Source organism: Narcine bancroftii, chromosome 7 (genome assembly GCF_036971445.1).
Source record: "Narcine bancroftii isolate sNarBan1 chromosome 7, sNarBan1.hap1, whole genome shotgun sequence".
NCBI classification, from domain to species: Eukaryota; Metazoa; Chordata; class Chondrichthyes; order Torpediniformes; family Narcinidae; genus Narcine; species Narcine bancroftii.
The window spans coordinates 204,354,852-204,426,940 of record NC_091475.1 but is presented as its reverse complement, the minus strand read 5'-3'; positions in this window follow the sequence as shown (position 1 = coordinate 204,426,940).

The window sequence follows — 72,089 nt, the reverse complement described above, 5'->3', positions numbered from 1 at the left end:
TTCTATTTGCCAAATGGACAAGTAATAGTTGTCAGGTATTGACTGTCATATCTGAACAGGAGAGGGCAAAAAAAATGAAAAATTTGAACTTAGATCATGGCAATCTTCCTGTTGAATGGACATTCTGAGTGCTATTTTTAAGTTCAACATGATTTTGAAGAACTGATCTCTCACCAGACGGGGGATTCAATCGACAGTCAGTTCGATATATGATCCTTAAGCAATATTGGCACCAGTTGTCCTGATAGCCCCTCTGTGCTCAAATACACTAACAATAAAACTGCAAGGTTTCGAACTTTTTTGGCTACAGAATTACAGAAATCGATAAAAGTCTCATGTCCAATACAGTGGAGATATGTTAACGCATTTAACAATCCTCTGCTGGTCTGGCTTCCTGAGGTTTGAAAATGAACTCTTTTCGCAAGAATGAAATGTGAGTGTCATGGTCTCAGTTTCTTCCACGACCTCAAAATGAGTGGCCCCCAAATCCTAATAAATTAAAAGAAATTTTACTAGAAGATGCTGAAATCTATCTGAAATTTGGGGTAAAACTGCAAATGTTGATCAGATAATGTCTGACCAGAAGGATGTAGTTACTTGCTTAATTCATTATTTTTCATCCTGGAATCGTTTGAAAAAGACAAAGTGGAAGGAAAAGAGAATAAATGTCATGGAACATACAGGGCCTCAAAATTCCCTGGTTGATGGGGAAAGGTGTTGATACCATCCGGGTCAAAAGAGGACAGGTACGTCAAGTTCAAATTAAGACTCAAACTGGCTTTCTAAACAGATCGATTTACTAAAATCTGTCTTTTACAAGAAAGCTTTAATAATTGACTTTCAATTTTCTTTTGAATATTTACACGATGTATTACTATGTAGATTTTTTTCTTCGTAGTGTTAATTATTAGATGTAACAATTAGAGGCCTGTGTTGTAAGGGTTAAAATGACTTGCAAACACGTATTTGCAAGAAAGTAGCAGCTAGCATATTCTTAATGAATTCTTGAAGTGTCTCTGGTAACAGCCTCTAAGTCAAGATTTTTCTCTGTGTCTACAATATCAACAAAGTGTTAGAATTTTGCTTTAATGCTGTGTAGGATTAGAGTAAGATGAAAACACGCCAGATCATTTCTTTGACCTGGTAATTTGGAAAGTATTAACATATTAATAATTTATTGACTGTTTATTAATTGTTGAAAATATAGATTACTATTTTTCGAGTTCAAATAAATAGTATAAAACTCAATGCTACTTTGGAATGGACTTCATTAAAATGGGTCAAAGCAACAACATAGTCTTTATATTGCTCAAGTGATTAATCACAATATGTTGGAAGCAGGTACAGTGATGGCATTTGAGGTTTTAAGATCAACATGTGAATATGAAGGGGATGGAGAGATATTGTGGCACTCACATACTTTCTGCATTAAATGGTAGGCTATTGAGATGTGCAGACCAACAAAGGGATTTAGGAGTTGTGGTAAATAGTACCCTCAGGGCTGATACTCAGGTAGATGGTGTGGTGAAGAAGGCATTTGGAATGTTGGCCTTCATAAATCGGAGTATTGAATTCAAGAGTAGGGAGGTTATGATGAAATTGTACAAGGCATTGGTGAGGCCAAATTTGGAGTACTGTGTACAGTTTTGGTCACCAAATTATAGGAAAGATATAAACAAAATAGAGAGAGTGTAGAGAAGGTTCACGAGAATGTTGACAGGATTTTAAGGTTTGAGTTACAGGGAAAGGTTGGGGCTTTTGTCTCTGGAGCGAGGAAGATTGAGAGGGGATTTGATAGAGGTGTTTAAGATTTTAAAAGGGACAGAGAGAGTAAACGTGGATAGGCTGTTTCAATTAAAAGTGGGGGAGATTCAAACTAGAGGGCATGGTTTAAGATTGAAGGGGAAAAATTATAAGGGGAACATGAGGGGAAATTTCTTTACGCAAAGGGTGGTGGGGATGTGGAATGAGCTTCTGACAGACGTGGTCGAGGCGAGGTCATTGGTTACATTTAAGGAAAGACTTGATCGTTACATGGATAGGAGAGGACTGGAGGGGTATGGTCAGTGGGACTAGGAGGGTGGGGATTTGCTACGGCGTGGACTAGTAGGGCCGAACTGGCCTGTTCTGTGCTGTAAGTGGTTATATGGTTATATGTAAGTGCTGTGACACTCGCGGGTAACAGCGCGCATGCATGAGTATGTCAAGCGTCAGTGAACGGGTGATGAATCTTAGATGCAGGAGGAGGAGAGTGAGAGCATCGGGATCACCCACGTGGCAGTGAGCCATTGAGAAGGTCAGAGGTGTTTAGCTGGATGGTGTTTGGGGAATGAAAGAATGCAATGTTGTGTCTCAGGGATAATAAAAGCAAGTCGACATTCATGGTGAAAGAAACGAGTGAGTGCATTCTTTATTTATTTGCAAGCTGTGGTGAATTAGTGCCAGTATCCATCAGGTGCAAGCAACCGAGTTTGATTTAGACGTTCTGCTCAGCCCAGACACATGGGCGAAGGGGCCTGTTCCTGTGGTGGGCTGTTCGATGTTCTCTGTTCTGAAAGCTTCATGATTTCATATACCTTTTAAAGGTCACCCCTCAGCCTTTTATATTCCAGGGGAAACAGCCCCAATCTGTCCGCTCTCTTTTTGTAGCCTAACTCCTCAAGCCCCATAACATACTTTGGAACCCTTTTCAGTTCGCATTCCAGCATCCTCAGAGTAGCTGAGTGATGAAAACTGCATCTATTTAATATCGTAATATCTGGAGACTATTTGCTGGCCTATCAGCAAGGACGTCGTTTTTTTCTCTTTTTTTCAAAATATTTTATTTATATCAGAAAAAAAAGTAATAACCCCATTTACATAACAGAAATATTATCAATTTGTCAAAATTTAAACATGGTTACAGAAATATAAACTAAAATGTACAGAAAATCCTACAAAAAATAACCCCCAATTCCCCCCTCCCATCCTAACACTATCCCCTCCCTCTATCCTACCTCTAAACCCCCCTCTAACTAGGAAAAAAATAGAAAGAAATAGATGAGGCGAACATCCAATGACTGTGTGATAAGGAGACCCAGTGGCACTCGAGGCCAGACTTAAATTCTCAAATTAAAATAATCCAAACATGGGCTCCAAATCCTTTTCAATACATCAAATATTTATCCCTTAAATTACATTATCAGTATACACGACCTTATTTCCGAGTGCCATCTTTGTAAATTAAGCTCCATTTGATCCTTCCATGAAACAGCTGTACATTTCCTCACCACTGCTGAAGCTAATCTCAGAAACGCCAATTGGAATTTATCTAATTTGTGTATCAAGCCCATTTCACTAACCTCTCCAATGAAAAAAAAAGATCTTTGGATCTTAAGAGTGTTTTATTTTTAAAAGATTTTGTGAACAATCTCTCAATCTCGACCCCGAACCACTAACCTTATCACAAGACCACCCTGAGTGCACAAATGTACCTTTTTGATCATTGCACCGTTCTGGGGTCAAGTATAATTGATGTATAAAATTGTAAGTTACCAGTCTTGTACCTAACATTTACTAATTTTGTCATAGTATCTCTGCAAATATTCCTCAAACACTAATTTTCAAACTGAATTCCCAAGTCCTTCTCCCGTTTAAGTCGTAGCTCAGTCTCAGGCATTTTCTGTTGTAATATTTTATACATTCTTCCCTCCATCCCAGACCGACATTTCAAATTTCGATTCCTTAGGTAACTGCAAATAGTCATACAGCATTGATTTAAGTTGATAATAACAAAAAAGCCTGTGATTAGGGATTTGATATTTTTCCTTCAGCCTTTCGAATGATTAAAAAAAAGACTGATTATTGTGAAAGTTTTGGCTGCTGTTTTTCCTGTATCTCCACACTGATAGCAGGCCACTGATTACAATCCATTTTAAGGCTTCTTAAGATTATGAAATGTGTCTTTTACAGTAAATCCAAGCCTTTCTTCACCCTGCTTCAATGAGGGCGGGCATGTGAAAGGGAGAAGGGATCATAAATCTCCAGACATGACATAGATGGACAGGGTGATGAAGGGGGCGTTTGGTCTACTTGCCTTCGTCAAGTCAGGGCATTTAAGGAAATCGGAGCCCCTGGGGACACCCACATGGACAAGGGGGATTTGAACCCTGGCTCCGATTGCTGGTGCTATAACAGCGTTATGTGCTGTCTACATATATGGAGTATGTGGAACATTTATTATCAGGCATTCAACCAAAACTTTATAACTTTTTTTTTATTGCAGTCATTGTGTAACATTGAGCTGGATTGTCAAGGTCAAGAGTAGATGATCTGATCGAAGGCCTCCTCTGCAACGTACGGCAGCCTGTTTCCTGGGAGCAGGTGTTCAGGCTGACAGGCTGGTCTGAATTCCAATCATGTTAGCATCAAGCTTATTTTGCATTGATCCGGGAGATGCAGCGTCCTCTGCAACCCAGCTGGGCGCTGCGCTGGGGATTCACAGATCACTGCCCTCAGGCGTGTGTGCCTGCAGACTAATAGCAAAACCCAGCAGTCCATGTAATGGGCTTTTTGCTTCTAACAATGCGTGTCATTATTGTATGCATGGGGTTCTGCTGTAAAATATCGCTTGAAACATGGCTGGTCAGTCAAGTATGTTGCTTTGTGCTCAAACCAGTGGGGGTATATGAACGCTGAATGCTCGTATTCGATGCCTGAAAGCCTCACCTGCAGGGCCAGTCCTGGACTGTCTTTGCCACGTGTTTGGGTGATGATAACATTTCAGAGGATTTCTCCAGGTGAGGCTCAATCCATATTATGCCTGCAGCCATCCAATGGTTGAATGTTCAAGGTGTTTGAATTGTACTTCATTGAGTAATCATGAAATTGATAAAATATTTGAAATTCAAATTTATTGTCCGAGTGTTACATGACATTACCTGCAACCCTGAGATTCTTTTGTTCCTGCAAACCAGGCAGAATTTTTTCTTAACAATAACTAATCTATACTTGAGAAGAAATCCGTATACCAAGAAACAAATGTAAACAAGTTGAGTGCGAAAATACAGAAAAAAACATAAATATTGTGGAAAGTAAGAGTCCTTAAATTAGTCTCTTATCGAGTCTGTTGTAGCAACTGTATTGGAGGATTTAAACCATGTTTTTTGCTCCGGCAAGGCTGAGAATCAGTAACCTGCTTGAGACTCAGCAGACACAAGCTAAATTCCACCATGGGGCCCAGAGATGCAGTTATCTGACAAAAAGACATTTGTGTTCCAAGAACATTTAATATTCCTGCTTGTTTTGGTCACAGTCTTTCAGGCAGAGACGCAGCCTTGATGCAAAATAAACCATTGTATTCAAAGTGATAAGCTGAAAGTTGTGTTATTCGATAGAAGCCTAGGCATGCTAGCTTGCTCGCTTATCTTTCTTTTTGTGCTGGGAATTGGTGCTTGAGTTTTTGGGTAATATAAGCCATGGTCCCGCTGCTGAAGTTCGAGACTCTCCGAGAGGTGACAACATCTCTCAGCAAGAAGGAGAACTTCTAGAGTCCAGCCAACGTCCCGGTCGGGGGAGGTGGAGAAGCTGCTACCGGCGCCCCGTCAACCTACTACAAGTGTGCCGTCGTTCCCTTGCCTCAGCAGTTGGGACCAGTCCAGGCGTTGATAAGTATAATTGGGAAGGGCTTGCATATTGTAGTTTGATATCAGCTTTAGAATTTGTAATAAAGATTTGTATAAACTGATCTGCTCTCGGCGTGTGTGTCTATTTTCTTTCGGTCGCTCAGACACTGTGACCAATCTAAAATGAACAAACTGAGAGGTATAAGTTGCTCCCTGAACTTGGTAGTGTGAGTCCTTCAGCACCTCTACCTCTTTCTTGATTGCAGCAGCGAGTGCTGGGTGGTGTGGATCCTTGATGATTGCTGCTGTTCTCCGCCAGCAGTGTTCCCTGTAGCTGTTCTCTGTGGTGGGGAGAGTTTTGCCTGTGATGTACGAAGCTGTGGCCATTGTTTTTTGTAGGGGTTCACGCTCAGAAGTGTTGGTTCCCCCGCCCCAGGTCGTGATGCAGCTGATGCACTCTTTCCACGCCACATCTGTAGAGGATAGATCATAGAACGTTACAGCACCGTACAGGCCCTTCATCCCATGATGTTGTGCCAACCTATATAAACGATCTAACCTTTCCGTACGGCACACCCATATCGCTCTTTTTTACTTCTATCCATGTGCCTGTCCGAGTCTTTTAAATGTGCCTATTGTACCAGCCTCGATCACCACCCCCTGACAAGGCATTCCAGGCACCCACACCCAGGTGTGTGTAAAAAAAAACTTTAACCGATGTCTCCCTTAAACTCTCCTCCCTTCACTTCATACCGATGTCCTCTGGCGTTTGCTACTCCCACCCTAGGAGAAAAGTGTTGGCTGTCTACCTTATTTATGCCTTACATAATTTTTTAAAAATCAGACATACAGCGCCATTTTGGCCCACGAGCCTGTGCTACCCAATTGCACCTCAATTGACCTCCAACCCCCTGGTACATTTTGAACAGTGGGAGGAAACTCTAGCCCCTGGGGGGAAATCCCCCACAGACAGGGGGAGAACGTACAAACTCCTTACAGAGAGTGTAAGATTTAAGCTCTGGTCTTGATCGCTGGCTCCGTATCAAAGTGCCACTAACTGCAATGCTAGTCCACTCTTGCCTCTCTGCTGCTCTTTATATATCTGAAAGAACTTTTAATGATTTTTTTTAAATGTTGCTGGCTAGCTTATACTCATGTTTCATACTTTCTCGCCTTATTGCTTTTTTTCGCTTGCCTTCTGTTGGTTTTTAAAAGCTCTGGCTTCCTGCAAATTTTTGTAAGACTGCGTTCCCCTTCTTGTGCTTTTATGTTGCCTTTGCCTTCCCTTGTCAGCCTCACCCTCCCTTGTAGAAGATGAATCCATCCCACATCTTCCAAATTATTCCGGGGAACTCCTACCATTGCCACACTTCCATCTTCGCTGCCATGGTCCCCTTCCAGCTCCTTTCTCATGCCTTCTAAACTACCTTTACACCACCGTAACACAGACACAACTGACTTTAGCTTCTCCTTCTCAAACTGCAGAGTGAATTATTTCATATTATGATCACCAAAGTATTCATTTACCCTCAGCTCCCTAATCAAGTTTGGTTCATTGAACAGTAGCAAATACAGAATTCCTTTCCTTTGTGGGTTTGACCATAAGCTGCTCTAAAAAGCCATCTCGTAGGCACTGCACAAATTCCTTTCCTTTGGATCCAGTGCCATCCTGATTTCTGCAGCCGACCTGCATGCTGAAGCCTCTCATGACCCCGACGACATTGCCTTTTCTTACTTCCCTTCTCCAATTCCTATTCATACGTCCCAGCTAATTTTTGAAGGCCACTCACACTGCTTGAGACTGGCTCGAGGCAGCCAGGTATCGGAACTGGGGTTCGAGAGGTAAGAGGGGCTCCCGGAGGGCCATCCTGATCAGTTCGGAGGTTTGAATCCGGAACTCAGTTGCTGACAGTTTAAACTGGATCCGTGCCCCTATAAAGGGCTGGAGGAAAATCCACGGGCACTCAGTGGCTCTGAAGACCCTCCCGTTTGCTTCTCTATCTCCTATTGTTGGGGCTCTGGGCAATGCTCATGGCAACTCGTTGTTTGCCTTATGGCAGACAGAAGTTGAAGTATATTATGTACATTTAATGTTTTATTACATGATAATAAAATAAACCTTTGAACTTGTGTGTGTAACTCACATCAGGGTCTTTTTACACTTCCCATTGCTCTGCCAACCTTTATAAATTGATCAATTTGATTAAGTGGTTTTTTTAGTAAGTGCTTTTGGTTTTGTTAAAACCTTGACCTTGAAAATGTGGGTATAGACAAGAAATGCAGACAAACATAGAGGTTATAATTGTTAAGTGGGTTTAACCCTGAAATCAAATGCATGGTCAACGTTCATGAAAATTGCAGAAGGCGTTTTCGGCAATCAGGTACGGCCTTTAATAAAGGTTTGCATTCTTGTGAGGGAGCCCATAAAATATCTTTTTGTTTTATTGTTTTCTGCTGTGATGCACTGTACAATTGTTTGATTAAATGGCCATCAGCACTTCTCCGTGTGCATTGATATACAGTTACATATTTGCTTTGTAAAACCAATCCAGCAGCTGAGCAAAGGGATTCTGGGCCACTTGATTATTTCCCACCAAGACTAACTCATTACAGCAAGGACTGAGATCAGAATTCCATTGTAAAATAATGATGAGCATTATTAGTTTATATATATATTGGGGATTTGGTTCAAGGACAGAATTTATTATTGTTGTAAATATGTAATGTACTTCAACTTTTCTCTTCTGTCAGGCAAACAAAGAGTCACTATAAGAATTGCCAAGTGCTCTGGACAATGAGAAAAAGTAAAGCCAAAGAGTGTCCTTTCTGAATTACTGAGTACCCGTGGGATTCGCCTCCAGCGATTCTGCCGCCTCTGCAGCCGCACAGAATCCTATCCGATCCATCGGCGCACCCGAGCTCCAGGTCCAAACCTCCGACACAATCAGGAAGCCTTCAGCGCCCGAGCCCTTCTGGCCCTCAGCACCTCTTGAATCCCGGCCCCGATACCTGGTTCCTATGAGCCCGCAGCCCTCATGGGTCCCCCCATGACCGCAAGCCGCCAGTAGCCTGTGTGGGTCCCTCAGCCGCTGGTCCACTGCCATGACAGCGAGTCCCCTTCTTGAGCTGCGGAGTTTGGTCTGGAGGAGATATTCTGAAAACTGTGAGGGAGTCCAGGATTTGAACCTGGATAAAGGGTTGATAACGTATTTACAAATGATGATGAAGTGAGGGGAGGGAAGGCTACTGGGGAAGATGTGCCTAACTGTCCACTTTATTACCTTTATCCGTAGAATAAACATTTCTTAAAATGTCTGTATTACTGTCAACCAACACCAGATCACCCTGCTGGGAGATAACATCCCTCAGAGGCCCATCCAGTCACTTTCCCACTGCACATGTCAGGCTCACTGGCCCCTATTTCTTTCATTTATTCTTGCTGCCCTTTGAAAATAATGGCACAACATGAGCAATCCTTGAATCTTCCAGCATGCCACCCACAGAACACCTTAAGCAATCCCTTACTAATCACAGAGCACCAATGGCGTAGGGAATACTTAAAGTGGGATGTGAGTGGAAAGAAAAAGGTTGAGAACCATTGACCTCATTTAACCCCCTTCTAATTCTAAGCGCATGATGGTGAAGCAAGAAGAGTGTAATTCCATCTTCCCCAGTTGGACTAACAAATACCTGAATTAAAGAATTTTAAAAAGTCTTTAAAATTTGTTCGGAAGTTGTCTGAATGTTAAAAGATTCCAATGGCTGCTAATACAAAGAAATCAAAAGCACAGATTCAGAAGAAACTTCCTTTTAAGAGTACAGAAGAAATGAGGCTTACTTACCAAGTGGAATCCATGGAATCGATTGGTCAGTTACCCAAGCAGCAACGTACTCCAGCTCGCTTAAGTATTACCCTGGCATCTATTTTTCTATTTTATTTTTTTTTAAATGTTCTTTGATTCACTGTCCAGTCTCACTTTTCATTCCTCCAAGTTCACTGATATCAGGTAATTCTTATACAGTGCACAAAATTAAACATTTATGAACCTTCACCAGGCTTTACAGCCACGTCAATGTCTTGCCGAATAAACTTGCCCCATCAGGGCTTTCCAGATGATAACATCTTTCTTTTAGATCACCACAGAGTTCATTTTTTTGTTTCCCTTATTTCAAGAGAAACACTATGCAGCCAATCCTCTCCTAAGAACTTACAACCTGTCTTCAGAATGGGGTTTTTCCACAAGCTTGACAGCTTGTCCTGTTCCAGTCCCAGCTGCAGCTGCTGAGTGTAAAACTGCAGAACTGAATTCTCTCTCTCTCCCTCTCTCCCTCTCCTCTCTCTCTCTCTCTCTCTCTCTCTCTCTCTCTCTCTCTCTCTCTCTCACTCTCTCTCTCTCTCTCCCTCTCTCTCTGTGAAAAAGCCTGTTTTTTGCTCTCTGCTTGCAAAACCATATGACCTTCCTAAAAGTGCATTCAGACAGACTGCGGCACCGAACCTAATCTTCGCGTCCATTCATCTACTGTTTTCCAAAACAATAATCCATTACTCCACAGCATGTCCAATTAATACCTACTTGTGAAGTCCTTATAGGCCTTCTTCAAAGTTTGTGTAAAGGCACTCGGAGCCTGAAACTGTCTGGCTTGAACAGAGCTCTGGCATTTTAAATGAAATCTGTTTTGAAGTGTTTGTATGTGACCTACACAAAAAAAACAGCCACAATTTATCTCCTTTAAAACATATCTATATACAATATAAAATATAACATAATCTGTCACAGGAGAAACTGGAGCGCTCGGGGAAAACACATTCAGGTCACGGGCGGAACGTACAAACTCTTTACAGTCAGTGCCAGATTCAAACCCAGGTGTGTGGCGCTCTAATATCTGTAATTCTAGTTCGCTGCAAAGGCCAAGCATTTCGTCAATAAAAATAAATAAATAAATGCTGCTTCACGGATCTGAGAATCTCAGATGGTGAGTGTGAACACTTCCTTTGGCCTCTCGGCATTCTCACTGGCCATGGGAAGAAGCTGTTCCTCAGCCTGTCAGTGCTGGCTCTGATCCTCCTGATTCTCTTTCCCGACGGGAGCAGCTGAAAGTTGCTGTGCGCAGGGTGGAAGGGGTCCTCAGTGATTTTGCGTGCCCTCTTCAATCAACAATCCTGGTCAATCACGTTAATGGAGGGGAAGGAGACTTGAGTGATCCTCTCTGACACCCTTATGGTCCTGCACCTTGACTTCCAATCCATTTCTCTGCAGCAACCACACCAGGATTCTCTATCCTTTCCCTTCAAGGTAGCCGACGCTTCTCAAGCTCCCCAAGGGATCTGCTTGATCTGAACTGCTTAAATATGATATATAATCTCCTTTCTCCTGAATAGTGGTCTCAATTTCCCTTATCTACCTAAAATTGTGAGTCTCAGACCCAGCTTAAGAACCACAACCTTGTTTTCAATCCTTATCATTATTTCTCTGTTCACTGTCTCTACGAACGCTTCTCACTATAAAATGATCTTCATTCCTCCAAGCATCCTTTATTGTTATGTTATAGTTTCTGGTGGCATAGGATAAGGCCATTCAGCCCATCCATCATCATGTGCTGGGTTACAGAGCAATTCCATCAGTCAGCACCTAATAGCCCGAATACGCCTGGGATTGTCTGATCTTGGAAGCTAAGCAAGCACAGGACAGATCAGTACTTGGAGGGGAGACCAGATGCTGTAGGTTTCTATGAGGGGTGCTGGACAAAGTAGCGACTCTCTGTCCACCTTATATAGATGAAAGTTAAAGAATTTCATGAATGTTACATTCTTAATGTAGAATTTTGTGACAATAATGGAACTTTAATCTTTATTTTCTCAGCAAACATTCATGTATCCATCATCTCCATTCTCCTAGCTACACCAGGGGTAATGTACCTGAGTCAATTAACATACCATGCCACATCACTACTTGTATGAGACCCTGTGGACAGCCAAGTGATCAGAGAGAGAGAGCATGCAAACTCCACATGGTCCTCACTGGAGATCAGGATTGAGCCCAGGTCTCTAGCTTTGTGAGGCAGTTACCCTACTGGCTGGGCCACTGTGGGCAACTATGTGGTCAGCGGGTGAATACCAGGCCGACTTCAGAGTGTGTTATGGTTGCAGTAGAGCATCAGATTAGACATTAATCCACAGGCCCATAGGAGTGGCAGAGTGGGGGGCTCCCTCCCCCCCCCCCCCACAAAACAGTAGGATGTACAACATTGTCCGAAGGAGGTATGCAAAATCATTGAGGATTGTGATCTGCCTGCCCACCACATATTCTCGTTACTCCCATTGGGAAGGAGTATTATAGCAAGATTCACCAGAATGAGTAACATCTTCTTCCCACGGGCAGTGAGACTGACGAATCATTCATGAACTGCTCATATTTCTTCTTTGGCTTGGCTTCGCGGACGAAGATTTATGGAGGGGGTAAATGTCCACGTCAGCTGCAGGCTCGTTTGTGGCTGACAAGTCCGATGCGGGACAGGCAGACACGGTTGCAGCGGTTGAAGGGGAAAATTGGTTGGTTGGGGTTGGGTGTTGGGTTTTTCCTCCTTTGCCTTTTGTCAGTGAAGTGGGCTCTGCGGTCTTCTTCAAAGGAGGTTGCTGCCCGCCGAACTGTGAGGCGCCAAGATGCACGGTTTGAGGGGATATCAGCCCACTGGCAGTGGTCAATGTGGCAGGCACCAAGAGATTTCTTTAGGCAGTCCTTGTACCTTTTTTTGGTGCACCTCTGTCACGGTGGCCATTGGAGAGCTCGCCATATAACACGATCTTGGGAAGGCGATGGTCCTCCATTCTGGAGACGTGACCCACCCAGCGCAGCTGGATCTTCAGCAGCGTGGACTCGATGCTGTCGACCTCTGCCATCTCAAGTACTTCGACGTTAGGGATGAAAGCGCTCCAATGAATGTTGAGGATGGATCGGAGACAACGCTGGTGGAAGCGTTCTAGGAGCCGTAGGTGATGCCGGTAGAGGACCCATGATTCGGAGCCGAACAGGAGTGTGGGTATGACAACGGCTCTGTACACGCTTATCTTTGTGAGGTTATTCAGTTGGTTGTTTTTCCAGACTCTTTTGTGTAGTCTTCCAAAGGCGCTATTTGCCTTGGCGAGTCTGTTGTCTATCTCGTTGTCAGTCCTTGCATCTGATGAAATGGTGCAGCCGAGATAGGTAAACTGGTTGACCGTTTTGAGTTTTGTGTGCCCGACGGAGATGTGGGGGGGCTGGTAGTCATGGTGGGGAGCTGGCTGATGGAGGACCTCAGTTTTCTTCTGGCTGACTTCCAGGCCAAACATTTTGGCAGTTTCCTCAAAACAGGACGTCAAGCGCTGAAGAGCTGGCTCTGAATGGGCAACTAAAGCGGCATCGTCTGCAAAGAGTAGTTCACGGACAAGTTGCTCTTGTGTCTTGGTGTGAGCTTGCAGGCACCTCAGATTGAAGAGACTGCCATCCGTGCGGTACCGGATGTAAACACCATCTTCATTGTTGAGGTCTTTCATGGCTTGGTTCAGCATCATGCTGAAGAAGATTGAAAAGAGGGTTGGTGCGAGAACACAGCCTTGCTTCACGCCATTGTTAATGGAGAAGGGTTCAGAGAGCTCATTGCTGTATCTGACCCAACCTTGTTGGTTTTCGTGCAGTTGGATAACCATGTTGAGGAACTTTGGGGGGCATCTGATGCGCTCTAGTATTTGCCAAAGCCCTTTCCTGCTCACGGTGTCGAAGGCTTTGGTGAGGTCAACAAAGGTGATGTAGAGTCCTTTGTTTTGTTCTCTGCACTTTTCTTGGAGCTGTCTGAGGGCAAAGACTATGTCAGTAGTTCCTTTGTTTGCGCGAAAGCCGCACTGTGATTCTGGGAGAATATTCTCGGCGACACTAGGTATTATTCTATTTAGGAGAATCCTAGCGAAGATTTTGCCTGCAATGGAGAGCAGCGTGATTCCCCTGTAGTTTGAGCAGTCTGATTTCTCGCCTTTGTTTTTGTACAGGGTGATGATGATGGCATCACGAAGGTCCTGAGGCAGCTTTCCTTGGTCCCAACAAAGCTTGAAAAACTCATGCAGTTTGACATGCAGAGTTTTGCCGCCAGCCTTCCAGACCTCTGGGGGGATTCCATCCATACCTGCTGCTTTGCCACTTTTCAGTTGTTCAATTGCCTTATATGTCTCTTCCCGGGTGAGGACCTCATCCTGCTCTAGCCTTAGGGGCTGTTGAGGGAGCTGGAGCAGGGCGGAATCTTGGACTGAGCGGTTGGCACTGAAAAGAGATTGGAAGTGTTCTGACCATCGGTTGAGGATGGAGATCTTGTCACTGAGGAGGACTTTGCCGTCTGAGCTGCGCAGCGGGCTTTGGACTTGGGGTGAGGGGCCGTACACAGCCTTTAGAGCCTCGTAGAAATCCCTGAAGTCGCCAATGTCCGCGCTGAGCTGGGTTCACTTGCCGAGGCTAGGCCACCACTCATTTTGGATCTCCCGGAGTTTGCGCTGAAGATGGCTGCATGCGCGACAGAAGGCTTGTTTCTTCTCTGGACAGGACGGCTTTGCAAGGTTAGCCTGGTGGGCAGCTCGCTTCTTTGCCAGCAGCTCCTGGATTTCCTGGCTGTTTTCCTCGAACCAGTCCTTGTTTTTCCTGGAGGAGAAGCCCAGTACCTCTTCAGTGGATTGCGACTCCACTATTTATGTTACCAATAATATTTATTTATTTTATTATTTGTATATGCATACTATGCACGTGTATCACTTGCCTGTAGGTGTGATATGTCTGTTTATGTGTTTGCAGTGTGTTGCGCCGAGGACCGGAGAACACTGCTGAGTCAGGTTCTACTTATGCAATCAGATGGGGATAGACTTGAACTTGAACAACAGCAGAGCTCGAGATCAAACCCTGGCACCAGGATCTTTGTCTCCTTTAGATGCTGAACAGCAGAGTTCCTCCAGCATTTACTGCAATCACAGCGTCTGCAGCCTGTGCGTTTCGCTCAGCTCAGTTGATCCACTGCGAAATCTCTTCAAGGGATGCTTGCCCTGAAGAAGTTCTCCTGCTCTCTTCGGAAGGTGTTCTGTGAGAGTCTCTCTCCCACTGCTCCCCATCTGCACTGCTTGCTGCTCTCAAGCTGTACGGCCAAGTTTTCACCCAGTCTCGCATAAGTCGGCGATATATCTTTATCTCCTATTGATGCTGAAAGAACCAGTTGAGTTCCTCCAGCATTTTGGTGAGTTTACCAGGATCTGTGAAACAGCAGGACTACCTCCTGTGCCATCCGAGTGGCAACTGCTATCAAAGAGCTAACACTTGGTGTTTCACGTCGAAGCGTCTTCACCCCCTTCTCTTTACATCCGTTCCTTACCGAACCAAACTTTAACCATCATCTATCTCCGACTGAGTCTTGGGATCAGTTTTTCTTTACTGTGAAGCAATTTAGCAATTTCACCAATTATCATGTTGCCACAGTTTCCAACGATCTTGTGGTTGTGGTTGTTTGGTGAGCAGATCAGTTAGACTACTTAGACATAATACAACAAGTAAGGCCCAGTATAAAAGTACAATGGTGCAGAGTTACAGAGAGAGAATCAGTTGGCATGGAGCAAAGGCAGCATAGCTCTACTGTTGTGGGGTTCATTCAGGAGTCTGATAACAGCAGAAAAGAACCTGTCCTTGAATCTGGTGGTGTGTGATCTCACACTCGTCAGTTTTCTTCCCCAAGGGAAGGGGCGATGATGGCTGGGTTGGGATGGAGTCTTTTGCAAAGACAGACAGGGTTCATAGGTTAATCACTCACATGGGTGTATTTCAGTGGTGTGAGCTCGTGGACCAGAAAGGCCTATTATTGTAAATTTAAAATTGTCCAAGGCAGCAGGAGTTGTGGTTGGAGTCAATAGAGGGGAGAGGGGTTTGTATAATGTAATGAGCCATGCTCACCACCCTCTGTAGTTTCTCAAACAGCGCATCTTATACAGCAAAGACAAAGATACATAAATCAACAATTCAGGCCTGAGCCCTTCATCAAGCTATGAGTAACATGTAGGCAGGTGCCTGAATATAATAGTGGGGGGTGAGGGGAGGGGGAGGAGCACAGGCAGGAAGTAGAAGATGGATCAGGGAGGAAGGGCACAACAAGAAACAGGCGAAAGGTGGATGGCTCTGTGAATGGGGAGGGAAGGGGGTGGAGAGATGGGGGAAAGCTGGAGGAGGGATAAGGAAGTGAGGGGTAGTAGGCTTGCAGAAACAGGAGAAGTCGATGCAAATGCCACCCTGCTGAAGGGTGCCCAGGTGGAATATTAGATGTCAATTTAATATTGGTTTGGTGGTGCTTGAGGACATAGGCAGACATGTCAGCGTGGGAGTGGGGCACAGAATTGAAATAGTTGGCCACTGGGAAATCCCTGAAGCAGACAGAGCAAAGGTGCTCAGCGATGCGATCTCTCATCTATGTCCCGTCTCTCAGATGCAGAGAAGACCATAACGCGAGCACCGAATGCAAACAGATGACTCCTGCAGATTCACAAGTGGAGTGTTGCTTCATTTGGATGGACTGCCTAGGGCCCCAAATGCTGCTGAGGGAGGAGGTGTGGGTGTAAAATATTAGGTATGTATCTTTATCTTAAAGTATGCTGTTTGACCTGCTGAGTTTCACCAGCTTTGTGTGTTTTACTTCAGTCCTGGCATCTGCCGACTTTTGTGCTTTATTCCTCTTGCGGTCTTGCACAAAAAGCCACCCCAGGTTACTCCAGAACTCCAGATGGACAAGCTCCCAAATATCATTAATTTCAAAAGTCGGCCATGCAAACATACAAATTGCAGTTTGTTCTCTCTTTGTTCCCTCTCTCTCTCCGCTGTTGGCAATTGTTCCCTCCTGTCCGAGTTAATGTGCTTTTGATGTCATTCATTTACAACATTGTAAAGGGGTAGCTACCATATCATGTGATTTTTTTGTACATTATGACTCGTGGACAAAATCAACTTATGCATGTCTGTTAAACTGGACCCCATTTGTAAATTGGCGATGAATTGTATATGCTAAATGAATCTACAGAGATAAAGCTCAAAAAAAGGCAAATACTGGGAAATCCAAAATTTTAAAAAAACTGGAAACACACAACAGATTAACATCTCTCTGGATCATGAACTCAGTGGATATTTCTAAAGTAATGGAATTAAGTCCGCAGATAACTGGGGTTGAGTGCAATACATAAACATGTTGGAGAAAAAAAAAAATCAACAGGCCACGTAGCATCCAGAAGAAGTAAAGTATACCCAACATTTCGGGCCTGGATGTATCTAGAGGTTGTTCAGAGACTCATTGCCATAGATGAAGAGTCACCCGTGGGGTAGATCTGGGCAGTGAAACTGCTGAACGAACTGCTCATACAAACCCTCCGAGACTCTGCGCTGAGGACTGGAGAATGCTGTTTCATCAGGTTGTACTTGCACGCTTGGATGATAATGAACTTGAACTTAAAATTTCCTTCCCCGCATGTTCTCATTGGACCTTTTTACAGCAATCCCATTGTTCTGTTGTCATCAATACCATGGGTTTAAACAGGAGAGCACTGAACTTTGTCCTTCTCTCTGAACTGCAGAGAAACAGTGGTGCGGAAGATTAATGGGCTTCAAAAGAATCCCTCCGAATGATAAATCATCCACTGTGCGCAGCAAATAAAATGCATTTGAACACAGAACAGAACAGCACAGTACAAGCCCTCGGCCTATAATGTTGTGCCGACCTATATAAATCTTCTCCACAAAAATCGAAGCTGGAGTAGGTTTATATAGGTCGGCACCACATTGTGGGCTGAAGGGCCTATACTGTGCTGGACTGAGTGAAACACGAAAGTCTGCAGATCCTGTGATAGCTGCCTCAGGCCCGAAACGTCGGTTATATATCCTTACATCTAATGGAGAATGAATGACGTTTAGTATTGTGCTGTTCTATTCCATGTTCATTGGTGGCTAGGGTCAGATTTCCTTCTTGCCACATGCAAGAACTAGGTTTCATTCCTGGCCAATGCACTATTTTCTGTGGTTCTCCCCTTGCACTGTTTATCAACAGGAAAGCACTCTCTCGGCTCTGAGAAGACTTCCCCCACTTCAAATTCATTTGTCCATGTGCCAGTCTACTCAGCTAACTAATTAGTCCCACTGAAATGGACTTCCTCCATAGCCCTGCAATTGTATTTTCCATTTCTTGAATTGTTTCTGATTCACAAAAGGATTAGAGCATTTAATAGGACATTTGGACCTTTGGGTTACATGCCAGCAGTGCATAGAAACATTCCCAGTTACCTGCCCTGTCAAGCAGATGTTACTTCTTTCAAGTACTTGTCAGGGTTGAAGGCTATGATATCAAAATTATTTTCTGATTTGGTTGAGCTGGCAGTTAGTGCAATGCCTTTACAGCTCAAGTGATTGGGACAGGGATTTGAGTCCCGCGTTGTCTATAAGGAGATTCTCCCTGCATCATTCCCCGGTGACGCACAATAAATAACTTGAGAGACTGAGATTGAGTCACTGATCTATGGGCTTTTATTCACAATGGACAGGGACCTCGTCCTATGTTGTGACCCGGGCTTTCTGGGGAAGGGTCAAAGTGATGGAGGCCTTATGTAACGTCAAAAGAGGGAGTCACAGGAGGGGCAGAGTCAGGTAATCATGAAATCAATACAGTACAGCAGTTCCACCACATTCACCCCTTGTTTTTTTTATTGTCTGGCGGGGTGACATGGGGCACAAAGCCTTACAGGTTAAGCCAGTCCAGTGGCTTGATCTTCTGCACTGAACCGGCGGAGTGCTGGCTGTGGGTTGTGGCTGGGGTCGCTGCCTTGTCCCGGACCTCCAGCACTGTGTTAACCTGCTGCGGGCATGGTGACTCGGCCGGAGTGACTGGGGTGGGGGTGGGGAAGATGCAGGACTGTGGAAGGAGGGCGGGGTACTGCCTTGTAGGTATGCTCCTCGGGGTCCTGCCGTGTGCGAGGTCCCAAGTGGAAACCATTTCCTCACGCTCGTCTAGACAGGGGGTTGTGTGGAAGGACTGAACCCTTTCGACCAGGGGTCGGTTTTATGGCCCCACATATGTTTATGTAGGAGGACTGGCCCCGGAGATATCTGTCAAGGGGGTAAGGTGGTCCCCAATTCTTTTGTGAGGTGTAGCATTAGATCAAGTACATGACAACGACCTGATTGCATCAACCGCCTCTGGAAGGACCTCCTGCCAGTGAGAGACAGGCAATCTCCTGGACTTTAGGGCAAGGAGGATGGCCTTCCACACGGTGCCATTTGTTCTCTCAACTGACCATTCCCCCGGAGGTTATAACTCGTGGTCCTACTGGTGGCAATACCCCTGATCAGCAGGAATTGGTGCAGCTCATAGCTCACAAACGAGGATCCCCGATCACTCTGGGTATTGTTAGGTCTGCTTTGTTCATGAATGAGTGAGACAAACACCAGACTGAGTCGAAATCAGGGTTCTTTGTTCTTTATTACCGGATTGTAACACTTGCAACTAACAATGTTAGTTGGAGAATGCATTCTGCCGTTATCAGCAAAATGGTGATTTTTTTATACCCTTGGATACGTGCTTAGAACATCATCATATCATTACTTGTCCAATGACTAAAACTGTTGCTATCCTTTCCCTGCTAGCTTCCTGCCTCTCAATCCATCAATGTCTCTCTTATCTTGTAAATACAAGGATGCATTCACATCTTGTTACAGCCCTGCACAGGGTAACTCCTTACACATTCCCATCTCATGATGTTTTACCTTACAGTATCCAAACAGGGTGAGCAGGTTGCGCAAGGCTCAATGACTGAGATAGTGGTCATGTCAGGGCAGGGGGATGGCAAGGGGGAACCCCAAATACTTGTCAATAACCACAAGGAAGATGTATTGTGGTTGCTGGAGGGGAGGGGGTCCTTGAAGTTCATGATCAGACGCTCAAAGGGGTGCGTAGCTTTTATCAGGTGTGCCCTGACTGGTTGGTAAAAATGAGGCTTGCACTCCAGACAGACCTACAGTTCCTGGGTATGTCTCTGACATACCCAATGCAGTATGGCAGATTCTGAGATTTGATAAAGTGAAAAAATCTCGTGACCCCGGGATGGCAGAGGTCATTGTGGAGGGTTTTGAGGTGACCCACCTATGCGTTGGCACATGTCACCCGTGCTAAGGCATCTGAGGGCTTGTTGAGCTTCCCCGGCCAGTATACGATGTCATAATTGTAGGTGGAGAGCTCGATCCTCCGTCTCAAAATGTTATCGTTCTTTATCTTGCCCTACTGTTTATTGTGAACATGAATGCCATCGCCTGTTTGTCTGTGAGCAGGGTAAAACATCTGTCAGCCAGATAGTACCTCCAGTGCTGTACTGCCTCAACTATTGCCTGAGCCTCCTTCTCCATAGAATAGTGTCAGACTTCAGGGCCCTGGAGGGTATGGGAGGAAAAGACAATGGGATAGCCTGTCTGATTAAGGGTGGCGGCCAGGGCGAAATCGGATGCATCGCGCTCCACCTGGCAGAAGGCCGCCTGTGATTCATTTGTAAGGGGAAAGGAGGTTGATTTGATAAGGGTGCGGGCTTTATCCGCATACTTTGAAACCCACTAGGTGTAATGAGAAAAGAACCCCAGGCACCTTTTCAGGGCCTTGAGGCTGTGGGAAGGGGGAGGTCTAGCAGAGGCCGCATGTGGTCGGTGTCGGGGTCAATGACCCCATTCTCCACGAGGCAGCCAAGGATCGGCAGTCGTGAAGTGCATAAAACACACTTATCCTTTTTGGTCAGCTTCAGGTATTTGGGGGTGGTGAGGAATTTCTAGAGATTTACGTTACGATCTTGCAGATTGTGGCCACAGATCATGATGTTATCCAGATATGGGAAGGTGGTGTGCAGGTTAATTTGGTCTTTCATCCGGTCTATTTCCCGTCGGAAGATGGAAACGCCATTGGTGACACCAAAGTGGACCCTGAGGAAGTGGTAGAGATGGTTGTCCACCTCGAAAGCTGTGTACTGATGATCCTCAGGGCAGATAAGGAGTTGGTGGTAGATGGATTTCGAGTCTATCGTGGAGAACACTTATACTGGCCAATCTATTTAACCATATCCGCAATGCGAGGGAGGGGATACGTATCGAGCTGTGTATAACGATTAATGGTTTTTTTTATAGTCGATCACAATTCTGTGTTTACCCCCACCCTTAACCACCACTTCCTGAGCTCTCCAGGGGCTGGTGATGACCTCAATAATCCCCTAATCCAGGAATCATCATACCTCCACCTTTATAAACACCCAGAGAAGAGAAGATGCAATCTGTTTGTGTCGGTGGCCACGAAGCCAAGTTTTGAAGGAAGATCTCAAAACAGCGTAGCCAAAGTCTGAAGCTGTCTGAGGCATCCAGTAACTGTGGATCTATCTCCAGCTTGTCGGGTTTCAGGAGTTGGACCATTATTAACGATAAAAACAAACAAAAAATTTTGAATAAAATAAATAACTCGAGAGGCTCAGACTAAGTCACTGATCTACAGGCTTTTTATTCATGATGGACAAGGACCTCATCCTGTGTTGTGACTCGGGCTTTCTGGGGAAGGGTCAGAGTTATGGATGCTTTATACAAGGTCAGAAGAGGGAGGGGCCACAGAGAGAGTCACAGGATGGGGCGGAGCCAGGAAGTCAGGAATACAGCAGTTCACCACACCCGGGGGCTCTGGTTTCCTTCCACCATTCAAAACGTTACAGGGGTTGTAGTTTAATTGGAAGTAAATTGGGTGGCATGGACTCGTGAGGCAAAATGGCCTGTTACCGAGCTGTATGTCTAATTTTTAAAAAAATTAAAAATTACTACCACGGTTGAATGCTTGACAATTGCAAATTAAAGTAATGTATTTTTCCAGATTTGATTATTACTTGTGACCATTAATGATGCACTTCAGGTATATTCCCAACATTCATCAAATCAAGAAAATGAATTGGTGTGGGAGAGGGACAGAAGGGAGAGAGCTTTCAATTCAACCTGCAAACAGCTCTCCAACACATTCCCTCCCACAACTCTCGATGCACCCCGGGTCTTATCCCTTATGATGCACAAAGCAGAATGAACAAGTGGAACGACACAAGGATAAACCTTTATGGATACATTCTAAGGACACATTTCTGTTGAAATCATTAGGGTTTTGCCAAATAACAGGATCTAAAAGGAAAGAGATCACAATTTAAATTCATTTCCCTGGAGATATCTGAACAGGGAATGAAGATTATAGCACAATATCTTTGTAATGTTTGCACATTCATTGAAAAACAGAGAATTTATTGCACTTCAACAGAGAAATTGGATTAGTAAAGCAAAATGTGCCTGGTTTTTTTTTTAATGTGTAAATTGTAGTTTTGTATAAGTTTTGAAATAACCATCCGTTGCAGGTGCATTAAATCTTCCCTATTGCAATTCACCCAAACGTGGGGAGAAATTTCCCAGCAGGTGGAAATATTGTGGTGTATGACACACATGCCATAGAATACTACAGCACAGAAACAGGCCCTTCATCCCATCTCGTCCACACTGAGCTCTTCATTCCACCTGGTCCCATCGACATGCACCTGGTCCATCGCCCTCCGTATCCGTACCATCCACATACCTATCCAATCTTCACTTAAGTGTCAAAATCGAACGCACGTCCACCACCGAAGGGGGTGGCTCATTCCCTACATCTCACTACCCATTGAGTGAAGAAGTTCCCCCCCAATGTTCCCCTTGAGCAGTTCACCCTTAATCCATGACCTCTAGTTCTTGTCCCACTCAACCTCAGTGGAAAATGCCTGGTCGCATTTAGTCTCTACCACTCATAATTTTGTGTGCCTCTATCAAATCTCCCCTCATTCTCCGATGCTCCAGGGAATAAAATCCTATTGCATTCATGCTTTCCCTATCACTCAACTCTTCAAGTCCTGGGAACGCCTTCTCTACACTCTTTCAAACTTATTGATACGTTCCTGTAGGTAGGTGACCAAAACAACACAAATAAACTATCTCAGGGTTGTATGTGATGTCATGTATGTACTCTGAGAAGAAAGCAGCACCAATGTGTTGTACAACTTCAACATAACATCCCAACTCCTCTACTCAATGCTTTGATTTATTAAGGCCAATGTACCAAAAGTTCTCTTAATGAACCTATCTACCTGTGCCTCCACTTCCAAACAATGATGTATTTGTTTTCCCAGATCCTTCTGTTCGACAGCACACTGCAGGGCCCTACAGTTTACCATGTATGTCCTAACCTGGTTTGTCCTCCAATAATACAACACCTCATACCTTCTGCATGAAGTTCTACAAGGATATCACCATGCAGGAGCCAGGAGTAAATTACTGAGGGCTTGAAGAAACGTTGGTCCTTTTTTCACAGACGCTGTCTGACTTGGTGAATTTTTCAGGCATTTTCTGTTTTTTTTTCACCTCAATTGCATCACTAAATCCCCAAATTGACGTCCGAGTGCACCCCTTCTGCAGTGGCTCATTAGGAGATGGATCACAGAACTAGGCCATTTCAACTCAGTTCAGTTTAGTTCAGATTTATTGTGGGAGAATGTCACATATAATCCCGAGATTCTTTTACCTGCAGAATTACCATTATTGGTAGTGCGAAATAAAACTGTACTCTAGAAGGTACGTCATAAAGAAATGTAAAAAACTGACTCTAAAATAAGGAGAGAAAAAGCGCAAAATTAATGAGTCTCTGAGCTTGTTGTTGTGGAGTCTGGACGTGGAGGGGTAGCAGGTGTTCCTGAATTAAGTGGTATGAGTCTTGTGCCCCCTCTACCTCTTTCTTGATGGTGAGAACAGTGAGTGTGCTGGGTGGTGTGGATCCTTGATGATTGCTGCTGCTCTCTGATGGCAGTGTTCCCTGTCGATGTTTTGCCTGTCATGTCCTGTTTGTGTCATGTACCTTTTACAGAGCTTTACACTGAAGGATCTTAGTGTCCACAGACCAGACCAGGATGCCATTGGTCGATGGTTGGGAGGGCTTTGCTTATGCACGTCATGCCAGCTGTCGAATGCCCACATACACCAGTCCTGCACAAAACATGCCTTAACTCCTTCTCGCAATCCCATCAACTCTTTCCTGCTTCTGCTCCTCCACCAGGACTAATGAACATCTGAACCCATATGTCTTTGAAATGACCAACTCTGGAGCAGGGAAGGAACCCCATGCGGTCAAAGGGAGAATGAGCAAACTCCACACAGACAGCATCATTGGTCAGGATTGAACCTGGGTTGCTGGAGGTTTGAGGCAGTTGTTCTGCTGGCTGTACCAATTGATACCACTAGTTATGGTAAAAGGACAGTGCTGGAGAAACCCAGAAGATCACAGTGTACTTTACTTAGCAAAGGTAAAGATGCACATCCAATGTTTCAGGCTAGGACCAAAATGCAGACAGGTGCCCAAACAAAATGGTGGTGGGGAGGGGTGGAGGGGCAGGATGATGTGCACAGTCCCACAGGCAGGAAGTAATAAGTGGATAATGGAGGGAAGGCACAACAGCAAACAAGGGGAGGGGTTATAGCTCTGTGACTAGAGACAGAAGGGGGTGGAGAGGTGGTGAGGAGAGAGAGGAATGGAGGAGAGAGGAAGAATGGGGAGTAGGAAAGCGGAAGCCGGAGAAGTTCACATTCATACCATCCGGCTGGAGAATGTCAAGTTGGAAAATGAGCGGCTGTTCCTCCAATTTGCAGTGGCCTTGGTTTGATAAGACACGAGGCTGTGTCAATGTGGGAGTGGGGCCCAGAATTTAAATGGTTGGCCACTGGGAGATCCCTGCCACTGATGCAGGCAGAGGGAAGCGTTGTCTAAGTCTGCGTGCAGTCTCTTCAGTGGAGCGAAGGCCACAACAGGAGCACTGGATGCAGCAGAGGAGTCTCGCAAAGTGAAGTTTTGCTGAGTTTCTCCGGCATTGAGTTCAGCCACGGTGTCTGCAGACTTTTGTATCTCACTGCAGGATACTATGTGATTTCACAAGATCACAAGGTAAAGGAGCAGAAGCTGGCCATCGAGTCTGTTCCGTGACTCTACACTAAGCTGAACTAGGCTCACACCTGGTTCCAATTTCCAGCCTTTTCCCCATATCCCTTGATACCCTTATTAATGAGATACTTATCTATTTCCTGTTTAAATTCTCCCAGTGATCTGCCCTCCACTGCTTTTTGCAGCAGTGAGATCCACAGATCCACGACCCTTTGACTATAGCAGTTCTTCCTCCTCTCTGTTCTAATTGGACAACTAATTTTAAGACTATGAATCCTTGTCCTCGACTTGCCCATCCAGGGAAACATCTTATCCACATTCATTCCATCAAATCCTTTCAATATTCGAAATGTCTCTCTGAGATCCCCCCTCGCTCACCTATACTCCAACGAGGACAACCCAAGAGCTGTCAAACACTCGCCAGCCCCTGCATTCCAGAATCATCCTGGTATTTCTCAGCACCCTCTCCAGAAACCTTACACTTTTTCTAAGATTTGTGGCCCCATTGATTGGAGTAGAGTACTTCCCTGTGAAGTAACCTTGTTTTGACTTCTTCTGTCCATCTCGTCTACCAACTGCATAAAAAAAATCATTTAAAAAATAGTGAAGTTAAAATAAAACAAGGATTTTACTTAAATCTGAGTAAAACATGAAAGTCTGTGAACACCATGATTGAAGTAAAAATACGCGGGAGAAACTCAGCAGGTCAAAAAGTATACTTTCACGAAAGACTCAAGTCCAAAACGTTGGTTATGAATCTTTATCGTTGCTGTATAAAGTACACTGTTTGACCTGCTGAATTTCTCCCGCATTGCATTCATATTTAAATACGCTGTGGTCTCGAGGCTTTGTTACACACTCAACACATTCTCCCCCAACACCAGCCCCCCCCCCCCCCCAGGTCCTCAAATCCACTGCCACTATGAGTAAACCACCATCAGGTTTCTTTCCTAGGCCTAATTAGACCCAGGGGACGGGGAGGTGCGGAAGGCGGCAGCTACGCATTCATTCACATAGCCGAGCAAGGTTCCTTATTTCCAGCTCTGGCACAGGAAAGGGTCATAGAGAGGACTCAAGGAAGCTCTCAATGCTTCCCGTCCAAGTACAGCATCCCAGCCAATCTGTGGAGGCAGCGGATCCTGTCTCTTCCAAATACAGACGGAGCATTCGGGATGGCAGGGAATACCTTGAGTCCCTTTTTCTTGGGAGGAGAATTTCGAAAGCCCAGGAGAAATGATGGAAAGATGATACCACGCAACAAAATGACCTGCCCAGCTGTACTGTAACATTGCCATCATTAACCACCTCAAATCCCACACATCTAGAAGTACCTCTTCCTTGGTGCCCAGGGGCTATCTACAAAAGTAAAGGAGAACAAAGAACAGCTGCAGTTATTGCGGGACCTCACAGCAATCCTTATACATATGGATTAGTCTGCCAGTGAAATATAACATAGAAAATTACAGCACCATACAGTCCTTTCAGCTACAATGTTGTGCCGACCTGTGTAATTCTACCCCACAACAGCCTAATCCTTCCCAACCTCATGCCTATAACTCTCGATTTTACTGACATCTAAGTCTTTTAAATGCTGATAGCAAATTGGGGATCTCCACATTCCTGCCTCTTCACCAATCTACTTTGCAGCTTACAACGTATTTTGTCAGTGCTTAATAAACAAAGCCTGTTGCTTGCACCGGCCACTGTTATGTCAGCCTTCAACAGGAGTTTTATCAAGATTGTCCTGGCCGGTCGCATCGCAGTGTGGTACAGTTACCTCAGTAACCGTTGTTTGGAGACGCCGAGTCCACAGTTCTTACCTCTCCTCTGCGGGGCTGGAATGGTTACTGGTTGGTCCAGGTCAAGGTGTGCTGGTGGTTGACAAAATTGGATGGGAGGTGTTACAGAGTTCTGTGTTGTGTATTGGCCTATGTGCTGTGTGGTTTTGTGTTGGAAAGTGACAGTTTGCCTTTAAGAGACAAAGTGAAGGTGGATTGCTGAGAGAGTGGGAGACGGACTGGGCATGTGATGTAGAAATTTCTGGACTTGGAAGAAAAACCACCACTGGGTGTGGCTGTGAAGTGGAAGGAGGCCAAAGCAGAGTCATTGTCTGGAGGACAGTTTAGAATGTTGGGCATTTTAAAAGGGATGAATATTCCAAAAGCAGCCGGAAGGATCCGGTCCAAGCCATTGTTCCTCAACACAAGAAGACCAGTTCAAATTTTGTGCTCTCTCTCTCTAAAAGATCTTTTGGCTTCAGTTTACCAAACAAACTGAATTTTGTTTATGATCTTTGCTTCGGTTGAGATCGAAGTTTTGTGAGTCTTGTGTGATTTCTGTCTAAGTTTTTCTGTGGGCTGGTTGGAGATATAACTTAGACTTTAATTACATATGTTATATTTAGGCTGGGGAATTTATTAGTTTTACACTGTTGTAGAGATTTGCATAGTACATTTTGAATTAAAGTTTGAAGGTGAATTTTTGTTAATAAAATAATCGTTCATCTTTACCTCTGTGAGACCTGCCTTCTTTGTGGTTGCTGGTTTGATCTTGGAACAGAGGCCAATCCTCAGGATGATAAGAGTGGCTGAGAGGGTCACTAGGGTCTTACTCCACACCCCCCTCTGCCGGGATCATTGCCTGAAGAGGGCGAGTAAGATCATTGAGGGTCCCTACCACCCTGCACACAGCATCTTTCAGCCGCTCCCATCGGGGAAGCGACACAGTCTGAGGAACAGCTTCTTCCCACGGGCAATGAGAACGCTGAATGACCAAAGGATCTGCTCACACTGACCCTCCGTGACTCTCATATTTACTAAACAATATCTATTTATTTTTATATCTGACTCTTTGTCCTGCAGTTTTATTTGTGTGTGGTTTGTCTCATTGTCTGCCTGAATGTTTTGCAATGAATACAAGCGAAAGCTGATACGTCAGGTTGTACTTGAACAATTGGATGATCTAACTTTTATATCGAGGGGTTTGCCGATAACTGGTGCACACCTGGCAATGCTGTTAAGATTCAAGATTCCTTTATTGTCATGTAATAAAACAGGTGTGATATTACATGAAATTTGCTGTAAGGCAGGAGATTTGCCATCAGCAGAAATTGCCGGTGCCTATTACAATCAGGAAGTGATGCTAAAGAGAGTCCCTTCAGAATCACCAAGTGTCCATGGATTTGCCTCCAGTGCTCTTGCAGCCTCCACACAGCCTTCATTCCAAACCACTGGCGACTCGAGCTGCAGATCCAAATCTCTCACATGATCAGGAAGCCCTCAGCACCCTCTCGCATCTTAGCTCCGACACCCGTTCAGCCAGTCTCGAGCCACCATCCAGCAGCAGCCGTGGTCACTGCCCTGTTGGGTCACCACCTCTGCTTCTCCTCCTCAAATGGGGCAGGGTGGTCTTCCCCATTAGTGGTGCTCTGCACCAGTCCTCTGCTTCCCCAGAGTCTGCAACCCCTCGCGACCGCTGCTGACCACAGTCTTGGGCCTAGGTCCCATGGTTGCAGGATCGTACAATCATCCACAGAGCCATTGGTGATTGGGCTGGGTGGTAGAACCCTGCATAGGGGCACTGTGTCTCTGCTCCCCACTCTCCTGGGATTCGCACTCCTGCTGTTACAGCAGCTCTAGCAATGCAGCCATTTATTTTGGAATGGGAGATAGGTAGGAATAAATATAAGGGGCTGAATGGCCTTAATTTGCACCACAAATATTATAGATCTAAGAAAAGTAGAGGATTACGGGTGTGAGGCAGGGAGGGGTTCGATTGTTGTGGGGTAGTTTTATGAAGGTCGGCACGACACTGTGGGCTGAAAGGCCTGGTACTGCGCTACCATGTTCCATGTTCTATAATAAATCCAAACAAAATGCTTAATCCCTCAAAAAGACGTTGGTTTGGTGGCCAACAGTTAACCTCACTCTGTGCAATCACTGTGAAAATACCAGAGAAATTTTCAGTGAAACCCAAAATAAGGACGCTGGACTTCAATTAAACGTCCCACCAACCCTCAATGAACTTGTCAAGAGTCATCAGGAGTCACTCTAAGGTTCAGTAACTGGAAGCACATCATTCGACTGTCAACGATCTTGTCTGCGTTTTGATGATATTTTCTTCCAGATCAAACAGCGAAGGACAGAAGTGAATTAAAAAAGCAAATGTTGAACTGCCTGTGCAAATACCCAGGCCACCTGCAAAGTAAACGCGGGTGACTTTTTGAGCTATTACACTTCCTTTAATCAGCTTCTGCAGTCGATGAGGTTCTGCGGGACTCGACTGATTCCACTCAGCTCCAAAGTGGAATGCGAATGGAAATTTGTAACAACCGAAGCTCAGCTTCAATCTTCCAACAAATGTAATTTTGTGTCAAATCTAGCATGGATGTCAAGGGATGTTCTTACCCAGTTCCTGTGTCCTGCGAATATGTTGGCTGTCTCATTGTATATTTTGAATAGGCATATTTTATTCATTGAACTGAAATCACTGTACCGTGGAAATGTTTAAGTTTGGATATAACTGCATGATACAGGACGCTCCGGCCCATAAGCCCGAACACCCCAGTTACACCCAATTAACCTAGAAAATCCCACGTTTTTTTTGATGAAACCAGAGTACGCACGCAGACACGGGGGAGAACAAGCTCACTCCTTTCACACAGTGGCGGATTGGAACCCGGGTCGCTGGTGCTGTCACAGTGTCATGCTATCCGCTACACTAACCGTGCCCCCTTAAGGATGCAACGTGGTCCTCCCTGTACACATTTAAAGGGTGGGAGGAAGCCGGAGCGCCCACAGAGGAAACCCATGGAAACACGGGGAGAATGTTTAAACTGCTTATAGACAGCGTCAGATTTGAACCTGGGTCGCCAGTGCTGCATGGGCATTGCGCTAACCGTGTCATTCATTGCACAGTCAGCCCATGGAGGGTTCCTGATAGCTCCCCGTGGATTATGTCTCCATGCCTCCGCCATCCTGAAATCTTTCTTTTATTAATTCGGGGATGGGGTCTCGGCTAGCTGACCCAGCTAAGGGCAGGTGGGTCATCGTGGGTAGGTGGTGGGGGACCTGGCTTCATGAACCCGCCACAGTCCTTTTGTGAGCAAGCCCCCAATATGGCAAGGGAGAGAGTTCTGGAAATTTGACCCAGCAGCGGTGAAGGAACGATGCTACATCTCCAAGTGGGGATCGTGTGTGACGTGATGGACAGATTCCAAGGACAATGTGTTCCCTTGCTACAAGACCATAGATATAGGAGCAGAAACAGGCTATTCAGCCCATCAGGTCTGCTCACCATTCAATCATGTGCTGATCCATTTTCTCACTCAGGCCCACTGCACGGCCTTCTCCCCATGACCTTTGATGGCCTGGCTAATCAAGAACCTATCAAACTCTGCCATAAATACACTCAATGACTTGACCTCCACACTGCCCTGTGGCAACAAATCCAGAGATTCACCACCCACTGACTGATGAAATGTGACACATCTTTGTTCTAAGTGGACACCCTTCACTCCTGAAGTTGTGCTCTCTTGTACCAGACTTTCCCATGATGGGAAACAACCTTTCTACATCTACTTCTTCCGTGCCTTTCAACTTTTGAAATGTTGCAATGAAATCCCCCCCTTATTCTCTTAAATTCTGACAAATGCAGGTCAAGATCTGTCAAGTGCTCCTTGTAAGATAACTCTTTCATTCTTGGAATCCTCTAGGTGAACCTCCTTTGAACCCTCTCCGATAGCAGCACATCCTTTCTTCCATGAGAAGCCTGAAACTGCTCACAATGCATCAAGTGAGGTCTCACTCTGTATAGAGTTTTGACATCACATCCCTGCTCTTATATTCAATTCCTCTTCAAATGAACATCAGCATTGCATTTGTCTTCCTCCACACCAACTCAACCTGCAAATTTACCTTCAAGCTATTCTGCACGAGGATTCCCAGGTCACTTTGCTACTGGGTATTTTCAATTTTCTCCCCATTTAGAAATTAGTCTTCTCACCTATGTTTTTCCACCAAAGTGCACGATCATATACTTTCCAACATGGCATTTAATTTGACACTTCTCTGCCCAGTCTCCCCATCTAAGTCCTTCTGCTGCCTCCGTGTTTCCTCTATACTACCTACTCCTTCATCTAACCTTATCCACCCACTCACGGTCTTGGATGTGGAAAGTAATCTCACTGAGGGCTAGCAATAAATGAAAACTATTCTCCTCCCAACTTCCTTTTGAAATTTGATGCCAAATTCTCCAACTTTGGGGAATTCACCTTCTTCCTGTTCTGTATCAGAACTGCCAAATTTTTACCTGTCATTCTTCTGGATACATTTTTCTTTATGTATTAAAATTGTCTGGTCATGTTCCACCTCCTTGCTATCAACAGGACCTAACAACAAACAAAGAAAATAAAGTGAGCTGGCTACCACTTGAAGGTAAATGGTCTCAACCTGTCAGAGATATTTTCTTTGTTCATCCTGTTCCCCTCCCAATCTTCTTTGCTTCTGAACGCTAACTTGTTTTTTTTTCTCTCTCCAGTCCCAGCGGAAGATATTTGACATGAAATATCAGCCGTTTCTTTTCCCATCGATGCTGCCAGACCTGCTGTGTGTTTCTGACATTTTATCATTGTTTTTTAAAGAAATGTCCAATTTCCAACATCTGCAGGCTTGTTTAGGGTTTGCCTTTTGAACTTCTCAGCTTCAAAGTTTGAATTGGTTCAATGACCATCCTGGTCAATGGATTTCAATAATCCCAAGTAATTCACTCTCGAGGATCAAGAGTTCTCCCAGTGTCCTGGTCAATATTGATCCCTTTCCTGAGTGTAGATTTGTCGCTTCTTCGGCAATGCACCAGTGAATGTTATGGATTTTAGTCCCAACTCCAACATTTGAGCACAGAGTACCAATTGGATGTTGGCGCACTGTCTTACTTAACTAGACTCTATGCTGAGACCCTGAATTGGATCTCAAGAGGGTATGGAATATCCTAATGTATTATTGTGTAAAAGAGCCGAACAGTTCCACCTGGCTGATCTTCAATCCTCAATATATGAATGTTACTTCACCATTTATCACTGGAGTGTCTTCAGAACACTGAGATACAGAAAACACAAATCCAAATAGACAGTTTTATTTATAAAATAGCATACTGTTTACACGTTGAGTTTTAAGTTTTTGGTTCAAATCACTCTGTTAATTTTTTATATTGATTGAAAGGTGGTTATATTGTGCAATAGGATCTGTGCCATGGAAGTACACACACGCACACACACACACACACACACACACACACACACACATACACACACACACAATCTTTCACATACCTACACACATTCAAACATTCACACATCCACACACCTACACACATTCACACATTCAAATTCACACACACATATACAGAGCCACACACATACATGTGAATATGCACACATGTTGAACACACAGATCACACATGCATAAAGCAAAACACATGTATAGATTTGCACTGACGTGCACAAACATGCAGAGCATACACAAATATTCACATGCACACACACACATATGTGCACACAGGCGATCATGTGCTCACACACACTTCCTGAAGTCACATTACAATTGCATTCCCACATTTGGGACCATGGGGTTCACAAATTGGCAACCCCAATTTATGATTTTCCAACAGTTTGAACTGGTGCAAATCCTACCCCATTCCTTCGACCAGGAAGGACTTTGAGATGATATCTGATCATAAATAATGGTACATCAACCAAAGTTCTTTAACAATTATTGTAGGCATTCTGTTGATCCTAGGCTTCAGGGTATTGCATCGCAAGGAACTAAGGAAGTAGGACAAAGTCAGAGCCAAAAAGATGGGCAAAACAATGCCTGTTCAAGAAAGTTTTTTTGTGAACCAATATTACATTTCAAAAATCAAATTATTTTGGACTGCCAAATTGATTTTAAACTTGAGACTAGTAGAGAAACCATTATTATTATTTTAAATTAAACATCTGGTGTCAGAATTTTCTGTGGTGGCATCTGGTTCACTCTGATTATAAAATGATACGTTGGCAGCAAATCAAATTTTGCCTCAAGTTCATTTCTTTCCGAGGCTGTGTTAAGCATAGTGGAATTGAGTTAGTAAACCATCATGACTGAAACGTTAATTAGGTCTGAAAGTGTGATGGGAAAAGCCAACGTTTCAATGTGCAGTAATCAGTCAGCATTGCAAAACCTGGGCTTCTGCACCTCCCTCTGCAACCGGATCTTGGCCTTCCTCATCGGAAGACTGCAAGGCTTCGTACTTAGCCCACTGCCCTACTCTTCCTACACCCATGACAGTGTGGCCAGACACAATTCAAATGCCATCTACAAATTTGCCAATAACTCCAGGCTCGTCAGTAGAATCACAGAGAGCAGAGAGGGAGCGTACAGGAGGGAGATCGATCAAACTGGTTGAGTGGTGTCACAACAACCATCTTGCACTCAACGTTACCAAACTAAGGAAAAGATTGTGGACATTAGGAAGGGGAAAACAGAAGTACATAAACCAGTCCTCATCAAGGGGTCATCAGTGGAGATTGAAAAATACTTCAAATTCCTGGGTGTCAACATCTCTGAAGATCTACTCTGGACCTTTCATTTCGATACAATCTTGAAGAAGGCTCGCTAGTGGCTCTAGTTCATGAGAATTTTGAGATTTGGTATGTCACCAAAGACTCTTGCAAATTTCTATAGGAATACGTGGTGAGTATTCGAACTGGTTGCATTACTGTCAGATATGGAGGCGCCAATGCGCAGGAAGAGAGAGGCTAGAGTGTTGTGAACTCGGCTCACACCATCAGGGGCACCAGTCTTCATTCCATTGAGGACATCTACAATAGGCGGTGTCTTAAGAAAGCAGCCTCTCTCCTCAAGGGCCCTCACCACCCAGGCCATACCCTCTTCACACTGCTACCATCAGGAAGGAGGTAGACAAGCTCCCAACAGTACAAAAAAAAACAGCTTATTTCCCTCCGCCATCAGATTTCTGAATGGTCAATGAACCACAGACACTACCTCACTTTTTCTCTTCTTTTGACAATATTATTTTTTTATTAATTTATCACAGTTTTTGGACCTAAAATGCTGCCTCAAAACAATGAATTTTGTGACATGTAGATGACAATAAATTCTGATTCTTGTTCTACAACAGTTGGACTGGGGCCAACAGATCCTGCACTAGTGGTGAGCAGACAACTGTGTGCTGGAAGTCAGGCAGCATTCAAGCATAAAATGGTCAGTCAACATTAAGCCATTGAAAAATAGCCCAGTCACATAAGAAATGGGAGCAGGAATTAGTCCTATGACGCTCAGCTGAACCATGATTGAGTGAAATCAGGGAAGGTCTGATCTATCTTCATTTCCATCTCCTTGTCTAATTTCCCAGCATCCTCAACTTTAAACCAGTCTAAAATCTGCCTTAGCCTTGGATATGTCTGATGACACTACCTTACTTTGCCTTATTTTTACATTAATTTAGAACATAGAAGAGAGACTATTATAGCCCAGTACAGATTCTTCAGCCAGCAATGTTGTCTCAACCTATTCCTACCCCCAAAAATCTAAACCTTTCCTACCCCGTAACCCTCTATTTTTATTTCATCCATGTGTATAAGAGTCTCTTAAATGCCATATAACCATATAAAAATTACAGTGCGGAAACAGGCCATATCGGCCCTTCTAGTCCGCCCTGATTTAAGAGAACTCCACTAGTCCCACCTACCCGCTCCCTGTCTATAACCCTCCAATCCTCTCACATCCATGCTCTCATCCAACCTCCCCTTAAATGACAAAATTGACCCTGCTGCCACCAACTCTTCCAGAAGATCATTCCACTCAGCCACCACTCTCTAAGTGAAGAAGTTTCCCCTCATGCTACTTCTAAACTTTTGCCTCCTAACCCTTAACTTATGACCCCTCATTCCAATCTCACCTTCCCTCAAGGGAAAGAGTTTATTCACATCTACTCGGTCTATTCCCCTCATAATTTTAAATACCTCTATCAAATTCACCCTCAACCTTCTACACTCCAAGGAATGAAGACCCAGTCTACCCAATCATTCTTTGTATTCTAGATATTGCAATCCAGGCAACATTTTAGTAAATCTTCTCTGCACCCTCTCTACCTTATTAATATCCCTCCTATAATTTGGAGACCAGAATTGCACACAGTATTCCAAATTTGGCTTCACCAATGCCTTGAACAGTCTCAACGTCACCTCCCAGCTCCTAAATTCTATGCTTTGATTTATAAAGGCCAGCATACCAAAAGCCTTCTTTACCACCCTATCTACATGTGATTCCACTTTCAAAGAATGATGAACCATTATTCCAAGATCTCTCTGTTCCTCTGCCTTCCTCAATGCCCTCCCCTTCGCTGCATATGTCCTGTTTTGATTATTCTTCCCAAAATAAAGCACGTCACACTTATCGATATTAAACTCCATCTGCCATCATTCAGCCCACTCTTCTAAACGTCCAAATCCTTCTGCAGTCTATGAAAACCATTTTCACCATCCACAACCCCCCCTATTTTTGTTGCAACCACATATTTACTCACCCAATTTACCACCCCGTTATCCAAATCAATAATGTAAATGACAAACAACAAGGGACCCAACACCGATCCCTGAGGCACACCGCTCATCACCGGTCTCCATCCATCCAGTCTCCACCACCACCCCTGGCAATGCATTCCAGGCACCCACAATTCTCTGTGCAAAAAAACTTACCCCTGATGTCTCCCTTAAACTTTCCTCCCCTCACTCTGTACAGATGTCCCCTGATATTTGCTACTCCTGCGTTGGGAAAAAGATGCTGGTTGTCTACCATATCGATGCCTCTCAGAATCCAGACCTCTAAGTCTCCTCTCATCCTTCTTCACTCCAAAGAGAAATGTCCCAGCTTTGCCAACCTTGCCTCTTCATACTTATTTCCCAATCCAGGCAACATCCTGGTAAATCTCCTCTGCATCCTCTCCATAGCTTCCACATCCTTCCTATAATAAAGTGAACAGAACTGAACACAGAGATTTGCCAAGTTCCAACATGACCTCTTGACTCTTGAACTCAATCGCCTAACTAATGAAGCCCGGAGTCCAATAGACTTCCTTAATTATTTTTTAAATTAAATTTACAGCAATATTTGCACTCTTAACACTGCCTGCAAATATTGAATTTCGTGTCACACTTTGAGGTGGAGAATTGTGAAAATCTATGATATTCTGACAGAAGAAATTCCTTTTCATCTCCATCTTATATGGGTAAACTCTTAAAATGAAAATTTACCCTTAAACATCAGGAGTCCACCCATCTCTCTGGCACCATGAGGCACTGGCTGAAATAGATTTTTTTATTACATTTTAAAAAGTTGAATTTAGAGATGCACTACCATAAAAAGCACTTCAGCCCCACGAGTCCACACCGCCCAAATGCACCCATGTGACCAATTCACTTATTAACCCATACATGTTTAGAATGTGTACCTGGAGGAAACCCGCACAACAATGTAGAAGCTCTTTACGACAGTGGCAGATTTGAACCTGAGTTGCTGGCGCTCTGACAGCATGGCATGATCCTAAACATGCTGTGCCAGTTTCACTGACCCATCTTATCCTACACAGCAGGGACCCAGTTGTGATGAGTGGTAGAATATTCTTCTCTCCAGTATGGAGCAGTCCATTCGCTGGACACTCATCCACCATCCACTCCCTTAAACCTCCACACTTCCACTTCTATGCTACCTAGAATGCCACCTGTAGTCAGGTTAAGTTTAATTGCCATTTGATTGTACAAGTACAACCCTAAGAAACAGAATTTTCTGATTCTCAGGCACACAACCAGGCATAACACACATATGGACAAACAATACAGATGCAAGACAATTGTTCATCTCTAGGGGTGGCCAACCTTTTAATTTTTAATATAGACATACAGAATTGTAACAGGCCATTTTGGCATACAAGTCCATGCTGTCCAATTAACCAATAACCCTTGGTACATACTCATGGGCCAAAATGACCACTTATTGTGCTATATGTCCAAATTAAAAATTAAAAGGTTTATACCGATGAATAAATAAATATTGTTTCATGAACATGAGAGGCCTGGATGGTTAGTGTCAGCGGATCCTTTGGTTGATCAGCATTCTCACTGCCCATGGGGAACACGCTGTTCCTCAGCCTGGTGGTACTGGCTTTGACACTCCTGTATCTCATCCCCGATGGGAGCAGCTGAAAGATGCTGCGTGCTGGGTAGAAGGGGTCCTCAATGATTTTGTACTCCTTTTTCAGACAACGATCCACATTGATGGGTGGATGGGTGGAGGGAGACCCTGGAAAAAAGAAACACTGGACACCTATTTACCTTAGATTATTCAGCCAAGTCAATGGCATATCTAATCGAGGTGGTCATGCTTTGCAAACAACTGCATCAAATAGATTCAACTGCAGGTCCTACACCATCTGGGTTATTGTGTTTCCTTCATTATCACTGAGTTTAAATCCCCAATATCCCGTACCAAAACTGTTACATGAGTACTTTCAATAGAAGGACATTCTCAAAGGGATTAAGGGATGGGTAATAAGCATTGGGCTCACTACTGATGACCATATGCTCAAACTAAACACGTAGCACAACTAGTGATGCCATTAAGGAGCCACACAGGCTGCAAGCGGTCAGCGGCTCGTGGATAAAGGGACTCACGGAGCTAGGATTTGTGAGGGTGCTGAGGGCAAGAAGGTCTCCCGTAGGGCCTTGGATCTGGAGGCTTCCTGATCGTGTCATAGCTTTGAACCCGGAGCTCACGTTGCCGACGAATCGTGAGGCATGACGCGGTTATCATAGAAGTTAGTACAACGCTAGCGACCCGGATTCAAATCTGGTGCTGTCTCTATGAGGTTATACATTCTCCCCATGTCTGCACATGGCTTCCTCCCACCCATTAAAACTTGCAGGGGTTACTGGTTACTTGGGGCATTTGGAAGGCATCATCTCACGGGCCTGTAATGTCTAAATTTAAAGGTAAATGAAATTTTAAATGTTATTAGTTATAGACTTTTGTCTCTTCCTCTTTTATCAATAACATGGATCAGATGTAACTTGCTTATCGTTGTTTACTATCTGCAATTTTAATTTACTGTTAGCTGAACTTTATATCATATGAATCAAAAACAAGTAAAAGATTGAAAAAGAAAGAAATTTTAAATGTTACATTTAAATTTTAAATTTAGACCGACAGCAGTAACAGGCCTTTTCAATTCAATTTCAATTTAATTTGAATGGAGCAGGGCTCTGTGCAGTTGTAAAGGCTGCGGAAATGCTGGAGGCGAATCCATGGAAACTCGGGGACTCTGAAGGGTCTCTCTTTTGCTTCTCCTTCTCTTCTCCTGTAAGGGGCAGTACTAATAGCAACTCTCTATCTGCTATGGCAGGCAGGATATTTCATGTTTTGTCGTGCCCTCGATCAACCACATTAGGCAGAGGGTCATGATTAATAGGTTTTAATCCCTTTAAGACATCAGCACATCTCACATGTTGCCAGCCCGGTTCCAAGGCAGAGTTTGGGCATAACAGGCTTTGCAGGAATTTCTGGCAGGGAGGAGTCACAGGTTCAGGGGGTGGGCCAGCTCATACAATACATGCTGTGGTTGCACCACTGTACTATTGCATGATGATAAAGGAATTTTTAACCTTGAATCTTGAACTTGGGTTCATTCGAGACGTCCAGTGGATTTGTATCTTGTCCCTGCAACTACGAGGGTTTTCTTTGGAAGCATCACTTTCCTCTCACATCCCATATGTTGGCAGTTTATTTGGTCACTGTAAATGGTCCATCAGGTGTGGATGAGTGCTATAATCTGGGGAAAATGTAAGGGGACTGAATACAAGGTGTGACCTCAAGATTGCCATAGCACTTCATATTTTTAATTACAAAATTTAAAAAAACATAATGCAGCATTTGCCTTCCTAACCACTTCCTACATAGATACCAAGAATCCATGGTTGTATTTAAGGCTGAGATTGATTTGCCAGGCAATGAGACTGAGTGGGAAAATGGGGCAGACTTGATGGGCTGAAAAGCCTGTTTCTGCCCTCATCTTATTCTAAAATTTAGCTGAAATGATTAACTGATGTCTCTCAATTTTCTTGACTGTGGAAAACATGAAAGAGAAAGGAACGAAGGGAGAGATGGAAAGAAGGAAGGAACAAGGTGCATGTCTATTGCACTTGTTATAGCCTCTTGAATATTGAGTGACATCAGGTCATTTTAAATCATATTCAATTTGTACTTGGGGGATTGTCGAAAGAACCAAAGACTTGTTGATCCAAACCAAGGCTTTTATTAGCAAAAGACAGGAGCTCTTCACAGGTGGCCGACCAGTCCGGAATGATCCGACCTGGGTAGGGACACAACCCTTTAAGGCCCAGACAGTAGGCGTGGCTAAGTTCTCAGCCAATCGCTGTAAGCACAGTCATTACACTCTAGATACTGTAACTATATACATTGGTGATGGGTCTGTACTATCACAGGGATAGATAGAGTTGATGTGGATAGGCATTTTCCCTTGACGGTAGGAGAGATTGAAACAAGATGTCATGAGTTAAGAGCTAAGGGGCAAAAGCTTAGAAGTAACATGAGGGGGAACTTCACTCAGAGAGCAGTGGTCGTGTGGAATGAGCTTCCGGGAGTAGTGGCAACAGGGTCCATTTTGTCATTTAAGGAAAAATTGGATAGATATATGGATGGGAGGGGAATGGAGGGTTATGGGCAGGATGCAGGTAGGTGGGACTAGAGGAAAGTACTTGGTTCGGTGCAGACCAGAAGGGCTGAGATGGCCTGTTTCCAAGCTGTAATTGTTATATGGTGATAAGCAGCATGAATTGAGGACTAGAACATATATTCTTGTATGGTGTTAGTTATGGGATATATATTGACTCCAAATGTAAGGAGTATACTCCTGGGTCATCAAGTGTACAACCTTGGAAAAATAAAAGGATCTTTTTGTGGTCCTGGAGTAGTTTATGGTCAGAGTTAGTATAATACAAGGAGGTTCAGAGCCAGATAGCTGTTGGCTATAAACTGTTCTTGAACCTTGAGGCACCAAATTCAGGCATCTGTACCATCTGCCCTAAGATAGCGGTGAGATTTAGATATTGAGGGATGGTATGGTTAGTGTAGTGGTTAGCACAATGTTATTACAGTGCCAGCATCCCAGGTTCGAATCCAATGCTGTCTGTAAGGTGTTTGCACATTCTCCCCATGTCAGCATGGATTTTCTCCGAGACCCCCCACGTTCCAAAGACTTTTGGGGTTAGGGTTAAAACATGGGCAACATAAGCTTGTTACCATGCTGTATCTTTGAATTAAAATTAGAGGAAGGATATCAATAAGGTAGAGAGGGTGCAGAGAAGATTTACTAAAATGTTGCCTGAATTGGAGTATCTAGAATACAAAGAAAGATTGAGTAGACTGGGTCTTTATTCATTGGAGCGTAGAAAGTTGAGGGGGGGATTTGATAGAGGTATTTAAAATTATGAGGGGGATGGATAGAGTTAATAAGAATAAGCTCTTCCCCTTGAGGGCAGGTGAGATTGGAATGAGGGGTCATAAGTTAAGGGTTAGGGGGAAAAAGTTTAGAAGTAACACGATGGGAAACTTCTTCACTCAGAGAGTGGTGGCTGAGTGGAATGACCTTCCGGAAGAGTTGGTTGCAGCCGGGTCAATTTTGTCATTTAAGGCGAGTTTGGATGAGTGCATGGATGTGAGGGGGTTGGAGGGTTATGGGCAGGGAGCAGGTAGGTGGGACTAGTGGAGTTCACTTAAATCGGTGTGGACTAGAGGGGCCGAGGTGGCCTGTTTCCATACTGTAATTGTTATATGGTTATATGTTGAAACAGCCAATTGGAATGTTCATCGGAACATGAAGGCCTCATTAATTTCTATCAGCTTACTTTGTCATTCAATTAGATTATGACTGATCTGCAAGTCAATTGATGATCATAGACTTAATAGGCCCGAGAGTTCAATGGTGAGAGATTACAGTGCTTCTTGAGGAAGGTATAGCAGGGAGGTAAGAACATGGGATGATTGCTATGGACGTCACAGGATAATGAGCAATTTTCTTATTCACAGTATGGTAGAAGCTGATTCTGGCCATTTAAACCCATATCACTCAATTACACCCAAATTAACCTACAACCCCTAGGTTTTGGAGGGTGGGAGGATGCTAGAGCACCTTGCAAAAACCCAAGCAGGTCACGGGGAGAATGTACAAACTCCTTATAGACTGAATCGGATTTGAGCCCGGTTGCTGATGTCCTGACAGCCATGTTAACCATGCGTAGTGAGATTACTTCATGGGAAATTGTGGGAATAATTTGGAGGTGACCATAACGTTAAGGTTTGGGGATAATTATATGTGCCTTTGGCCTGGGAATATGATTGGGGGTCTGTTCTGTTATGGGGAGTTTTTCAAACTGCTCTGCACAAATTTAGATCAAACAACTGCAAAAGTAAATAGTTGGAGTAGAAGTACAAAATACAAAAGTTAATTTCTCCAAAAGTAAAGATAAATTTATTAAAATTACACTGTCACTAGTGTATGTATTCACTTACGGCTCCTAGAACGCTTCCACCAGTGTTGTCTCCGCTCCATCCTCAAAATTCATTGGAGCGACTTCATCCCTAACATCGAAGTACTCAAGATGGCAGAGGCCGACAGCATCGAGTCCACGCTGCTGAAGATCCAGCTGCGCTGGGTGGGTCACGTCTCCAGAATGGAGGACCATCGCCTTCCCAAGATCGTGTTCTATGGCGAGCTCTCCACTGGCCACCGTGACAGAGGTGCACCAAAGAAGAGGTACAAGGACTGCCTAAAGAAATCTCTTGGTGCCTGCCACATTGACCACCGCCAGTGGGCTGATATCGTCTCAAACCGTGCATCTTGGCGCCTCACAGTTCGGCGGGCAGCAACCTCCTTTGAAGAAGACCGCAGAGCCCACCTCACTGACAAAAGACAAAGGAGGAAAAACCCAACACCCAACCCCAACCAACCAATTTTCCCCTGCAACCGCTGCAACCGTGTCTGCCTGTCCCGCATCGGACTTGTCAGCCACAATCGAGCCTGCAGCTGACGTGGACTTTTACCCCCTCCATAAATCTTCGTCCGCGAAGCCAAGCCAAAGAAAAAGAACAGTAACATGGAAATCTGATTCCCTACTTCTCATTGATCATTGGAACCATGCAAGTGCAAAATTGTATTCCCTGTGTCGGTCCCCACAATAATCCCTACTTACAAATAAAAAGTTTACAGGAACATTTTGTTACAAGATCCAACCAGCAATCACAAAGAAGGCAGATCACACAGGGATAAAGATGAACAATTACTTTATTAACAGAAAATTCACCTTCAATCTTTCATTCAAAATCTCTCCTTTCATAACAATGCCCACTGGTTACTATGCAAATCTCCATAATAGTGTAAAACTAATAAATTCCCCAGCCTAAATATAACATATGTAATTAAAGTCTAAGTTATATTTCCAACCAGCCCACAGAAAAAAAACTTTGACACAAAACAAACACAAAACACACAAGACTTCGATCTCAACCGAAGCAAAGATCATAAACAAAATTCAGTTTGGTAGGTAAACTGAAGCCAAAAGATCTTTGAGAGAGAGAGAGAGAGAGCACAAAATTCAAAGTTGTCTTGTGTTGCTTGCAGAGAGAGGAACCATTGGCTTGGACCGGAACTTTCTGGCTCCCTTCGGAATGTTCATCCTTTTTGAAATCCCAATATCCTAAACTGTCCTCCAGACCATAACTCATGCTCTGGGCCTCCTTCCACTCCACAGCACCACCAAGTGGTGGTTTATCGTCCAAGTCCAGAAAATTTTAGATCATTTTCTGCATGGGCTCAGTTCGTCTCCCACTCTCTCAGCACCTTCACCTTAGCTCTCTAAGGCAAACTGTCACTTTTTAACATAAAACCACACAACACATAAGCCAATACACCACACAGAACTCTATAACAACTACAGTTTCCCATATAGCTTTTCTAAGTACATAATATTGTGTTTGCGCAATGTCCACATCACATAACTCCCAATTTCACAGAATGCATCGTGGACGATAAGTGGTGCATACATGTACTCATTGAGGTAATTACTGATCTGATTTACACATTAAAATGGGGAGAAACTCAAAATAGGAATGGATATAATATGTTCATTGAAATTTGGCAGCTTTATTCAGATTACTTAAATGTCCAGTTTGTATAGTTTGATATTTGTCGATTAGTACATTCCTTATTAGAAATTTAATGCTTTTAAAATGATGTGACTCTGAGTTGTCGAACCTTGCTTTTTATTTTCTATTTTCTTTCCCTTTATCTCCTTTTATTCCCTGCTGTCTGTCCCATTTATTTTCGAATTTGGGGTGGGGGGGGGCACTGGGAGAAGAGGGACTTTCCTTTCCTTTTTATTTCTTTTCAGAGCTTATGAATGTTTTGCTATGATTTTATAATCAATATATAATCGTTATACTAATTGAGTTCGATATTCTGTATTTTCTTAAAACTCTACGTCGGAGAGACTGGGATACAGACTGGGAGAATGTTTCGTGCCAAGCACCCACTGCAAAAGCCGGGGCTCCAAGTGGCCAACCATTTCAATTCCCTGCCCCGTTCCAACATCAACATGCCTGCCCATAACCTCATGCACTGCTGAACTGAGGCCACCCACAAATCGGAGGAACAAAATCTTATATTCCACCAGGGCACTCTCCAACCAGATGGCATTGGCATTGACTTATTTGATTTATTTTAGGCCCCTCCCCATCTCTCTCTTTCTCCCCTATCCTTCTGTCTTCTTTCCCCCTTCCCTCTCTATTTAGAGAGCTACCCCCTCCCCCATTACTTCCAAGCTTTTTTCTCTTCTGCCCTCTCACCCATTTCTATCTATGACCTCTTGCCTGTGGGTCTGTGCTCCATTCCCTGACTGTTTCACCTCACACCCACCTCCCACCCCGCCCCCACCATCTCCCTGCTTTTTGCTGATACCTTGTCCGAAACATTGGACATGTTCCTTTGCTACATGAAATCTCTGTTTGACCTGCTAAAGCTTCATCAGTAATGTTGTGGTATTGAATTCTAATCACAGCAGACTTTCTTAACAGCTCATCTTTAGGCCTGCCAATCTTCATCAACCCACTGTGATATGAAAAACCCCATTTCCATTGCTCCCCTTCCCATGAAGGGAAACATCCCCTCGGCATCTACATAACCGGATTTTCTCATTTTGACCAGATTACATCGCATTCTTCAAAGAAGTCAATAAGGGCCCAAACACCTGTCCTGTGGTGGTAATAGTTGAAGAAAAATTATTAAGGGAGGGCTCAAGAAGTGTAGGAAGCCTGAGGGAGCATTATCCGTCCCCTCAACAGCTGGCCTGTCATACTGTCCCATTTTATCGCACAATAGATCAGAAGGAACTGGAATGCATCACATCATACCACACAGTCAGCATTAATACACCTGTGAAAGATCTATTTATATGATACTGAAATGTAAATGCTGTATGTGGTGTTACGATCACTCAGAGTAAGGTTGAAATATGACTTGATATCGGGGCAGTCACCTACCTTAAGCTAGTCCCAAAGTCATAAATCAAGTTCAAGGTTATTGTCACGAACCAAGAGGGATGGTGAGAATGTTTATTTTATGAGCCATTCGGCTAATCAAACCAGACATAGTACAGCAATAAAAACACACGGCAAAGTTACAGAGAGAGTGAGAGAGGGGAAGGGAAGGAGAGAGAGAGGGGGGGTGAAGGGAAGGAGAGAGAATTCAGAGGGATTCAAAATACAGAGGGTAAGGGATACCAAAGAAGGGGATAGAATGCAGAGTGAGAAGGAGAGAGGAAGAGAAAGAAAGAGAGGGTGATTTACAGAGAGGGATGAGGAGAAGGAGAGAGAGATACAGAGAGGGAGGGAAGATGAGAAAGAATGCAGTGTTGCAGAGAGAAATCAGTGTGTCATTAAACTTCTCGAGTCAGTGTTGACCAACAAAAAAGGCAGATACTAGAAATTTTAAATAAAAACAAAACACTGGAAAGACTTAGGTCAGGCAGCATTCATGAAAAAAGCAATCGTGTTTCAGGTCCGAGACCCTTTGTTAGCACTCCATAGTTACATTTCCATTTCTCAGTGCTCAGTCTCAACATTTATACATCATCTCAAAACATCCCAGACTGAGGTACACGAAGAGGAAAGGTTTAGGATGGATATGGGTTAAATGCAGGCAATTGGTCAGCACAGAGACATTGGGCTGAAGGGCCTGCTACATACCTCCCATGACTCGGGCAAATAATTAACCAAAATGCCCACTAAATACATTCTATTCACCTTACCATGACATGTAACCAAGCAATTGGAGCTTACAACGAATGATACAGAGAGCAACAAAAGAACAGACCATTTAATTTGAAAAGAGAGGTGTGTGCTTATGCAGCCATTTTCATGGTCCAAGGATAAATCGGCAATATTATCAGTGATGTTAATATTAATAGAGCCATTGAGTATCAAAGAGAATAGAACAGGCTCTTCTCCCAACTCATCCGTGCTGACCAAGTTTGCACTCTGAGCTCGTCCCACTTGCCCACATTTGGTCTACAGCCTTCCAAGCCCATCCCATCCATACAGCTGTTCAAATGGCCGAACCACACCCACTTCACAAGATCACAATTCAAAGGACAAGAAGCAGGCCAATAGGCCCATCGAGTCTGTTCCGTAAATCTACACTAAGCTACTCTACACTAGTTCCAACCTCTGACCTTCTCCCCATATCCCTTGATGCCCTCACTAATGAGATACATGTCTATTTCTTGTTTAAATACTCCCAGTGATCTGGCTTCCACTGCTGTGTGCTACAGTGAGTTCCACAGATCCACAACCCTCTGGCTAAAGAAGTTCTTCCAAATCTCTGTTTTATATGGATAACCTCTAATTTTCAAAACTCTGACCACACTTCTACAGCTTCAAAAGACGGACCACCCCCTGAGTGAAAGGTTTCCCCACTCGGGCCCCTCTTCCATCTCTCCACTCTCGCCTTAAACTGATGCCCTCAAGGTCATCTGCCCTGAGAAAATGAAGTCTTGAGTATTGTTCCCTCTAAGCTGGGCATTTGAACGCACGCACACGCGTTTTGCAACCAGCGCACAAAAGGTTAGTTACCTAAATTAATGTAGTAATTAATAATTATACATATGAAAAATAACTGTTTCGGTTCATTAGTTAGTCACTTAAACAAATAGTTAATCATACTTGTGTTATATATGCCAATGCAATTTTTCTAGCCTTGAGAGATCAGCTGTGCCAAAATAATCTTGAAACAATTTCAAGTTGACATTTGCACAAGCATTCAGTGTACACGTACTTTTGTCACGGGGGTGGGGGGGGGGGGGCAGAATTCACGACATAAGAGTTTTGTCCACAATTTTGGCTAAACAATTAGAGGGAACATTGTTCATGATTTTAACAACCTCTAGTTTGAGATTTCCTACCCAGGGGAAATAATTATGGCAATTTACCTCATGGGCTGCCTCATGGTGCTGTTTACAACAACTTTAAAGTAAAGATCCTTTCCCTTCATCCATGTGTTGCCTAAGAACTCACACATACAAGTATTTTATTTACCTCCATAAGATCACCTCTAAACCTGCTACACTCCAGGAAGTAAAGACCCAGTCTATTCCACCTCTCTCTATAACTCCTGGTATCGAGAGTTCCGTGCCACTGACCCCGAGACAGTTGTTCGAATCTCACCATGATTGATGAAGTGAAGGGAATGAGATTGTTCTGGAATTGACGATGATTGGAGTTATGGTCACTCACTGCCCACGCGAACCATGTGGCTGGAAGATTAATGAAAGCAGAGAGTCATCAATGGGAAAGGTGAAAGCAGGTCCAGCTATTTCTGAGATCCACGAGAAAAAGGAGAATGCTGGCCCAGCCTGCCAAACGATCTCTCGAACTCTTCAGTGTTCTTTGCGTGGGTTAAGCATTGGGTGGGTTGCCAGGAAGAGCTCTCCCAGTCGCCTCATCTGCACCTCGAGTGCAGTTTCAGATTTCAGATTTATTTTCTGAATACATATGTGACATCACATACAACCCTGAGATTCTTTTTCCTGCAGGCCAGGCAGAATTACCACTAATTGGTAGTGCAAAAAAAAACTGTACTCTTCATACACAGGTTAACCAATAAAGATATGTAAACAAACTGACTTGCAATACAGAGAGCAAAAAAAATCAACGTGCAAAAGTAAGAGGTCTTAAATGAGTATCGATTGAGTTTGTTGTTGAGGAGTCTGATGGAGGAGATGTCGTTTCTGAACCTGGTGGTGTGAGTCTTGAGGCAATTACACCTCTTTCCTCACTTCAAGATCTCACAGAGCCTTTGGCATTGGAACCACTGCCACATCCCTGCAAGGTGGTGAGGGTGGGAGGTGGTGTCAGCCTTGATTAATGCCCTGCTGGTGTCCAACACCTACAACCTTCAAACACCAAGTGGTGAACAGAGCAGCCCAAGCCACAACTGGCATTTCATGACACAAGTGTATAAAGTAGGCACATTTGAAGATAAGAGATGAGGATCTCATTGAGCAGCTCCCAGCTGTTCTTTGCAGTGTTAACTGATTAGTGTACATTTCATTTATTTTTACTGGTTTGCGCTTTCCAATTTTATTCCTTACTACAGCTTTTGTGGAGTGGTGGGGTACAGTTTAATGGGAGCACGAGTTGATGACTTTGGTGTCATTCAATAATGGAGGTTATTCAATGATGGAGGATGACTTATAGAACATGAACCCATGATAAACCTACTGTACTATCTAAACCTTCCCTATGACACACTTGGGACAGCTTCTGTCACCCTTGGACAAAGGTGCTACTGTCCTCTTTTAAGATGATGAGAGGCACAGATAGGATGGACAGCCGGCACTTTTTCCCCCAGGTGTCAATGTCCAATACAAGAGGACATCTGGTTAAAGTGAGTGGAGAAAAGTTCAGGGGAGACATCCAAGATAGATTATTTTTACACAGAGAGAGGTGGGTGCTTGGAATGCATTGCTGGGGGGTGGTGGTGATTTAAAAGCCTCTTCGATAGGGATGTGAATGTGAACATAATGGAGAGTCATGGGCTGTGACGGAAGTAGGGCTAGCTTGACATGGAGGAGGTTTACATAGGTGTGCAGAACAGTGTGGACTCAGGGGCCTGTACTGTGCTGTTCCATCCCATGTTGAAACATAGAAGCCGTTAAAGTCATACCTGGCTTTACCCCTGCCTTGGAACCTCTGCTCACTGGCTTCCCAGAATTCCTGCGGAGACTGAAAATGCAGGACCAAAGGGAAAGATCCAGGGAAGTAGAGGAGTCATCTCCCAAGCTCACAGGTGCAGTGAGAACAGTGAGTGTAATGTTCGTGATCACGGTTGCCATGCCACTAGCAATGCCTTACTGTTTGATTAGACTTGGCTGCCAGCAGGGGGCTGACACACAGTATGTAAGATCTGTAATGGAGGCTTGCAGCCTCATGGCCTGCCTCATGGTGCTGTTTACAACAACTTTAAAGTAAAGATCCTTTCCCTTCATCCATGTGTTGCCTAAGAACTCACACATATAAGTATAAGATGAAACAGGGAGCACAGCAAATTAATGATGGTTCCTTTAGAACATAGAACAGCACAACACAGGAACAGGCCCTTTGGTCCGCATGTCCGTGCTGGACACCATGTCAGGATGTTGTGAGGCTGCAGATGCCACTGGGGGAAAATCCACAGACACTCAGTGTCCCTGAAGGGTCTCTCTTTTCCTTCCCTTTCTCTTATTATTGGTGGCACCAGGCAATGCTAATGGTGACGCTTTGCTTGCCCTTTACGACAGGCAAAAGATGAAGTATATTGTGTATATAAAATGTTTGTACCATCATGCCACCTTTGAACAAATTAAAGGGCACCAATGTTAGTGTAGCAGTTAGCGCAACGCTATTATAATGTTCAAATCCGCTGCTGTAAGGAGTTTGTACATTCTCCCTATGTCTGTGTGGGTTTCCTCTCGGTGCTCCCACCATTCAAAATGCACTACGAGGCGAGGGCTGTACGCCAATTGGGTGTAATTGGGCAGAACAGGCTCATGGGCCGAAAGGGCCTGTTATCGTGTAAAATTTAAAATGAAATTAAAACTCTGCTGCCTTCCTACTTGGTCAATGTCACATGATTTTATAAACTTCTATCAGGCTGCCCCTCAGCCTCCGTCGCTCTGAAGAAAGCAACCCAAGTCTGTCCAACTTCTCCCCAGAATTCACAGCCTCCGAACCAGGCAACGTCCTGGTCAACATCTTCTGTACCCTTTCGTAAGCCTCCGCATCCTTCCAGTAAATGGCAGGACCAGAACTTCCACAGACACTTAATTACCCCAGCTGAACACAAGCCCTGGTTCAAAGAGGAGACGATCAAGGGCTGACCTGTCCTTCCTGATACCGCTAATAAAAGCCTAAAATGCTGGAAACACTCAACAAATCAGAGAAAAGTCCGGAAAAGAGAAACAGAGCAAATGGAAAGAAAACCCACTACTTTTCTCTCTTCACAGATGCTCACTGACCTGCTGAGCATCTCCAATACTCTATATTTTAATTTCAGAATTTGATCATCTGCAGTTTTGACTGATTTTGATAAATTCAGTTCCTATTCCCACTGTTGCAAGGACTGCCACTCATTCTGGAGCACATGGGATCACAAGACATAAGAGCAGAATTAGTCCATTTGGCACATCAAGGCTGCTCCACCCTGGCTGATGTGTTGTTTTTTTCTTTCAACTCCATTTTCCTGCCTTCCTCCCATAAATGTTGATGTTCCTCACCAGCTGCTACCCCTCCACCAATCAGACTCTCCAACGACCAATCCAACCAGGGACTTATTTAAGGTCTTACGTTTGCACTTTATTCATTTTGTTTTCCTCTCAGTATTGCACAGTCAGTTTGCTTTATTTGTTTAAGGGCGTAGGTTGAATACAGTTTTTGTTTGCACTACCGATAAGTGGTCATTTTGCCTCACCCACACAAATAAGAATCTCAGGGTTGTATGTGATGTTATGTCTGTACTCTGACAATAAATCTGAAATCTGGTCCCTCAGTTTCGGAGGCCACGCACACGGTTGACAGATCAAAGTTCAGGGGTCACAGACAGAACAGGCAGTCACTACGGTCTCCTGCCTATATCTTCTTGGCAAGCCCATCCTCTTCATCTGTGCAACCTAATGTAAATCTTCTCCCATTTCTACGGACAAAATCCATCCAATACATTGCAAGGAAAGGTACAGAGTGCCCCCTAGCTTCATAGCAACTGTTGGCTTAAAGAAGATCTGCATTTTGTTTTAAACCAGAAAGCATGTCCCTGTCCGATTTCCCCCACCATTATACAATGAGTAAAACAAGAAATACTTCACACAAAAAGAAAATATTATCTTCCATAAACAAATCAATCCAGCAATTTAAAAAAAAATCCATGCTATTTACTGACAAGTAATCAAAGAAATATAAAACAAGTTCAGAAGCTGCTCCATGATGCTTCTGTCAAAGATTTTGCCTTTAATATCGCCTTTTGTATTTTAGGTGAGCCGACAGGTGAAGAAACTTGAAATCTATTGTGATGAAGTATTACTGACATCAATCTAATTGATATGAGAATGATCGCTTACAAAATATTGCTGGCACAGACAGTCAAATCAAAAGCCTCTTCAGAATAATTTTGATAGCAGCTGCATAATAAAGATTGATCTTTATTGCACATGTTCCTCTGGTGAAGTTCTGAAGTGTGCAAGCGATGGTTATTTTTTTTTCGCTGTCTTCTATTCCTGGCTGAGATGAGAGGGCATGGGAGCAACTGGACGGGCCACCTCGGCTCTCTTCAGTTCATTTGCTCTGGATCGGGCAAGGCAGTGGGTGTGGGAGTGAGTGCAGAACGTGAGGGATCACCGGTAGCTACGCAGGAGGCTACCAACGCAAGCAGGCAGACGACCAGTGCAAATACACACCGACACGAATGAATACAGACAGGTGTTTCACTCAAAACAAAAGCAATCTCATACAAATATGTATGTGTATATACACACACACAGATAAGCATGCATACACATTGACATGCACACACACATGAACGTGCACACCCTCACCCACATACATACGCACATTCTAACACAGAAACGCGACCAAGCGCACACACATGCACACACACTAACAAACACACACACATGCACACACACACACACACACACACACACACACACACACGTGGAAGTACAAGAGGAAGTACACACACATACATGCAAATATGCACATGCATACACACTAACGCAAACACATGCACACATACCCGTGTATACACAAAAATGCATGCACATACACACATATGCACAAACAAACGTGCACATGTGCGCGCACACACACAAAAGTTGACATATGCTTAAGCAAATTCAAAGAGTCAGACAGGATAATTGTGTTTCTTATTAAATTTTTGATGTAGTCATCTGGAGTGTGTGTGTGTGTCTGTGTGTGTGAGTGTGTGTGTGAGTGTGTGAGTGTGTGTCTGTCTGTATGAGTGTTTGTGTGTGTGTGTTTGTGTGTGTGTAAGCGTGTGTGTGTGTTTGTGTGTGTGTAAGTGTGTGTGTGTTTGTGTGTGAGTGTGTGTGTGTCTGTGTGTGTGAGTGTGTGAGTGTGTGTGTGTGTGAGTGTGTAAGTTTGTGTGTGTGTGTGTGAATGTGTGTGTGTGTGTGTGAATGTGTGTGTGTGTGAATGTGTGTGTGTGAATGTGTGTGTGTGTGTGTGTGAATGTGTGTGTGTGTGTGTGTGTGTGTGTGTGTGTGTGTGTGTGAATGTGTGTGTGTGTGTGTGTGTGTGTGTGTGAATGTGTGTGTGTGTGTGTGTGTGTGTTTATTTATTTTTCTCATATTGTGGCCATCTATGTTTATTTGCCTCGGTGTAAGTTCCTTTGTTCTTGCATCATTTGTGTCCATAAGGGATGAGCTCTAAAGAGCTGTGTGCCTGTGAATTTCTTTTTACAAAAATAGGCTTTATTCATAATAATTTATTTTCAAAAGAAAATCTTCAAATTTAAAAAAAAATCCTCAGTATCATATCCATACATTACCTTCACTGTACATTGCTATATTTGTTCTCTAATTTGTATTTATCTCCACTGTGGTCCCTTGCAGTTTCTTTCCCTGCTGTTTGAGCCACTCATCACCCACTAGCAGAAGGACTGCTCCGGAGCATCCTGACCGGCTGCAACACGGTGTGGACTGGGGACATCAATATGCCTGAGCTTAAAGCCCTGCAAAATGTGTTGGTCATGACCTAGGACATCAAGACCATCTCCAGTGAACACTGCCATTGGAGAGCAGCAGAAATCTTCAAGGATCCACACCATCCAGCACACACTCTGTTCTTGCTGCTGCCGTCTGGAAATAGGTGCCACAAGACTCACATCACCAGGTTCAGGAACAGCTGCTACCCCTCCACCACCAGACTCCTCCACAACAAATTCAATCTGGGACGCATTTAAAAACTTTTACTTTTGCACCTCATTGAGTTTTTTTCCTCTCTGTATTCCACAGTCAGTTTGTTTACATTTCTTTATTTGTTTACATTGTATATATTTTTTTGCTCTGTCAATAAGTGCCTGCAGGAAAAAGAATCTCAGGGTTGTATGCGATGTCAAGTATGTACACTGAACATAAAACTAAATCTGAAATCAGACTCTAGACTAGCCATTTCCAAAGGATGACGTACAGCCCTTTTGGGAGCCATAGCACATTTAAGGGGGTGGGGGACAGATTGAATAAATGACACAAGGTGTATAAGGAGTAGCAGAGAAGAAACCAACTAAACCTGACTGCTTCATAGAGAAAGGGAGAGCCCATAAACTTTGAGAACAGCTGCTCTAGAGTATGGTTCTAACCCACAAAGTCCTTCTGTTGGCTGCACCAAGCCTTGGTGCGCAAAATATGGAAGGCTTCGTGAATTTGCATACCATCCTTGTGTACTTTCTTCTGACTGCTCAATGCAGGTCGAGTGAAAGGGGAGTAGGAACCTGGTGGGGTGGAAGGGAAGGGGAAGTTTGCGCCACATCTTCATTACAATGACTGCAGGTTGGGAGTGGCTGCCTCAGAGAAGTTCTACAGATGGTGCTCAGAGTTCTCTGCCCGTCTCTGCATTCACTGCTGTTCATTATTCTGATTGGCAGCATCCCGCAACTATGCAGAACACGCTGGTCCATTCGTGCGTATCCCTGGGTGATTTTCCAGCTGCACTGGGACTCCTAAGGGCTCTTATCTTTCTTCCTGATTTCTGAGCCTTGTTTGGAATGGATTGTCTATGCTTCCCATTGGGCATTCCCTGGATCCACAATGAGCCTCCATTCCACATTTCCTGAAACACCAGATAATTGGTGAGGCACTGTCGCAACCACTGGAGCTCCTGCATCAAGCACCAGATTGAATCCTGATTCAGTCCTGATCGTAGATGATCATTGTGCGGAGTTTGCACATTCTCATCTGTGATGGAGTCGTAAGAAACAGAGAATGAGATGACCGTTGAACCTGTTCCATTTGTTACAAGATCAAACCAGCAACCACAAAGAAGGCAGATCACACAGGGGTAAAGATGAACAATTACTTTATTAACAAAAATTCACCTTCAATCTTTAATTCAAAATCCCCCCTTTTATAACAATGCCCACTGGTTACTATGCAAATTTCTATAACAGTGTAAAACTAATAAATTCCCCAGCCTAAATATAACAAATGTAATTAAAGTCTAAGTTATATTTCCATCCAACCCACAGAAAAACTTAGACACAAAACACACAAAACTTCGATCTCAACCGAAGCAAAGATCAGAAATAAAATTCAGTTTGGTTGGTAAACTGAAGCCAAAAGATCTTTGTGAGAGAGAGAGAGAGAGAGAGAGAGAGAGCACAAAATTCAAAGTTGTCTTGTGTTGCTTGCAGAGAGAGGAACCACGGGCTTGGTCTGGATCATTCTGGCTGCCTTCGAAATGTTCATCCTTTTTGAAATCCCAACATTCTAAACTGTCTTCCAGACCATGACTCCTGCTCTGGGCCTCCTTCCCCTCCACAGCACCACCAAGTAGTGGTTTATTGTCCAAGTCCAGAATTTTTTAGATAATTTTCTGCACATGGTCAGTCCATCTCCCACTCTCTCAGCAGTCCACCTTGGCTCTCTGAGGCAAACTGTCACTTTTTAACATAAAACCACACAACACAGGCCAATACACAACACAGAACTCTGTAACACATTGTTCAATAACATCATGGCTGATCTGCCGTGGACTCAGCTCCAGATATTGAGGGTCTGAGAAGCGAGGGGAATTCCTTCAAACAAGAGAGTAATGACAGGGGTCCACAATGGTGGCAATGGTACGAAACAATAATTGGAAACAAATCTAACAATATACAATAAATGTGTGAAAATGAAAATGTATGATATTAACAATGGTAAAAGGCTTTGAACAGTTTTATGAATAACTTATTTTGAATACACAAGCAGACACATCTACAGAGTGCATTCCATACAGACACAAAGGATACAACCAGAAGGGAAGATACAGATGCAAACAAATAGGTTCAACAGCATCAAAGAGAATCAAGGCTTGACACATTATAAATAAACAGTGGTGTTTGTTTATAGACAGGGGAATTCACAAAAAAAGGCACAGAGTGACAGACTAACGTACACAGCATTCAGGCATGGTATAAGGAAAAAATGGCTTAACCTGTTCAGCACCTACTACCCACAGGCACGATATACCAAGAAACAAGGGTTTAACTCTTCTTTATTTCCCACCACCCAGAGCCACGGTGTAGTGAGAAATGAGGGTTTAACTTGTTCAGCACCCACCACCCAGAGCCACGGTGTAGTGAGAAATGAGGGTTTAACTTGTTCAGCACCCACCACCCATGGGCATAGTATACCAAGAAATGAGGGTTTAACTTCTTCGGTACCCATCACCCAGAGGCACGGTGTATGAGAAATGAGGGTTTAACATGTTCACCACCCACAGGCATAGTACACCGAGAAATGAGAGTCTAACTTCTTCAGTACCCACTACCCAGAAGCACAGTATACTGAGAAGGAAGATTTAACTTCTTCAGTACCCACTACCCAGAAGCACAGTATACTGAGAATGAGGGTTTAACTTCTACCACCCAAAGACTCAGTATACCAATTAACTAAACAAGTACATACACATGAACCTGATCTCCAGTGTCAATGCTGCTCAGGTACTGGGTCGAGTCCATTGCTGTTGGCCCTCCGAAGTTGCCCATAGCTCACAGCCTGGATGGTAAGGCACTGAGGAGTGCGGTAGAATGGAGAGATACGGCAATACTTATACATAATTCCCTTAAAGTGGTGTTACAGGTGGATAGAGTTGTAAAGAGAGCTTTTGACATATTGGCCTTTATAAATCAAAGTATTGGGTACAGGAGTTGGGATGCTGTGGTGAAGTAATACATGACATTTGCGAGGGCAAATTTGGAGTATGGTGTGTAATTTTGGTCACTAAACTACAGGAAGGATATCACTAAGACAGAAAGAATGCAGAGAAGATTTATAAGGATTTTGCCCAGACTTCAGAAATTGAGTTACAGGGAAAGGTTAATCAGGTTAGGATTTTTTCCCCTGGGACATAGAAGAATGAGAGGAGATTTGACAGAAGTATTTAAAATTATGAGAGGTATGGACAGAGTAACTAGGTAGGTTTATTCCACTGAGGGTAGATAAGATACAAACCAGAAGGTTGAAGGGTGAAAGGGGAAAAGTTTACAGGGAGCATGAGGGGGAACCTCTTAACACAGAGAGTGGTGGGAGTGTAGAACTAGCCACCAGCTGAAGTGGTGAATATGGGGTCAATTTTAACATTTTTGAGGAATGTGAACAGGGAAAGGGAGAGGTATGGGGGGGGGCTATGGACTGGGCGCACATCAGTGGGACTAGGCAAAAAAAAATACGGCACCAACTAGAAAGGCCAAGGGGCCTGTTTCTGTGCCATAGTGCTCTATGGTTCTATGGTTCAATGGAGTTCAATAATGGTCATAACTAACAAACACATAAACAGCAAAAACACACAAATCACTACATGATCCCCCCCACCCCCCCTCCCCGGAGCTGCCCATGGCTCACAGCCTGGTGTTCAGCATTTGTTCACAACTAATGAACAATCATGTACAAATAACTGCACAATGGGTGCAAATAAATCACTGGTAAACATTCTCATCTCCCAATTGGTAATACGAGGGTTAAACACACAGTACCCACAACTCTCTCCATCTCTCTTCAATCACACATCAGCCTCACAGCTTGGCAGATCTAAACCTTGATTGACAGGTGAGGTGAATTCAAATGACCCTCCGCAATCCACATTCCTTCCAGATTCCAGAGAGAGTGGCCCCATAACTTTTAATTCACCTGCTATGCAAAAATCAATTTAACTGGCTCTTAAATATATTAAACGAGGCAGCCTCCACTGCAGTGGTTCTCAACCTTTTTCTTTCCACTCACATCCCACTTTAAGTATTCCCTATGCCGTATGTGCTCTCTGATTAGGAAAGGACTGATGAAGGTGGTATGTGGGTGGAACAAAAAGGTTTGAAAACCACTGTTTTTATCATCCCTCATGTGCATGGTTTCAGAACTCCAGAGGAAATGGGCCAAAGTCAAGCAAAATATTTCAGTAAAAATTGGGTCTAGAGCAGTGATTCTCAACCTTCCCTTCCAACACGTATAGCCCCTTAAGCAATCCCTTACTAATCACAGAGCAACGATGGCATAAGGGTTACTGAAAGTGGGATGTGAGTGAAAAGAAAAAGGTTGAAAATCACTGCTCTACTGCTTTCTGGGACAGAAAACTCCACAGTTTCACCACTCTCTTGGAAAAGCAGTTCCTTCTCATTTCTGTCTTGATCTCCTCCCCCGAATCTTGAGGCTATGACCCCTGGTTCTCGTCTCATTCACCAATGGAAACAGGTCTCCTGCTTCTTTCTGGTAGGTCCCTTTAATAATTTTAAATATTCCGACGTGATTCCCTCTCATTCTTCTGAAGTCCAGAAAACATAGTCGCAGGTGACTCAATCTCTCTTCATTGTTGAAGCCCCGCATCTCTGGAATCAGCCTGCTGAACCACCTTTGGACTGCTTCCACAGTGGATTCAGAGAGTGTCACAGCATGGATACAGGCCCTTTGGAAATCTTGTACATACTGAGCAAATTGTCCAGACAACCCTATCCTATTTTGCTGCATTCAGCCCATATCCATCAAAATATATATATTTTGAAATCAACAATAGCCTCTTCAATATCTTTTAAATTTACAATTGTATCATCTTCCACCACTTCCTCTGGCAGCTTGTTCCATACACCCTCCACCCTCCATAACTATGATGACACTGGACAACAAAAATGTTCTTTCCTGAACAATTTTGGGTGTATTTTATGGATTTGGGGCTGGTTTCAGTCTACGTCCCAATGAAATGCAACATTTTATTGAAAATTCATTGACCACATCCACACTCGGGCGCCTTCCCTGCTGACCTTGGTGCAGGGCAGCGACGAACATGGTGAAGGGTTTCACCAGGACATTGTGTCCGTGGAAAAGCGACATCAGGGCAATTGGAATCCATCAACACTGGCCAACTATTGTTGGACACTGACAGGAGAGGCATCAGATGCCGAGTACAAACAAAAATTAGTGGCAAAACAGATTAGGTCAGTTGAACTAACACAACATGTCAGCATCACGATGCGATTAAAAATGCTAAATTCAATAAAAGTTCATTTGATGTTTCTCATCTTCCTACATGATTCAGCAAATCTGAAATCATCTTTATGTTCAGCTTGCATTTTCAGAAGCAAACCTTCTGAAAAATAAAATTGATGTCCTATTTTATTTCTTTTATTTATTTGCCTTACGATTCTGTGAACCTCTATAAGGTCCCTCTCTCCCTCTTATTTCCAGAGAAATGTCCTGGCCTTTCCAATCTCTCCTTATAACACAAGCTGGCCACTTCCAGTAATAACGTGAATTATTCCGATACCTTCTGGGATATTTAATGATATTTTTCCTATAGCTGAGTGATCAGAACTGCAGAAATTGCTGCATGTAAGTCTAGTCTCACCAAAGTTTTGGACAGATATCCCTGGCCCTGCACTGAATGCTCCCAGTTCAGTGCCAGATGGAGAACACCCACGAAATGAAGGAACAACACCCCTCATATTCCACCTGGGCACGTTCCTACCGGATGGCATTATTATTGACCTCCAGTTCCTGTTAGCCCCCCATGTCTCATCTATCCCAATTTCTCCATTCCTCTCTGCTGCATTCTTTTCCCCTTTCCTTCCGTCTCCTTTGTTCCACCTCTGTAGTCATCGAACCACCCTCTCCCCTAATCAGTTCTCACCTTTCCTCTCTCCTGCCTACCTATCCATCTCCAATTATTACCTTTTGTCTGTTCTCCTCCCTTTGCCCTTCCCTTCTTCCAGCATTTTTGTTTGGGCACCTGCCTGATTTTCACTCACACCCTGTAGAAGGGGTGAGACCCAAAACCTCGACTATATATCTTTACCTCCTACGGATGCTGCATGACCTGCTGAGTTCCTCCACCATTTCTGTGTTTCCTTCAGATGCTCCAGTTTCCTCAGTGACAGATGTTATATTTTATATTCTATATAGATGTGATTTAAAGGAGATAAATTGTGCCAGGTTTTTTTTAGTGTAGGTCCACATGCAAACACATCAAAACAAATCTCATTTAAAATGCTGGAGCTCTGCTCAAGTAGATAGTCCAGGCTCAGAGTGCCTTTGCACACATTTTGAAGAATGCCTATAAGGACTTCACAAGTAGGTGTTAATTGGACATGCTGTGGAGTAATGGATTGTTGCTTGGAAAGCAACAGATGAACAAACTCAGAAGATTAGGTTCAGAGCCACAGTCTGTCTGAGTGCAGTTGGCTCTTCTAAGAGGGTCATGTGGTTTTCTCTGAGTGTGTGTGTGTGTGTGTGTGTGTGTGTGTGTGTGTGTGTGTGTGTGTGTGTGTGTGTGTTCTTTGTTCAGCCTGCTCAAAGCCATTATGGTCCATACAAGAAGAGAGGACTGGCTGCATAATGTTTTGCTTGAAATAAAGGAAACTGAAAAGGAATTCTGTGGTGACCTGAAAGAAAAATGTTATCATCTGGAAAACCTTGAAAGGGGCTATTTTCTTTGGCAAGATACTGAAGTGGCTGATTGGAAGGTATCAGTTTGTGTCCAGCGAGCAACAAATCTCTCTCTGAAAATTAACAAGAACCTTTCTGAGCGGTAACCATTTACCTTTCAAGCACCAAAGCCTGGAGAACTTCATAAATGTTAAATTCTGTGCACAGTATAAGAATTGCCTGCAACCAGTGAACTTGGAGGAGTGAGAAGTGAGATTGGACTGTGAATTAAAGAACATTTCTGAACTTATACACATTTCTTACACGTGGACTTAGAACTAGAAGCAGGTGAAGTTACGTTAATAATAATAAGTTAGAGTGTGATTCTGTTTTCATGTTTAAAGATAATTAAAAGCAACTTTTGTTTAAGTTGGTGAATTTCTATTGCTGCTGGGTTTTGGGGTCCTCTTGGCTCCCACATCCCAAATATATGGGAAAGTAAGTTCATTGTTTGCTGCAAATATCTCCCCATGAGGCAGCAGATCACTGGAGGAGTTGGTGAGTCTGTGTTGACAATAAAAGAAATGAGGTCAATGCAACATCAAGGTAAATTCCAGTCCTAATTCAAGTTAATCATCATATACAACCAGATAAAATAGCCTTTATTCTGGACCTTCCTGGGTCGGTGCCAAGGACGAGCATCTGCAGGCATTGACCCCCCCCCACCCAAGCGAGAAACTGAGCATCTCCATTCACTTGCAGCCATCGCTCGCCATCAGACCCGCCCCTGTCCACATTACAAGCCTGCATCAAGCATCACTAGCGCTCGCTAGTGACTCTCCACGCAATAAAAGCACTGTTTTTGTCTGCTATGTTAGAGGGATAGAGGAGGTTTACATCCATTTGGTAGGTAGGCCACCAGCACCCCCTCCCTCCCCCACTGCGTGAGTTTATGACTCTCGGACTGTTCCCCCTAATGTTCCCCCTCGAACACGCGTTCTGGTGCCGATCCTAGGACCATGATGCGCACACCTAATACCTTAATAATCACAAACATACATAAAAAAATGTACATATATATTCACTCTGGAATAACTTACTCCTTTACTTATAAGAGACCCAAGGTTACAGGACAATCTCACAGGATGCTGGTAGAAGCCACTTCACAGCCTGGTAGTCCTGTTGATGGTCCTGTGCTTCCTTCCGGATGGTAATGAGTCAAAGATCCTATGTGATGGATGGTAGGGACCTTCATTAATTCTTTGAGCCCAATTTAAGCATCAGGTGAATGTTATTAACAGAGGAAAGGGAGACCCCAATGATCATTTCAGCTGGTTTAATGATCTTCTGTATTGATTTCCCGACTGATGCTTTGCAGTCACCGTACCACACAAGGAGTTGTTGATGGTTGATAGTCAGTACGGACTTGATGAGTTGAAAGTTGTGTTTCTCAGCTGTCTATGTAACTAAAGGTGGACAGTTTCCATAACAAGCAAGTTGACAGTCTAACGAGCATCAGCCATGAGACTCTGAGAGAACATTCACTGAGAGTGAAGTCTGAAATAAATCTTTATCATGTGTATATTTTGCCTCAGCCAGGTTAGAGTTCTACAGCAGGGTGGCAAAGCAACACATCTAGCCTGCCAATATCATTGACTTATTGAATAGCAGATCCATCTAAATCACACTTTGATTTGCAAGATACATAAAGTAATTGTCTGGGATTTACCTGAGACCAACGAGAGGTGATAATGATAACGTTTACTGTCATATGCATAGTTCTACGTACCCATTCACTGGAATTCTTACTTGCTGCGGCTGAAAAGATAACTTTGTAAAATAACACAACAAAAATAACTAAAATACAAGAGTACACTTAATTGAATTAAAAAGGGGAAATAACTACAAAAAAAGATAGATGATAAATATTATTATAACTGTTCCCAAACCGGGAGATGCTGGTCTTCAGGCTTTTGCACATGCTGCCTGACGATAGCAGTGAGAAGACGTTGTGCTGGGCACCCTGTATTATATTTGGCTGCCTTCATGAGGCTGCGCCCCATGGAGATGCATTCATTGAATGGGAGATCGGGCCTTGTGAAGGACCTGGCCGTCCGTGTACATTACCTTCCAAAACATTCTGTGCCTTTGGGCAGTTGAATGTACATGCAATTTTGAAGTGTTACAGAGGAGGTTCTCATCGTGTTGATCTCGAAGTTGATGTTGATTTAGCATCAGCAATCTGGGTTTGAATCAGCACCCTCTGGGAGGAGTTTGTACATTCTCCACGTGTCTATGTAGGTTTCCTCCTGGTGCTCCATTTTTCTCCCTCCTTTCAAAACATACGGGGATTGTAGGTTAATTGGATGTATCCGCAAGCATTGAATCCACGCTGCTGAAGACCCAACTGCGCTGGGTGGGTCACATCTCCAGAATGGAGGACCATCGCCTTCCCAAGATCATGTTCTATGGCGAGCTCTCCACTGGCCACCGAGACAGAGGTGCACCCAAGAAGAGGTACAAGGATGGCTTAAAGAAATCTCTTGGTGCCTGCCACATTGACCAGCGCCAGTGGGCTGATCTTGCCTCCAACTGTGCATTTTGGCGCCTCACAGTTCGGCGGGCAGCAACCTCCTTTGAAGAAGACAGCAGAGCCCACCTCACTGACAAAAGACAAAGGAGGAAAAACCCAACACCCAACCCCAACCCACCAATTTTCCCTTGCAACCGCTGCAACCGTGCCTGCCTGTCCCACATTGGACTTGTCAGTCACCAACGAGCCTCCAGCAGACGTGGACATACCCCTCCATAAATCATCGTCTGCGAAGCCAAGCCAAAGAAAGAAAGAAAAGGATGTATCAGTGAAGATTGGTAAGAAAATCTCCTTCTACAATCTTCATCAGTACTGGAGCATCACAGGCTGTATTCTTAGCCCCCGTTCTTCTCATTTTATGCATATGACTGTGTAGCTTGGTCCGACAATAACACCATCTACAAATCTGCTGACGATACCATGTTAGTGGGTTATATAAAGGAAGGGGATGAGTCAGCGAACAGGATGGAGATTGAAAACCTAGCTGAATGATGCACCAACAGTCCTTTCACCAAAACTAAATTGCTGATTGTTGACATCAGGAAGGGAAAACCAGAGATATACAATCCAGTGATCACTGGGAGGATCGGAGATGGAAAGGGTGACCACTGTTAAGTTCTTGGGAGTTACTATCCTGGAGGATCTTTTCTGGACCCAACACACCAATGGCATCATGAAGAAATCACATTAGTGCCTCTACTTCCTCAGGAGTTTGGTATTCACCAGAAAACCTGGAAAGTTTCTATAGATATGTGGTGGGAAGTGTGTTGACTGGCTGTATCATGGTCTGGAATCGGAACATCAATGCCCCTGAGTGTAAAGACTAACCCCTTGAAGTTCCTATCCCCTGCTGTTTGAGCCACTCATTGCCCACTAGCAGAAGGACTGCTCCAGAGCATCATGACCAGGTACATCACAGTGTGGTTTGGGGACACCAATACCCCAGAGTATAAAGCCCTTCAAAAGGTAGTGGACACAGCCCAGGGCATCACAAGCAAGACCGTCCCCACTACATCTACAGGGAACACTGCTGTCGGAGAGCAGCCGCAATCACCAAAGACCCACACTACCCAGCCACCCAGCACATGCTCTGTTCCTGCTGCTTCCATCAGGAAAGAGGTCTCGGTGCCACAAGACCCGCACCACCAGGTTCAGGCACAGCAGCTCCTCCTCCCCTATCAGACTCCTCAATCACAAACTCAAGATTCTCATGTAAGGGCCCTTATTGTGCACTTTATTGATTTTCTTTTTTTGATTTTCTCTGGATTGCACAGTTTATTTCCATTCATTGTCTGTTTACAGTTCTTTGTTTACATGTTTACGCTGCGTAAGGTTTTTTTTGCCCCTATCAATTAGTCGTAATTCTTGTGAGCAACATGAAAAAGAATCTCAGGGTTGTACGTGATGTCATGTATGTGCTCTGGCAATGAATCTGAAATCTGTAATTGGCCAACAAGGGCTCGTGGGCCAAAAGGATCGGTTACAGTGCTGCGTGTCTACATTTTGATTTGAATATAATTACATTAAAGATAGAGGCAGGGAATGTGTGATAGATTATAGCATGAATTGCAGAGTTGGCTTTATTTTCTTCTTTTCTTTCTATAAATTTTAGCTGCCAGAAAAGGACAAGAAAGAAAATTTTTATAGGAAAGGTCTTAAATAAATTGTTTTTGTTCAGTTGCACAACTGCAAGACATAAGAACCAAGCCGACGCTGTTCTCGAACTTCATATGCTCAATGGTTTGCTGCAGCCTGCAGCTCATTGGAACACATGCGAACAGGCTGCAAAACGAGAGGCAGAGAGGCCCTGGTGTAGGTTACAACAGGTCTTCTCGTGGAACAGAGCATCCGCTTTGCAAAGCTAATAAAACTGTATTGTCGTCGTATTATATGTCACACACTACTTTATATTCGATCAAAGTTAACAGTTCTTTCCTCTGGTAGGCGAGACAAGATCAAGATTGAGGGAAGAAGATTTAGAACGCAGAAGAGGAGGAAATGTTTTTTTTTTCCCCCCAGAGAGTAGAGAAGCTGAGGATTTCTCTGCCCAAGGAAGCAGTGAAGGCTGCCTCATTAAATATATTTAAGGCAGAGTTTTGCACCATTCGTTCAGATGCCTTGTATGATTGGCATGGTCGATTATGTCTCTCCATCTATCACTGTAATATAGTCAGGTTAATGTGAATTATATAGTGAGGATAATGTGAACTGTTTTGTAACCACATAAGAATACACCCTTCTCACTGTAGTAACTGTCGTGCCCCACTGTGAGGCATATGTATGAGTGTGTGAACAGTTTCCTGAGATGGTGAAAGGCACCAGTAAGCAAAGTCTCTTCTGTTCTTTGAATCTTGCATCTCTAAGTTATTTCAGAAACCTCTCAAGCAACTCCAGAGACCTAACATGGTGGCAGCGGTATAAGAGAACAAGAATAAAGCCACACAATTGATTGTAAGTCACGGAAGTACAAAGGGGAAGAAAAGAAAAAAAAAATTACAGAAAAAAAATGGCTGGAGCAACATTAGTTCACCTAGTGATGGACGGGGAGGCTGAAGACATTGTTGAATTGTTTAAAAAGTTTCAGTAGGAGTCCAATTTAGCATTCAAAAGCTATTTTAAAAATGTAACAGCAGAGGAGAAGGTCGGTATACACTTCTCTGGATGGGGAGCAAGGCCTTGACTTATTTAATAGCTGGGAGCTTACAGAGGGGGGGAAAAATGATCCAGAGCAAAGTTTGCTTCTCACCTTGAACCCAGGTCTAATCTTAGAATTAAACACAATGAATTTCAAGGCTTAATGCAAGAGACTGATGAAACTGTTATTAACTTCGTCACTAGACTAAAAATTGTTGCTGCAAAATGCAGATTTAGGGATATAGAGGAAAGATTAGATAATGAACTAATATGGAGGTAGTGCCCATCCCGAAGTGCAAAAGTCTGATATAGGGAAGGATAGCTCGAAGCTATAGACACAGCCAGAGCTTTCAAAGCCACGAGGACGCAAATGAAATCCCTATCAATTCAGACCCACTCACAGGAAAGAGAAGGAAGGGTCTGGCTAGGAGCAATCCTTTAAGACCGGCCAGTAGGTGTGGCTACACTCTCAGCCAATCACAGTCATCCTACACTACAATCTGTACATATACACATTGGTGATAGAATCTGTTCTATCACAGCCCCGCATACGGTTCTGAATGTAGAGCCGGTGGTAAAGCAAACCGCTGGGTGAAAATGTGCAAGTCTGGGATGAAGAAAACAGTGATACCAGTGAAGAAAAACAAGAAGAAGAAGATCCAGCACATAAAAGGAAACAACAATGAGCACTCTGACACCCAGATACTGGACATGGAATCCATACTCCTTCATGAGATGTTGGGTGAGATGAAAGAAGGAAGGGAGTTGCACACAAGGATCCAAATACAGAGACCAATCCAGAACAAACCTATGATATTTAACCTAAAGCTAAAGCTGGATACTAGATCACAAACCAACGTCCTTTCACTCAGACTCTACTGTCAGATGTTCCCAGAGAACATAATAAAAGGGCATCCAAAAGACAGCAAATGTTACATTAGCGGCCTATGGTAGACCCAGAATCAAGAATCCTGGGAGAGCTAAGATCAATGGCTGCCATAAGGGAAAGAACATCTTCTGCACTTTTGACATGGTAGATGCAGACAGACCAGCAATTTTAGGTCTGGATAGCTGACAGGAGTTGCAGGTGATCTCTGTCAATTAGGAGATCTAGATGAAGAAAACATCCAAAAAGGTCAACAGAAACACACAACAAAAAGAGGAAATTATTTCCACAGAAGTGGGAGCAGACTTGTTCACCGAGAATCAAGAGTGGTATTTAATAGTAGCCTGTTACTAATCGAAGTTTCCAATCGTCAAAAGGGTGAAAGACCTGAGAGCATCAACTATCACCTCAGAAATGAGAGCGCTCCTTGTTGAACAAGGAATACCTGAACAAATAATTATGTGACAATGGAACACAGTTCATGCCACGGGAATTCAGAAAGGTGGCTGCAGAGTAGGGGTTTGTTATCACTACATTATCCCCAGACTACCCCAAAGGTCATGGGTTCATTGAAAGACAAGTGCAAACTGTGAAACACGCACTAGTTGAGTGTCGTGAAACAAAAGAAGACCCAGACCTCGCTCTTCTATCATTACAAGTAACACCTTTAAGGGCTGAAATGAAGCCCATGGCAGAACTTCTAAATGGCAGGAGATATAAAGCAACTCTGCCAAGCAAAATACACCCTCCAGAAGACCAGGAGGAAACCAGAAGAAGATTGGCTGACATACAAGAAGAAGGACACCAGCATTATAACAAACATGAACAAACATTGCCAGAACTCCTCAGAGGGCAGCATGTGCATATTCAAGAGTCGGTGTAGAAAAGATGATCCCAGCAAAGGTCATCAGAGAAGCTGAGACACCAAGATCATGCGTTGTCGAGACAGACTCTGGCAATCGGCTGAGGAGGAACAGAATTCACATCCGGCCGACACAAGATGTGATGAAGCAAAAAGCTTTAATATCAGCAAAACCTGCAACACCAATATCAAGGGAGGGATCAAGTGAAGAGACCACAACTACTAATACTGAAACATCAACACAGCAGTTGTCAGGTGAAGCACCACAAACTACATCACCTACACATGGACCAGCAACACAGAGCCCAACGGTCACAGCCAAATCCACAAGATGGCGAAGGAACATACTACCTCCAGTGCGATATCGATAAGGACTATTTAAAAATAGTTCTGTAAATAAACTAGTGTACGTTCTATTATTTAGGTAGCATTGGAAAGAAAGTGATAAAGAACAGTAATGATTTCTTTATCTTGAGAAGAAGGGATGTTATATAGTCAGGATAATGTAAACTATTTTGTAACCATGTAGGAATACTCCCTTCTCACTGTAGTAACTGTAATGCACTACTATGGGATGTATGTATATGCATATGTGTGTGTGAAGTTTGCTGAGATGGTGGAAGGCATCAGTAAGTAAACTACCTTTTGTTATTTGAATCTTGAATATTTAAGAAGCCTCCCAAGTAACACAGAGACATAACACTCTCTGACCCTCTGAATTATACTTGTTGTCTCCCCTGTTCTTCTTCAGTGAAAGCCCCATCTTTGAGCTGAGACCATGGTCGATGCTGAGTTCATGATTATACAAGGTAAAAAATACTGACGTGGTTTCTCGCTGCCTTCTTCAGTTGCAGTGTCCACACTGGACGGGTAACCCTGGCTGTTGATCAGCAGATTCATCTGCCCAGCGTTTTTAGTTTTATATCCATAAATTCCAACTTGTGGAATCTTCCTGTAAAAGCCATCCACCAGTTGCAGTCCATGGCTTCACATGACCCTGATTGGGAGGCTAAACAGGTATTGCACCTTGCCCAGCCAGTGCCTTTGGACCTTTCCTATCCATTGCCCCTGACTGAATGCCCCCACATGGAGCCTGTGAAAAGAGTTAATGGATGGTTTCCATCCTATCAGGCACAGTGCAGAGTTATTACAGGATTTCTTATGAAACATACCACTTGTATCCTCAAACAATTGTTCAAATATTTCATTCTCATCAGTACAATGGGGAGTGTTGTTCTGTTGCCCGACCCATAACCTCACCTTACGCGGAGGTGCCAGAGGGTCAAGTGTCAGTGGTGAACGAATTGTGGAACAGATAAAATAACTGGGGTCACTCTCTCCACTGAGATCCGCACCATCTCTGAACGTTTCATGTCACATCCGAGCAGTGAAGGTGCCAAGGTCTTGCACATCTGCTTTGGAAGGCAGAACTAGAATGCATTAAGTAGCTCTCCGCTCTACAGCTAATTCCTCCTTACATACATCCCCTTGCAGTGAACTGGAATTCACCATCTGTGTGCACTGCTCTTGGCTCTGTCCCTGTTGGACCCGATATAAACCCTGTTTTCCTGCCTTACCTCAGAATTACCTGAAGACTCCTGTAAATACTGGCCGTTAGTCGTAAGTTAATAAAAGTGGGTTTGTACTCCTCACAGGTCTCCAAGTCCCATCGACCACTGCAACCTCTCTTTGCTGAGGTCCTGCCATTTTAGGAAAACATAATTTTTGCAAAATACCAAATTTTTATTGAGCTGCAAGGTTCGGGACACTAAAATAAGTTTTGAAAATTTGTTCATTTGATTGATAAAGTATGGAATGATGTTTTACAACTTCATAAGTTCAGTAAAATGTGAACAGACATGAAGTACAGGTTGTGTTTTATATTTTAAAAAAAAGGCCAAATTTGATCTCTTATTAACAAACATTCAACTTTATGAGTTGTTCATTTCTCTTCTGACTATTCATTTAGTGAACTCTCTGACTGGGAATCCACTGTTGTTTTTATTAGGGGATGGTAAGTTGATTGCTTTAGGACTGAGACTGACTAAGTATCAAAATGAATTTTTACATTTAGCTTTGGCCGTTTCTAAAAAAAATGTTTGGATGCTACTTGGAAATCAGATTTAGTTTTAGGAAAGATAACGTATAATTTGAGAGATTAATATCATTGTTTTGCAAAAGTATGGAGCCCACTTTTAAAAATTGTTCGTTTGAAGATGTAATCTTTCAACCCGCTCCGGTGGGTGTCTCCGTTCCCACAGCTAAAAAGTTGATTATTGCTGCTTTTATGTGATGATCTTCTTTCTTCTTTCTGTGTTTTTGGAAGGGGAGAAGGGAGGGTGTTAGAGGGGTTGAGGGTTGGGGGGGGTTTACTTAATTATATAATATCTGTGTCGATCCTTGCATCTGATGAAATGGTGCAGCCGAGATAGGTAAACTGCTTGACCGTTTTGAGTTTTCTGTGCCCGATGGAGATGTGGGGGGGCTGGTAGTTATGGTGGGGAGCTGGCTGATGGAGGACCTCAGTTTTCTTCAGGCTGACTTCCAGGCCAAACATTTTGGCAGTTTCCGCAAAGCAGGACGGATGCAAGGATCGACAATGAGATAGACAACAGACTCGCCAAGGCAAATAGCGCATTTGGAAGACTACACAAAAGAGTCTGGAAAAATAACCAACTGAAAAACCTCACAAAGATAAGCGTATACAGAGCCGTTGTCATACCCACACTCCTGTTCGGCTCCGAATCATGGGTCCTCTACCGGCATCACCTACGGCTCCTAGAACGCTTCCACCAGCGATGTCTCCGCTCCATCCTCAGTATCCATTGGAGCGCTTTCATCCCTAACGTCGAAGTACTCGAGATGGCAGAGGTCGACAGCATCGAGTCCACGCTGCTGAAGATCCAGCTGCGCTGGATGGGTCACGTCTCCAGAATGGAGGACCATCGCCTTCCCAAGATCGTGTTATATGGCGAGCTCTCCACTGGCCACCGTGACAGAGGTGCACCAAAGAAAAGGTACAAGGACTGCCTAAAGAAATCTCTTGGTGCCTGCCACATTGACCACCGCCAGTGGGCTGATAACGCCTCAAACTGTGCATCTTGGCGCCTCACAGTTTGGCGGGCAGCAACCTCCTTTGAAGAAGACCACAGAGCCCACCTCACTGACAAAAGGCAAAGGAGGAAAAACCCAACCCCAACCAACCAATTTTCCCCTGCTACCGCTGCAACCGTGTCTGCCTGTCCCACATCGGACTTGTCAGCCACAAACGAGCCTGCAGCTGACGTGGACTTTTACCCCCTCCTTAAATCTTCGTCCGCGAAGCCAAGCCAAAGAATATCTGTATATTTATAAATAAATGAAAAAAAGATATATAAAAAAAAATCCAGGCTGGGATTTGAAAGCATTTTGGTTTTTTTTTAATCTCTCATGTCTTTGGTCAGTTCATTTCAGGTATTTATGCATTTGCATATGTACAGGTACATACATGTTAAAATGTGTGTGTGATTGTATGTGTGAGGTTAAATAGCTAGCGTGCATTGAGAAAGAGTTTGACAAAATTCAAGATTATTTTATTGTCATTTAATAAAACAGAAAATGTGATATCACACTAAATTTCGTTTAGTATAAGGATTCACTATCAGCAAAAATTTCCCAGCAGAGAAAGGCAAGCAAAAGAGAGCACCCCCCCACCGCCACCCCGAGTCACTGAGTGCTCCCGCTGCCCCCACAGCCACATGGGTTCATTCCAAACCATCCACAACCCAAGCTCCAGATGTTTATCTCTGACACAAACATGAAGCCTCCAGCGGCCTTTCACATCCCAGATCTGATACCCGGCGCCCCTTCAGCCAGTCTCCAGCAGTCCGCAGCCTGCTGTGATTTCATTCAGTTGCCAGCAGCCCGCTGCTACCTTGTCTCGGGTCACCAGCAACCCGCCTCCTGTGTACCCTTCAGATTCAGAGCCCCTCACAGGTCCGTCACCAATGTCACCGTCCCGTGGGTCATCTCCTCTGCTTATCCTTTCTCAAACGGTGGGGGGTGGGGTGGGGGGGGAAGGGAGGGTGTGTGGTCCTCCTGTTTTCTGGTGCCCTGCGCCACACCTCCACTTCCCCAGAGTGTGCGACCCCCTCGTGGCCACTGCCATTCATAGACGCCGCCATCTTAGGCCAGACCCCCTGACCGCAAGGTTTTAAACCTCATTTAACAAGCCGTTTAAAGTAAGCCAACCATGCAAGCCCACACAAAGATTCCCAAGCAACTTAAGAACAATAAGCGTGTTACAATATTCCTCTTCCACATCCTCCTGAAGGAAATGATTCCTTTTCATTTATGCAATTCCATTTTTAGTTTATGCCCCATCGAGGATCTCTGAAAGAGCCGGCCCCTGACTATGCACGCACTGCATTTTAATTTATTTTAATTTTAGCTGTCAAAGGCAGAGAAATAAAGAGGCTGTTATCATATGCCTAAGCATCAAGAGAAAAATCACCACTGAGGGTTTCCATCATTGCTGGATAGCAATGAATGAGAGATTCATAAGGAATCTTTGCATCTATCGGAACAACACGTCAGACTTGTCCACCAGAGTAGCGGACAACCCAGTAATATGAACATTAATTTTCCTCTCTCACTCACTCTCTCAGTCTTGCTCTCACATGCCTTCTCTCTCTCTCGTGTGCTCTCGCTCTCTCACACACTAACTCTTTTGCTCTCTCTTTCCCTCTCCCTCCCTCCCTCTCTCCCTCTCTCTCTCACTCTGATCCTCCCATTCTAGTCCACTTTCCCGCCAGCTCCGCCTGTCACCCATTTCCATCATCTGTAATTCTAAAAATTCCGGCAAAGTGTAATGACTTAAATCTCTCTTTATCAACTCACCCCCTCATCTCAAGAATGGATTGTCGTGAATCAGAACTGCCTGATAGTCAGGCCAAATACCCCCCTCTTGCTTCTCTTTTTGACACTTTCTATGAACTGCTCTTGGCGGAGTATGATCGAGCAGGTGCAGAGGGGGTGTTGAGTGCAAAGGGCCTCGGTCTCACTGCAAGGAGTTGACCATTCACGAAATGACATTAAAAGAAATCTTCTTGTCAAGCGGATGGTGGGTTCTTGGAATTTTCTGGCCATTATGGTCTATCATACTTAGCTCTCCCCTTAAAGTTGCAGGAAATGCACAGCAGGAGAAGCGAATTACCATTGCAGTATGAAGATAGATAAAGAATCAAAATGGTGTATTAATCTTCTAACAAAATCTCACACTACTTGCCATGTGGCACCTCGACTGTTTCCACACATTGAAGAATGGCCCGAACCCTTTTTCCTGTACTTACCGTTCTATACCCATCTCCAAGTCTTCTCTCACCCACTTCCCCTCCAGAATCAGAATCAGGTACATTGTCATGAACCAGCGTCAAAAAATGTGTTGTTTGCAGCAACAGTATTGTGCATTCCAGGTACAAAAAATGTTTCTCCAACCTTCACACCTTCTGAGCTGCATCCTTGTCACCTCAGTTCAAGTTTATTATCATAAGATTATACAGTTAAGGGGCAAAAGTTTGAAAGTAACATGAGGAGGAACTTCTTCACTCAGAGAGTGATGGCCCTGTGGAATGAGCTTCCAGGAGAAGTAGTGGTGGCAGGGTCCATTTTTTCATTTAAGGAAAAATTGGATAGGTATATGGATGGGAAGGGAATGGAGGGCTATGGGCAGGTTGCAGATAAGTGGGACCAGAGGAAAGGACTTGGTTCAGTATGGATTGAAGAGCCGAAATGCCCTGTTTCCATGCTGTAATTGTTATATGGTTATGTAGACAACCTGACCTCTCCAGACCATGGTAGACACCCAAAAATGCACAATACACTGTACATGATCATATAAATATGTAAATATTTACCATGATTTTCATGGCTACAGGTTGCTCTTCATCAATCTCACAGCCTGTGGGAAGAAGCTATTCCCCAGCCTGGCAGTCCTGAGTTTGATGCTCCAGTACTTTAGTCCTTGATGGTTGTGGGTCTTCAACATCCCCAAGGATCTGTTCTGGAGCCACCATGTCGATGCAATATTGAAGAAGGCTCGTCAGTGGCTATAATTTATGAGGTGTCTGAGGTGATTCGATATGTCACCAAAGACTCTTCAAAAATTCTACAGGTGTACCATAGAGGGATTCGGTATGTCACCGAAGACTCCCAAAGAC